General features: G+C 34.1%; 1 long non-coding RNA gene across 2 annotated transcripts; it reads right to left on the reverse strand.

Annotated features, from left to right (window-relative positions):
- Positions 1-45,866: 45,866 nt before the first annotated feature.
- On the reverse strand, positions 45,867-54,826 carry LOC109501630. Of its 2 annotated transcripts, none has more exons than XR_006600817.1 (4): positions 54,781-54,826; positions 50,629-50,765; positions 48,852-48,915; positions 45,867-46,464 (listed from the first exon to the last, which is right to left on the reverse strand). It is a non-coding gene; the product is annotated as an uncharacterized LOC109501630 (long non-coding RNA). The 2 variants fall into 2 exon arrangements; XR_002159837.3 differs by lacking the exon at positions 54,781-54,826 and adding an exon at positions 51,990-52,117.
- Positions 54,827-72,089: the final 17,263 nt, after the last annotated feature.

Genomic DNA, 72,089 nt, shown 5'->3' on the forward strand with positions numbered 1-72,089 from the left:
TCTTGGGTAGAACTGTGTTATAAACTTGCATTATTTGAAAACAAAATGTTCTTATGTATAAAATGTGGGGAAAACAGTGGGAAAAGTAGATGTGGTTTCTATTGAGCAATGTTTCTTCACATCATTATAGTTGTAGTTAAAGTGAAAACAGTCACAATTCCAAATCGTAGCCTAGGAGATCTCTTTTGCTTTTTTAAAATTTTATTTTATATTCTTATTTTTTTAATTCGAGTATAGTTAACATATAATGTTATATCAGTTTCAGGTGTACAATATAGCATTTCAATTCTATACATTACCCTGTACTCATCTTGATAACTGTACTCTTAATCCCCTTATCTATTTCACCTAAGACCTCACCCACCTCACCTCTTGTAACCATCAGTTTGTTCTTTATAGTTTTTTGGCTTGTCTCTTTTTTCCTTGTTTATTTATTCTGTTTTTTAAATTCCACATATGAGTGAAATCATGGTAGTATTTGTCTTTCTCTGACTTATTTCACTTAACATTATACCCTCCAGATCCATTCATGTTGTTGCAAATTTCAAGATTTACATTTTTATGGCTAATATTCCATTGATGTGTATATATTCATTTATATAATTTATATATATATTCATTTCTTTATCAATTCATTTACCAACAGACACTTGGACTGCTTCCATAATTTGGCTATTATTAATAATGTTGCACTAAACCTATGGATGTATATATCTTTTCAAAATAATGTTTTTGTATTTGGGGGGTAAATACCCAGTAATGGAATTACTGAATCATATGGTAATTCTATTTTTAACTTTTGAAGAACCTCCATACTGGTTTTCAGAGCGGCTGCACCAGTTTGCATCCCCACCAACAGTGTAACAGGGTTCCCCTTTCTCCACATCCTCGCCAACATCTGTTGTTTCTTGTGTTTTTGATTTGAGCCTTTCTGACAGGTGTGAGATATCTCATTGTGTTTTTTATTTATATTTCCCTGATGATGAGTGATGTTGAGTATCTTTTAATGTGTCTCTTGGCTATCTGAATGTCTTCTCTGGAGACATGTCTGTTTATGTCTTCTGCCCATTTTTTAATTGGATTATTTGCTTTTTGGATGTTGAGTTGTATAAACATCCTTATCTTGTTGCTGGTCTCAGGGGGAAAAGCTCTCAGTTTTTCCCCATTGAATATGATGTTAGCTGTGAGTTTTTCAGATCTGTCCTTTATTATCTTGAGATATGTTCCCTCTAAACCTACTTTGTTGAGAGTTTTTATCATGAATGGATATTGTACTTCATCAAATGCTTTTTCTGCATCTACTGAAATGCTTATAAGGTTTTTATCCTTTCTGTTGTTGATGTGATGTATCACGTTGATTGATTTGCAAATATTGAACCACTCTTGCATTTTAGGAATAGATACCACTTGATTATGGTGAGTGATTTTTTAAAGGTATTGTTGGATTCAGTTTGCTAATATTTTGTTGAGGATTTTTGCATCTATATACTTCAGAGAAAATGGCCTGTAGTTACCTTTTTTGCTGTGTCTTTATCTGGTTTTGGTGTCATGGTAATGCTGGCCTCATAGAATGTAACTGAATATTTTTCTTTCTCTTCTGTTTTTTGGAATAGTTTGAGAAGCATAGGTATTAACTCTTCATTAAATGTTTGGTAAAATGCACTTGTGAAGACATCTGGTCCTAGACTTTTGTTTCTTCGGAGTTTTTGATTACTGATTCAATTTCATTGCTGGTATTTAGTCTGTTCAAATTTTCTTCTTCTTCTGATTCAGTTTTGGGAAGTTATATGTTTCTAGTTATTCATCCATTTCTTTTAGATTGTCCATTTTTTAGCATAAAATTTTTCATTATATTCTCTTAGAGTTCTTTGTGTTTATGTGGTATCTGTTGTTATATCTCCTCTTTCATTTCTGATTCTGTTCATTTGACCCTTCAATTTTTGATGAGTCTGGCTAAAGGTTTATTAATATTATTGATCTTTTCAAAGAATCAACTGCTGGTTTCATTGATCTGTTCAAGTGTGTGTGTGTGTGTGTGTGTGTGTGTGTGTGTGTGTGTGTGTGTGTTTAGTTTCTGTTTCATTTATTTCGGTTCTAATCTTTATTATTCCCTTCTTTCTACGGATTTTGTGTTTATTCTTTTTCTAGCTCTTTTAGGTGTTTTGGTTGTTTATTTGATATTTTTCTTGCTACTTGAGGTAGGCCTGTAGTGCTATAATATTGCCTCTTAGAACAGCTTTTGCTGCTGTTCTAATCATCCCAAAGATTTTGGACCATTGTGTTTTTATTTTCATTTGTCTCTGTTTATTTTTAATTTTCTCCTTAATGTTTCAGTTGACCAATTTATTGTTTAATAGCATGTCATTTAATACCTCCATGTATTTGTGTCCTTTCCAGATTTTTTCTTGTGGTTGATTTCTAATTTCATAGCATTGTGGTGGGAAAAGAGGCATGGTATGTATCAGTCTTTTTGAATTTATTGATACTTGTTTTGTGGTCTAACGTGATTTTCTACAGAATGTTCCATGTACACTGGACAAGAATGTGTATTCCACTCTTTGGGGATAGAATGTCTTGAATATATCTGTTAGATCCACCTGATGTATCATTCAAAGCTGTGGTTTCCTTGTTGATTTTCTGTTTGGATGACCTGTTCATTGACTTAAGGATTTAAGTGTGGCATAACATCCAGTACTATTATTGTATTACTATTGATAAATTCCTTTTCTGTTTGTCATTAACTGCTTTATGTATTTGAGTGCTCCATGTTGGGTGCATAAATATTTACCATGTTATATCTTTTTGTTGAGATATTTTATAATGATTATGTAGTGTCCTTCTTTGTTTCTTATTACATTCTTTGTATTAAAATCTATTTTGTCCATTATATGTATTGCTACCTTGGCTTTCTGTTCATTTCCATTTGCATGATAAATGTTTAGAAAGCAAGGTATGGTTTCAATGAGTATTTATTGCTTTTGGAGTCACTGTGCATCTAGACTCTGTCAGTGGACAGAACTTGGAAATGTACCTATATTAATCCAGCCATATATACACATCAATATCTAGTTCTATATTTATGTATTTAAAAACATGAATTTGTATTGATATCTTTGTTTCCAATCCAATCATGTAAGTTTATTCTAGCGTTCTCCCTTTCCTTTGTAACTTCTTTCTCTAAACATGAAAAATTAAGTTCATTATGTATAATATATATCCTTATATTGTCAGTTCCATTATACACATAAAGGCCTTTCAGAATTGCTAAACCATACCCATATTTAAAAAAAAAAAACAATTTACTAACTAGAGTTCAGTATTTCTGGACATTTCCTTTTGTCTTTAGCCTTACAATGTCTAGTCAAGATGCAATTATCCAAAGTAAAATATTAGTTCCTTTCTTTCTCAGTATAGTTACATTATTCATTTGCAGTATAGTTCATTTGTTACTGCTTTTATTCCACTTGCCCCTTCTATTATTATTTGTTCTGTTTAATTTGTTGAGGGTTTGTGAAATAGTACTATAAATATGAGCAGTCATGGCTACACAAAAATGTATACTAAGAGAAGTATCACTTTTTCTCAGTCCCTGCCATGCCATCCCATTTCACTCTTCTTTCCAGTCCTTTCCCCTAAAACTCTCTCAGTAACCAATTTTTTTTCTGGCTTCTTTTTCCTGTACTCCTCTTGCAAGGATAAGAAGATAAATGTGCACTTTCTTATGTCCTCTTCTCCTTACATGAAGGATGGCACGTTCTTTTCCATTTAACAGTTATATTAATTTGTGGGGCTGCCATAACAAAGTACATACTCTGGGTGGCTTAAATAACAGAAATTTATTTTCTCACAATTCTGGAAGTGAGAAGTCCGAGATCAAGGTGTGGAGAGCATTGTTTTCTTCTGAGGCCTCTCTCCTTGATTTATAGATAACTATCTTTTCTCTGTGACTTCCCATGATCTGCCTTGTGTGTATTTGTGTCCTAATCTCCTCTTAGGAAGACTAATCACAATGGATTAGAGACCACCTCATGACCTTATTTTAACTTAACTCTTTAAAGACACTATCCCAAATACAGTCACATTATAAAATAGTAGGGATTGAAACTTTAACATATGTGTTTTGCAGAACACAATTCAGCCCGTAAAAATAATATATCATGGAAAACACTTCATATTTAAGTTAATAGAAATATCCCTCTTTAAAAGAAATAACAGCTTCCTCATATTCCATTTTGTTGATGTGACAATATTGATTCACCATTTTCTTTTACATGATCACACAGGATATTTCTAATATTTTGCAGTTACAAACAATGCTGCTATCAATAACTTCATACACATCTATTTTCATAAAGATAGAGATGTGCCTTCAGGGTAGGTTTCTAAAAGTGAAAATTTGGGTGAAACAATAAGTGCATATATAGTTTTGTTAGGCTTGAAGATTTTCTATATAGAAGAATTTTATCAGTTTATGTTTCAAACATCAGTGTATTAGAGGACCTATTTCACCAGTGTCACAGACCTTTTTTGACCTTTGACAATTTGATAAGTGGGAAATTATATTATTAGTGTTACTTTAATTTGCATTTCTCTAATTCTGAGTGAATGTATTTACTTAGTCTGAAGGCCATTTTTGTATCTTGTTTGAATTGTCTGTTTATGTTTTTCCTACTTTTAAATGCAGTTTTGTTCTTTTTCACCCAATTTTTAAGTGTCTTTACATATAAAGGATATTATCCTTTATATATATGTAATACATAATCGTATGTTTTTATATATAATATACATTATATTCATATAAAATATATAGTAAGTTTTTTCCCAAATTACTGTCCATTGTTGTCTTTTTAATTTATTTATGATTTTTTAGACCATGTAGAATACCACACACACACACACACACACACACACACACACACGTCAAATTTGTCAATTTATATTTGTTATAGGTAGAAAATTTCCCTAACCCCAAGGTTAAAGAGGAATTAACCCATTTTTTCCCTAGTGTTTGTATGTTGTTACTGTTTTTTATTGCAGTATAGTTGATACACAACATGACATTAGTTTCGGGTATACAGCATAGTAATCAATAAGTCTATATGTTATGCTAAGTATATGTAGGCTTTTAACCTTTAGATCTCCAATCCATTTTGAACTTATTCTTGTGTATAGTGTGATATATAGATCTAATTTGATTTGTTTCCAAGTCGTTACCCAGTTGTCCCTTATCACCTAGGAAAACATTTACCTTTGACTCAGTGACTTAATAAACCATCCTTATCCTATACTGAATTTCCACATATATTTTGGTCTGTTACTGGGCTACTTAATCAATGTTTCTGGTCTTTTCTTAATTGGTGACTTTATCGTACATTTTAATATCAGGATGAAACCGTTCTACTGATAGTTTGGGGGTTTTTTTCGGTGTTTTTCTGGTTATGCATCTATGCTTAGTTTTCTATCCAGACTTTGGTATCAACATATCTAATTCCTTAAAAAACTTGTTGATGTTTTTATTAGGACTGCATTGTATTTGCGAATTAGGGAGAATTGAAATTATACAGTACTGAGTCATCCTGTGCCAAAGCAGGGAAATTCCTTTCAATTTGTTGAGTCTAATTTTGTGCTTTCTAGTAGTGTTGTAAAATTTTCTTCATACTGGTTTGTGCATTTTTGTTTGTTTTTTCCTAAGTATTTAATCTTTCTTTTTTGCCACTATAAATACCATTGTCCTTTTAACTGCTTACTCTTTGTGTGTGTGAAGGCTATACATTTTTGTTTGAATGCTACTATGTTTCTTGCTTATTGAATTCACTCATTTATCTTATCATTGATTCACTAGGGTTTTTAAGACGTGCTATGTGAATATACAGGTAGTTTTAATTCCTTTTTACACTTTTTTTATGTAGAAATAGTTTATTTTTTCTCATTTTAATGGCAAATATGGGCTCAGTCAGTTAAGCATCCGACTTCGGCTCAGGTCATGATCTCATGGTTCGTGGGTGTGAGCCCCACATCAGGCTCTGTGCTGACAGCTTGGAGCCTGGAGCCTGCTTCAGATTCTGTGTCTCCCTCTCTCTCTGCCCCTCCCAGCTCATGCTCTGTCTCTCTCTGTCTCTCAAAAGTAAACAAACATTAAAAAATTTTTAAAAATGGCAAATATCTCTAGTGCAATGTTGAGTAGTAGCTGAGAGTGGCTATCCTTTCCTTATTCCTAATCTCAGTCATAATGCAAATAGTTGTAATGCAAATAAGAACCTAACTTGAAATTTATAGAAAATTAGAAAGTACAGAGCTCTCCTGTTCTCCATACACAGTTTCTGCTATTAATATCTGACCTTAGCATGGTTGAAATTAATTACCCAATATTGATATATTGTTAGTAACTAAAGTCCATACGTTATTCACATCTCTTTAGTTTTTATCTAATGTCCTTTAGTGTTCAGGATGATGCTCAAGATAACACATTACATTTAGTAGTTCTATTACTAAGGCTTTTCTTGGCTGTGACAGTTTCTCAGACTTTCTGTGTTTTCAATGATTTAACAACCCTCTGTTGGATTTTTTGGATGTGTCTCCCATGCTTAGGGGGAGGAAGACCATAGAGGTAAACTACTTATTTCAGCCTATCATATCATGGTTACTTACTGTCAACATGATGATGATGTATCCCTGTTGATATAAAACTTGAGATGGTATTTATCAAGTTTCTCCACCATAAAGTAACTGCTATTATTTTTTACCCCTCCATACTGTACACTTTGAAGAATTCACTGTGTGCAGTCCACACTTAAGAAATGGGGAGTTAAGCTCCATTTCGTGGGGAGACTATCTATATAAATTATTGGTAATCATTCTGCATAGATTTATATATTTTTTTTCTATTTATGTATCAATCTTTTACATATATTTGTATAAACTCATGGAAGTGGATTATATACTTTGGAGTATATTCCAATACTATTTTATTTATTTTGTTGTTTGAATTATTCTATCTTTGTTCTTTGTTAGCTCTTTTTGGCTCCTTTTTGACATACCACCATCATTATAAGATTTGTTTGTTTGTTTGCTGTAAGCATAAGATTCTTCAGGCTTATCCTGTATAATTCCTGCCCAGTCCTAAAATCAGTCATTTTTTCCAAAAAGCTTGTATCCTTTAATTGGAGAACAGTAATAGAAACCAAGATCTGGCTGCTAGATATATTCATTCATTCCCCAATGTTGTTATGGCTTTTAGGCTTTCTCAACTGATAGAGAAAGGAAATATGTGTGTGTGCATACTAACCCATATGCATACACATATGTATAAATATTTCTATGTGTAACCAACTGTGTCTATATTTAGCTAAACATCAGTTCATAGCATAGATTCCAATTATAATTCATTAGCATGTGAGTAACTCTAGCATCTTCCCTTTGCTTATATGTAAATTCCCATTCTAACAGTAAGAAACTTGGCTATCAACCTAAACCATTGTTCATATACACTTAATTGTGAATATTGTTAACAAAATTGTTAACCTGTATCCATGTGGAAAACAATTTTATTAAGCAGAGTACATTGCTTATGTAGTTTATTTTGCCTTTAGTCTTAAAGACCTGACTCCTTTACAAAGTTATTTAGGTTAGTGACTTCCCACCTCATCTCTCAGTGAAGTTATTTCACATATTTGTAATACAGTTACGTTGTTAGCCATAGTTTGCATTCCTAGGATCTTCTAATCTCCTAAATTGTATAAAGTAAGGTTCATTCTTGGTGATGTAACAGTCTATGTTTCTTGACAATGTATAGTGTCATGTATCCACCACTTCAGTATCAGAATAAATAGTTTCATCACACTAAAACAAAAACAAAAACAAAAACAAAAACAAAAACACCCTGAACCATACCTGTTCAGTTTTCTTCCTCTCCTGTCAAACTGCTGGCAACAACTGATTTGTTTACCATCTCTACCTTTTGCTTTTTATTGAAGATCATGTAACTGGAATCAAACAGTATATAACATTTTCAGATTAGTTTCTCATTTAGCAATATGAATTCAATGTTTAGCCATTTTTTATGGTTTGCCCATTCATTCTTTTTTATCCCTATAAGTAGGGATAGTGTGTCTAGTAGTTTTTATCTCTCTGCTTAAGTTACCCATTAGTTTTTCAAGTCGTCTAGCTTTTCCAATAGACTCCTTAACATATTAATCATGGTGATATGAAATTGTCTCCTGATAAATTCAGTATCTGTACCACATCTGAATCTGATACTGATGCTTTCTTTGTCTCTTCAGACTCTCTTTATGCCTTTTAGCATGCCTTGTGATTTTTTTGTTGAAAACCAAATATTATATTGGGTAATAGGAACTTTGTTTATCTGGATAGTGTTTGAGCTGTGTTTAATGCATGCTGTAGCTGGGGATTCCATAGCATGTGTTCATAGTCCAAAAGTATGTTTGTGTTTGCGTTCATGGGCAACTTTGGGTTTCACAAAGTATTCTTCCTCAGAAAGTCAGTATCTTGAAACTCTTCCAGCTGTTGATAAACTGAATTTCTGTTGGTGTAGAGATCAGAATCAGGAGAAGATCTTTATCAGATCTTTGCCATGACAATCTGGTCGGATTTCTTAACAAACACTCACAAAACTATGGAGGTTCCCATATGTGGCTCATTGAAGTCTCTCCTTGTTACACTAATCCACTCTCAGACACCAGTGATTTACTGAAATTACCATTTAAGTGTCCCAACCAATTTATGACTCTATCACCTTCTGTTCCTGTTTTTAAAATGTTATTTGAGAGAGAGAGAGAGAGAGAGAGAGAGAGAGAGAGAGAGAGAGAGTAGGGGAGGGGCAGAGGGTAGAGAGAAAGGGAAACAGAGAATCTGAAGCAGGTTCTAGGCTCTGAGCTGTCCGCACAGAGCCTGATGTGGGGCTTGAACCCACGAACTGTGAGATCATGACCTGAGCTGATGTCAGGAGCTTAACCAACTGAGCCACCTTCTGTTCCAAATAACTAGGTTTTTTTCAGTTTCTTTCTGGATTTGCCTTTCTCTCCATATGTAGGCATGACATTTTTCTCTGACACTTCATTTCTCTGTTGGGTTTTAAAACCACCATTAATTTTAACTTTATTAAGATTTTTTTTTCTTGTAAGTATTTGAAAGATGACTTCAAGCTCTTTATCTGTTGGTACTGAAGCAAGAAGTCCTATAAGTTCAGTTGGAAAGTCTACAAAATGTTTTGCTTTGTTTGTTATTTGAGCTCTTTTCCTGCAGGTTTAGAAGAGTTCTTTACCTTTGAAATCTAAGTTTTACTCTGGTAAGTCTCAGAGCTGATCATTTTGGGTTAATGTTTGGGGTACCCAGGGAACTGTTAGTAGTAAATTCACCTCTTTTCTTTTACTAGTTTTCTTTTTTTACTAGTTTTATTACTAGTTTTCTTAGTTTTAAATAACAACAATATTCCTTCATTTTATTTTACTTCTTCAAGGGACTCTAATACTATAAATATAATAATTCTGCTGTGCATTTTCACTGCTTCCAATACCACTTCCATTTCTAGTCCTTTCTTTATGATCATTTTTACTTGTTTATGTTACTTTCTTTCCTTGGTTTCTGCCTTTTTTGATGCCCTTATTAATTATCACATGAGTCTTTTTTACTTTGGGTATCTTCTATTTTATTATTTCTAAGCCAATTTTGTCATTTTTATATTTCTTTGCTGAGTTCATTCAAACCATTTCCTTTGTTCCAGATTTTTATTCATTTCCCCTTGTAACTTGTAAATTTCTGATTCAGGTTGATCTCATACCATTAAGTGCTTGCTCAAGTACATTTAATTCTTTTCAGACTGTTGACTTACAATTTTCCTGTTTCATGGATTTTTATCTATCTATTGTTTTTTGGTAAGGGTGTGGATTTCCCTCTGTTGAAACGGTGAAATTCCTCAATTGTATGAGATACTGTTTCCTGAATTTTTTAAAAAAATTTTATGTTTATTTATTTCTGAGACAGAAACAGAGCATGAGAGGGGGAGGGGCAGAGAGAGAGGGAGACCCAGAATCAGAAGCAGGCTCCAGGCTCTGAGCTGTCAGCACAGAGCCTGACGCGGGGCTCAAACTCACAAACTGTGAGATCATGACCTGAGCCTAAGTCGGTCACTCAACCGACTAAGCCACCCAGGTGCCCCACTGTTTCCTGAATTTATGCAACTATTTTGTATGAATTTATTTTCCTCTGTTCATTATTCCCAAGCATTTCACAGAATTTCTAGCTTAGAGGTAGGTACCCTTTCTGTCTGAGTAGCAAGCCTACCTTGGTGGTTGTCCTTATTTGTTTTGATGGTGGTATGACTGTGGTTGCAAATCTTATTTTATGGATTTATGTTGTCTTTCAGGATTTTAAAATTTGTCCTTATTTCTTTTTGTTCCTTTCCTCCTGCAATTCTTTTATTTTTTAATTTTTTTAAATTTACTTATTTTTTGAGACAGAGAGGAAGAGTGAGATTAGGGGAGGAGCAGAGACAGTGGAAGAGAGGGAATCCCAAGCAGCCTCTTCATGGTCAGTGCAGAGCCCAACACGGGGCTCAAACTCAGGAACTGTGAGATCATGATCTGAGCCAAACCAAGAATTGGACACTTAACCGACTGAGCCCCTCTTTTTTTAATGTTTGTTTATTTTTAGAGACAGAAAGAGTACACACAGGAGGGGCAGAGAAAGAGGGTGAGGGAGACAGAATCCCAAGCAGGCTCCACACTGTCAGCGCAGAGACCGACGCTGGGCTCAAACCCATGAACTATGAGATCATGACCCCAGCCAAAATCAAGAGTCAGACGCTTAACCGACTGAGTCACTCAGCCGCTCCTTGTACTCCAATTCTAAAGGGTGCTTCTCCCTTTATTTTTGTCTCTTTCTTCCTAGAATCTGTGTGTTTCAAAGACTAACCTATAAATTGCATCTGGCTCTTTAAATTATGTCCTTCCTTTTAAATCATTATAACTGCTCCTTTGAATCAACCATAGTTTGAGGTTTATTCCTTATAACCTGTATTCTAATGTGCATGGATACATTGTTAGTATTTTCAGATTTTGAATGGACTTAATCTTTCTCATGGCCGTGTCTGATCAAACTGGGCCCTTTTCATACTTTTCCTCTTCTACCTTGCTCCCCTACTTTTTTTTTTTTTCTGTAGCATTCTCTAGCCGTGTCTGATCAAATTGGGCCCTTTTCATACTTTTCCTCTTCTACCTTGCTCCCCTACTTTTTTTTTTTCTCTAGCATTCATGGATAAAAGCTTGTGGCAGCATGAGGCTATGTTGGAAGAGGTCATGGGGAGGACATGACCATTGTTGACTTGTGAGCAGGATGGAGCCTTGAGACAACAAAATGTTATTGAGACCATCTGGGTATTATAGTGATTGAATCCCATTCCATGTAAACTTTTAAGGCCTCCATAATAACTTTTTTTGTTCCAACTTTTTTTTTTTTTTTTTTTTTTTTAATTTTTGGGACAGAGAGAGACAGAGCATGAACGGGCGAGGGGCAGAGAGCGAGGGAGACACAGAATCGGAAACAGGCTCCAGGCTCCGAGCCATCAGCCCAGAGCCTGACGCGGGGCTTGAACTCACGGACCGCGAGATCGTGACCTGGCTGAAGTCGGACGCTTAACTGACTGCGCCACCCAGGTGCCCCCATAATAACTTTTAAGATTCAGGTGGGTGGGTGCAGAGATCTTGCTGCTGCCCAAGACAACCCTCGTAAGTTTCTTTTTTTACTCAAACTGCCACCAACCAATCTGGGGTGTCCTGCCTCTTTAGTCTCTCCCTGCCCTCCTTTTTCAGGAACCAGTTTTGAATCCCTCTTGAGGAAAATCCCAAGGTTGTGAACCAAAGCGTTGAGCCCGGGATTTGGTATTCTTTTCTCTATTTACTCAGCATTAATTTGAAATGTTTTATTCTCTTTCTTCAGCTTATGCTGAGAACATATTTTTCACGTAGAATTACTTCTCTACTGTATTGTTTTATATTGTCCTGAGAAATATTAGGAGGTAGGTAGTAAGGCTAGCCATAATTGTCTATCACCATTATTTTTTTTCCACTTTTTAAATAATCTGCATGAAAAGTTAGTTCTAGCCTCTCCAAGAGCAATTAAAATATTAGTTATTCTAAATGCACATACTTCTATGAGATTCTAAAAGATACAAATGAGGGGCACCTGGGTGGCTCAGTTGGTTGAGCGTCTGACTTCAGCTCATCTCATGAGCTTGTGGTTCATGAGTTCAAGCCCCATGTGGGGCTCTGTGCTGTCAGCCCAGAGCCTGGAGCCTGCTTCAGATTCTGTGTCTCCCTTTCTTTCTGCCCCTCCCCTACCCATGCTCTGTCTTTCTCTCTCTCTCTCTCTCAAAAATAAACAAACACTAAAAAATTATAAAAAATAAAAATAAAAATAAATAAATGATACAGTGATTCTCACTTTTTAAAATGTGATGTCCAGAACATTTATATTCCCATTAGTGATATCGACTAAGGAAGGGATTTGGGAAGCAATTTAATATTCCTGTAGTGCTTCCTCTGATGAAAGTTTCCTAACATTGCTTGGAAGTACTTTCAGAACTAGTTTCTACTCCACATTTAAAAATTCCCTCAGCCTTTCAGTTGCCCCTTATCTTTGGCCCTCAATGATAATGCTGTGCTCGAGCTTAGCATTATCTTCATTATATTCAACTATTATCATAAAATTGAGTTCAGTCTCAAAGGAAAGTTTTTCTGTCCTTCAGTCTATTCATAGAATTGTTTTTATGGCACAGAAGACAATTTTAATGGAATAATTAAAATATTTTGGAAAAGCAAGATGACTGTTTTGAAAGAGGAAACACTAATTTAGATGCATAATGCTAGTGCTGTAGCTTGAAAATTATTCTCCTTACTTTATAGTTTCAATTCTCCTGTGGGTAGCAAGCATTAGTTGAATATCCATGAACACAAGAATATATCCAGTTCATCCTTTCTCTTTCATTTTATATATCAAATAATAAGTGGAAATCAGATAGTTACTGGTTTTAAACTCCACAATACTTTTACAAATGCTTTGCTATTATAATTGGAACTTATTTTAATTAGTAATTTGTATTAGTTCAAAGATACAGTCCATTAAAAAGATCTTATTGAAGTTGTTATCAAAAACAACTACATTAGGTTTTTGTTGTGGTGGTTGTGTGTGTGTGTGTGTGTGTGTGTGTGTGCGTGTGTGTGTGTGTATGTTTAAATAAGACACTTCTCAATTTTTGTTTATGGCTTCTTACCATTGGTATATGAGAAGCTTTATAAAGCCAAGTAAATATCTTCTCTTGTTCATAGTTACTTAGAAATATATTTATATCTATGCTTTTGAATTGTTACTGTATGCAACAGTTTTCTTTGTCATAAAATAATGAAAAATAAAGAATATCAAAAAAGTGCAATGATAATTAAAATACAAAAGTCTTTTTTTATGCTTATGATTTTCTTTTATATCATATTATTTCCATTCGATTTTTTGTGGTGAAAGATTTTGATTTTGAATTCCCTTCAAATATTAAATGCTTTAAACAAAGCTATCTCATTGCTTATATTTTTCTGTTTAGAATGCAATTATCTGCTGTTCTTAGATGTGAAACCCATGATATTTATTTAAAATGAAGTTTCATACTAAAGGAAGTATATCTCTAATCATTTGCCTTGCGTTTAGTCTTTCAAGCGCCCATGAACTACACATCAGTATGCATCTCACACTAAAAGAGTGCAGAACAGAACCAGCATTGTGCCATTGAGGAGAAACCAAACAAAACAAAACCAAAAAAACAAAAAAAGCCTTGCTCATTTTTAAGAAGATAAGAAACTTGCAGGGGTCAGAGAAATTTATTTTTTAAAATAAGGGTCATGCCCTCAAATATTAAGATAGGCCAAAGTAATCGTTATCATGATATATTTATTACTTTTTGATTGGTGACTATTATTACCAGGTTATATATCCTAACTGTTGGCACTGTAGGGAAGCCTAAGACCCAAAGCCTGGAATTTTATATTTCAGTCAAGCAGCATATACCACATTATAAAAATTTTGCAGAGTTTAAAAATGTGAATAACTGTCCTTGTTCTTTGTCTTTCTTTTGAAACGCCCAATATAGCAAATACATTTATAATTTATTTTTTCAAGTAAACTAGAACATATTTAACATTATCTTAGGGAATCAATTTCTTTAGGATTTATTGGTACAGATAATATTGGTTTGTGTGAAATCTCACAGTATTTTTTGCTTGGAAAATAAACCTGTTAATCTAATAAAAAGTTCCTAGTTTCACACTGATGGATGATCATTACTCTAATTAGATCCAACTAAATGTAGTTGGAGCATAATCTCAAATGTAATACCCTTTTTATTTATTAAAAAATACAAAATCTAATTATTGCTATAGAATTCATGTGTTATATAAACGACTTGGCATATAGACTGAGTCTTTTTCCTTTTTGGACTTTAATTTATAATCACATGTTTTCATGAGACCATTGGAACACGTTTACTGTTACTAGTTTCCTCACTGGAAATACTTTGTAATTAGCTAGAGGGTCATCCATAATATATTTGATACAATTTTCTTTCCACAGGGGATTTTAGTCATTTCCAAATATCCATCTGTCAAAATGTTGAAGTGTTATTTAGGAAAGATTCAGTTAAAGTGAACAGGAACTTTGACCAGGAAGCTAAGCTATGTATGTTCAAAGCATGCGTGGGGTTTGTGTGTGTGTGTGTGTGTTTGTACATGCGTTGTGTATAGAGGAGGAGGAGGAGGAGGGAAGGGGGAAGAAAGGGAGGTGAAACACCTGGAAGGGTTAGATGCACTAAAATAGTACTGGATTTGGGAAAATAGATACAGTTTTAGAGAGATACTGGTTTATATCCATGGAAAAATGGTGTCCAGTGTTTCCACTTTCTTATCCGGAAAAGCAGTGAAGATTCATCTTTTGTACTTGACTTATTTATATAGATATGGTCTGAACTTTTTTCAGTGCACTATAAATGCATGTAAAATATTGACATAAACCCTTTGACTTCAGTTAGCAAATTTATGGGTAATTATAGCATAGAAAATATTCTAATTATAAGGGTAAAGGAGGGAAAGTGAATGTAGGCTGTTTCCTACTTTTTAAAAAGCCATGGCAGGCAGAAAAAGACCCATTTCAGACAGGGAAAGACAAATACTCTAAGATCTCACCTAAAAATCTAAACACATTGGTAGTTGCCTGGTGTGTGGGGTGAGCGTTGAGTGAAATGGGTGAAGGTAGTCAAAAGGTATAAACTTTATTTATAAAATAAGTAAGCCAGGGCACCTGGGTGGCCCAGTCGATTGAGCGTCTGACTCTTGATTTCAGCTCAGGTCATGATCTCATGGTTTGTGGGTTTGAGCCCTGTGTCAAGCATGGAGCCTTCTTGGGAATCTCTGTCTTCCTCTCTCTCTACCCTCCCCCCCCCCCGCTTACACACTCTCTCTCAAAAGAAATAAATAAACATTTTTTCAAAAGTAAAATAAATACAATGCGTAAGTCCTGGGGCCCTAATGTACAGCATGATGACTATGGTTTAACAATACTGTACCGTATATTTGAAAGTTGCTTGTTGAGAGTAAATCATAAAAGCTCTCATCACAAGAAAAATTATCTTTTTGCTGATGAATGTTAGGTAGACATTGTGGTGATGATTTCACAATATGTACATCTATAAAATCACTGTGCTGTACACCTAAAACTCTTATAATGTTACATGTCAATTAAAACTCAATATAAAAGAAAAAGAGAAACTCATAGGGGTCAGTTGTTCCTGTTTTGCCACTTCTTTCAGGTATCATTTATACGTTTGTTCTTTAAAATAGAAGAGCCATACACACTTTACAAAAAATAGGAGTGCCACAAGCTCTCGATATGTATAGGTAGCTCGAGAGAGTGTTAAGAAAAGACAAGCTGGAATATTTGTATTTTTTTGACAGTAAGAATGATTTGTCTTTGACTTGTGACCTTATGTCAGCATCCTGGTAACTTCTTACTCAAGGAAGTCCTGTTTCTGAAAATGCCATCAATAAGCAGCACAGGGAGCACTTGGGAGCTTCGAGAAATATAGAATCTCAAGACTCAGCCTAAAAGTGCTGAATTAGAAGACGACTTTAAGATCCTCAGGTGATTTACAGATAATTAGAGTTTATACAAACTCTTGCCTTAGAACACAGTGATTTCTAGAAAAGATTGAGATAAACATTGTTTGGTACAAATGATAATCTTGGTTTTAATAAATGTGTTTCTCTTGCCTATTGTGCAAAATTATCTCAAATCATAATCATTTTTAATGCAATGACACATAAAATTTGAATGTTTTTGTCCCAGACCATAATATCTAATGAAAAGATCATTTCTGGTTTAAAACCAGAGAGTTGGCAGTTCTTTACTCAGTTAAATGAAAATCATAGTCATGGACTTAAGCCGTGGGGATTGTTAGACATAATATGTTTAATAATGTTCCAGATAATTCTGGAAAGCTATAAAGGTTAAAGGTTTGGTGGAATTACACGACTTTCAATAACAAGTATTTTGATATATTGTAGTATATATATTTCAGTTTAGCAAGTTGACAAATTTACGCCCTGAGCTTTATAACATCCAGGATTCAAGTATTTAAGTAGAGCAAGAAAGAATAGAAAAAGAGAAAAAAAGTCCACAAGGAATGAGCACATTTAAACTATTTTTTGCTCTTGGAAGCTGTGAAAACCTCTCCTGAGAATGCCATAGTTTCTTGCAGATTGTCATTTTCTTTGGTTCTTATTACTTGCAGTAAGTTAACAGGAACAAATGTACTTCCAGGAGATGCAAAGAAGACTGAGAAGTATAAAGCCCTTTATCAAGGTGATGCACCTACAGTGTAAAGTGTAGGGAACAGCCTGATTAGTAGAAGCTGGTTATCTCTGAAGCTGCTCTATGTTCAGTCTTGCCAACACAGAGCCTAATAGGAAGGGCTGCTAGTGGAAATCAGCCAAAGAACTGTCATCACGTTCAGTCCATTGTTTCCTACTGGAAATGTCTCCTTACTCATTGCATGAACATCCAGTACACATGATGACAAGTAGCCTACCCTGCAGAAAAACTGAAAAAGCAACAAAAGGTGCCATGCCATGCAGGCACATGATATATATATGTGGGCCTGTGCGTAAAGCTGCCTCTTATTAACCAGATGTATGTTCTTCACGTTATACTTCTTTGGACTTAAATTGCCTTATGAAGAGCTTGGAGTCATCAGTGGTTCTCAACTGTGGATGTGCATTAGATTTATCTGAATAACTTAAAAAAATGCCCATGTTTTACTCCAAATAAATCAGAGACTCTGGCAGTATAACCCAGCCATAGATTTTTATTTATTAAGCTCCCTGGGCACTTCTATGTATAGCAAAGCAGTAGAAACCCTGAACTATGTAATCACTTAAGTCTCTTACATAGGTAATTTTCCATGCTCTCTAGGGAAGCTCCATGTCTTCCAGTTTTCCCCATCCACTTTGCTTTCCTGTGTAAGTAGTCTTTACAGATTGAAGAATAAAAAAAAATGTAAGGGAGGTACTATTTTAGCCACACATTTTATAAATAAATATCTTCATATGCATAGGACTCCATTGCTACAAACTCAGGTGAACTATGTCAGGAAAAGCTTTTCAATAAGGGAAATGAAATAACTGGGGAGTTAAGGTACAACTAAGATATTCTGGGCAATACTTCATCTATGCTGGAATCACAGTCTTTTTAACCCAGGGTGTTCGAACAAGAAGAGTTTTAGTAAAATCCCCAGTGAAAGCATTCTGCTTGACAAGATCCAGGCTCTGATTCAACTATTAAGATTTACTAGAATTTATCATAAGCACTCTTAGGCATACCACGGGGAATTTTCCAACTATTCCCTAAGAAGAAATGAGCACATGAGATTTTGTGGCATTTCTTACAGTACATGCAGTGATAGGAAGAATTTAGTTTCACTACAGATTCCAGTTCTGAGTTCTATAATGAAGGCAGAATACTGAGTAAGTAAACACTGGGCAGTTTACAAAATAGTCAAAGAGATGTTTAAATGGTTGAAAACTATTATATCAAATATATATATCTCCATTAAGTAAAAATCCTGAAGTCTTGTTTTAAAATTGGAATGATTGTTAACTCAAACTGTATTTTAACGAAAGCACGTATTTCTTTGCTTTTGTTATTAAAAACCCTGGAGACAATGACCAACTCAGTAGCAATGAGCACGTTATGGCAAATAAATTGTAGTCTTTAAATACAATTTTTCACTGAAAGGGGATGGGTCTTTAAACCTCCATGCAGAAGGCACTGGGTACCTAGAGAGGGAAAACTGATGAATTGACAGAAGAAATAAGGCATTCACCTGTCTTTTTTTACATAAAGTTTACACTGGGAGAATAGAATAGTTGACAAAATAAAGCTTAAGAATGCATTCTAAGCAGTAAATGAAGAAATAATGATCCATTTAGATTCTCAATATTTTCCAACATAATTCATGTATTTAAGTATTGCTAAGCTATGGGCACTAATGTGGGGTACATACAAGAAGAAAGGCAGACAGACATCAGACATAGTCTCAGTAAAATGATTAAACCTGAATCTTACCAAGCCTTTTGTTTTAACTAACAAGAGAGAAATACAGGACAGAAATGCTGAAGGATACCATGAGGCTTAAATAAGTGAAATTCAGCAATGGCAGAAACAAGCTTATTCCTTCAACAGAATCTTGAAGGAAAGTAAAAAAAGAATTGATAGTAACAAAAAATTACAGTCTATAGACCTATAGAGAGAAGCAACATATCAAAAAATTGCAATGTATGTACCTTATATATAATCCATAGAGATAATAACATACACAATGTGTGTGTTTTACATAATGTGTTTTTTATAATGCAATCAGAAAAAAATGAATACTTATTTAACATTTGATGGTATGCCTGTGATATGCTTCAATATAATCTGGAGGGTGTAGAAAATAATATGAAAAAGTTTGGTCATAATTTAATGATTGTTGAATTAAAGTGACGGGTACATGGAGATTTCTTATACTCTACTTTTGTATAAGTGTGAAATTTTCTATAATATTTGAATTAACCACTTTGTCAAGTATCAATATGTTCATCAATTAATGTTAATAATATATAATAATTACTTTAATATAATCAAATATTTTGCATAATTTCCACATGTTATACATTTATAGAAAAATACATTTTTTGAAAGCCAAATCGCTATATAATCTCTACACAAGAGTTAACCATAAAAAACTGATAATGTTAAAAAGAGGACTCTTGGGGCACTTGGGTGGCTCAGTCAATTGAGTGTCCCACTCTTAATTTTGGCTGAGGTCATGATCCCAGGGCCTGCATCGAGCTCTCTGTGGAGCATGGAACATGAAACTGCTTAAGATTCTTTCTCTTGCCCTCTATCTCTCTCCCCTGCTCTAAGTTAATTAATTAATTAATAATAAAAAGAAGACTCCTGGTTTATAGTCAATCATTATTAATAAGGCAAATTTTAAAAAAATTGTATTAAAAAACATGAAATAATAGATATTTTTTCTATAATCTATTTTCTATGCTACTATTCTTAGTATATTCATGATGGATTAATAGGGACAGTCATCAATTTCATTTGATTGATTTGGAGATGGCAAATTGGGCTATGGATGTCCATCATTGTACTAGGCCTGTGACCTTGATCTGGTCATTGAATTCTTCTAATTTGTGAAATAAATGGGTTAATTTAGATTTTCTTGATCATGGTCAGTATTGAACATTTACAATAGAATCGAGTATAGATAGATGGTTAGAAAGATAGAAGTGGTAAAGGTTGAAATTGAATTTAGATTTGTTTGCCTAATCCATTGTGCTGAAACTAGTATAGTGCCTTTTAATGCTATTCATAAATTTAAGTTAGCTGTGATCAAAGACAGAGAAAACAATTTGTTATTTGCAGTCCATATTTTCAAACATTCCAGCTGTCATCACTATTCCCAAACTCTTTACCCCATGACATAGTGTTCAGTATAGATTTAAACATTTCTCTCAGGGATCTTTGAAAGACAACATTTGAGTATCTTGTTCATTGGTACAAATGTACAGTAGCTTCAAATCAGAGTTGAACGATGATGACCAATGTTTTATCACCACAAACTTAAGTCATTTCTTTCTACACTTTGGTGGTTACTCAGACCAAGGAAAGCAGAGGATCCCTGAAGTGGAATCAGGTGCTTTCTCTTTATTCATGTTATCCTCAGGTATACGCCGTTTAATGTGAAATTGTTGAGATGAAGTCTATTCTGATACTTCAGAGTAGTTGTGCACATTTTCCCAGAAAGAAAAGTAATTGTAGAGCAAAGAGAAAACTTAACTGAAAGGCAACAGTAACAGCAATACACTTTTTTTCAGGGACCTTTAGAAGTCTGAATGTAATCTGGAGAACAATAATTATTCTGATAGAGTCTGTAAACTTCTATATTTCTTTGCTCTTGTTAGAAGAAAATATATTTAGTATTATTAATAATATTTCATATTAATATAACCTTATGCTCTTTTCCAGAGTTGTGTTCTATCAAAGAATCTATTTTAATGTTAGTTTCCTCTTTTTAAAGTATAACTTTTCTCATGTTATATGTGATCTAACTTTTTAAATCTTTCCTTCTAAAATGTTGCATTTGCTATTCACTCTCTTGAAGCACTCTTCCTAGACTGTCCTGGAGCCAGTGACTTCTGATCATTCAGGCCTTTGTTGATTGCTAATAGTTAGCAGTTACTCTCATATTTCTCTAATTTATTACTGCACAGTATTAAAAATTACTCAAAAATTTTCGTGTTAATTTATTTCTTTCTTTAGAATCATTGTAAGCTTGAAAGCTTTTTTTTGGTTTGTTTTTGTTTTTTCGGTTTCGAGTTTTTATCTAAATTCCAGTTAGTTAACATATAGTGTAATAATGGTTTCAGCAGTAGAATTCAGTGATTTATCACTTATATATAACACCCACTGCTCATCATACCAAGTGCCATCCTTCATGCCCATCACCTACTTAACCCTTTCCTCCTGCCCACCTCCCCTCCAGTAACCTTCAGTTCGTTCTCTCTAGTTAAGACTCTGTTTAATAGTTTCCCTCTTTTTTTTTGCCTATGTTCATTTGCTTTCTTAAATTCCAGATATGTTAATTTATTTTGATGGTATATTGTCTGTATTACTCTACAAAGTCCCCTAAAAGCAGGGCCATTGTCATATCCCTTGTGTAACTCTAGTAGCTAGTAGTACATGATGATATTCATTGAGTATTTCTGAATAAATGTTGGATGAAACCCATCCCTTAATGCACATTCTACAGTTTGTTCATACATCCATGTTGTCATCAGTTGATTTACATTTTAAAATGGAAAAGTTAGTCATTATCTGGAAAATTCAATAAAAACACTTGATTGAATGTTTTTCAAAAACGTGTTTGAAAGCTCTGTAAGGGATGGGTTAGGTCAGATAAGTTGAGTCAGGTTTTAGGAAAATAGTGATGTTTCCTAAGGTAAGCGAGGTATGAAATCCACTTTAGCTGCTGATATCCAGGGAGATATGACAGGTGACTTGTTGATCCATACTAGCAGTCAGTGTGTTAGGGTTTAATAAGAAAGGACAGGTATATGTCTCAGAAAGCAAAAAAAGCACAAAGACTAAACAGCCTATGAGCAGGATATATACAGAGTGCCAGGAATATCTCATTCTAGGAAGAAATGGGGCAAGGAGTGGCCCCCAGGTGGGGTTTCAGGGCAGGACTTACATGAGGAGAACTGGTAAGGTGGAGACCTTGTGTCGCAGGCTTTCATTGTAAAATGTAGGGGCAAGGAAGAAGTCTGCTTCTTGGTATTAAGAGATGACTTATGTTGATACTTAATTTTTTTAAATTTTTTAATGTTTACTTTTGAGAAAGAGAGAGAGAGAGAGAGAGAGAGAGAGAGAGAGAGAGAGAGAGAGAGCGCAAGCAGAGGAGTGGCAGAGAGAGAGGGAGACACAGAATCCAAAGCAGGCTCCAGGTTCTGAGCTGTCAACACAGAGCCTGATGCAGGGCTCAAATCCACAAACTACGAGATCATGACCAGAGCCTAAGTTGGATGCTCATTTGACTGAGCCACCCAGGCACCATGATATTTACTTTATTTTTTAAGCCTGTTCTATATTGAAAAGATCTCCTTACATGTACTAAGAACACAGTTGATCCAAGGCCATGGTGAAATTCAACATGAAAGCAAAAGGAAAAGGAAATGGCTGAATAAGAGTAAAGGAAGCCAAGAGAGCCAGACCAGCCATGGCAATTTTTGTTTAAGAAAGATAGTAAATAATTTTGTATGGAGACCATTTTTGGAATCTGTGTTTAGATTATTCCTGTTGATGAACACACCTGAAGAACGATAACCAAGTTCAATGGCAGTCTGCTCAATGAGAAGATAATAATTCAATATAGGAAAAGTCCATCTTTTTAAAAAAAACTATATATTAATAAGGACAGGTGTAGAATTTTGAAAAAGAAGTCAGTTTGAAAAACAGGTCTTTCCCAAATAGATTGAAAGGGTTTGGAAAAATCTGTCATCTTTTCAGGGCACATGAATTAGATTAGAATATTATTGCTAAAGATATCTGGTAGACATTCCTGCATGTTCACAAATCTTATTCGAATCCCAATTTGAGTTTATTAAATCATCAATGGCATACTTTCAAGTCAAACTCTGATTCCAGAAGAAAAGGAGATGGAATAATTCCATAAATAGAATTTTTATATTGGTAATAAAATCAGAGAACTTCACACAGTAGAAATATTTCAGAGTATTTTGATGCTATTCAGGATTTAGCAGGGACAGTTTATTCCACAAAATATTTTTATTTGGAAGGCAGATCTATTTAACTGCCTTAATCCAGTTCCACTGACAACCACTTTTTAAAAAGGAAGGAGGAGGGGTGCCTGGGTGGCTCAGTGGGTTAAACATCTCAGACTCTTGATTTTAGCTTAGGTCATGATCTCACTGGTTTGTGAGATCAACCCACGTGTTGGGCTCTGCCCTGACATTGCTTGAAGTGCTTGCTTGGGATTCTCTCTCTCTCTCCCTTTCTCTCTCTGCCCCTCCCCTGCTTGCACTCTCTCTCTTTCTCTCAAAATAAATAAATAACCTTAAAAAAAAAAGGAGGTACTAAAGCCACATACTCCTTCAATCATCATAGTTGAATCATTCTGATTTAATTACATCACTGAAAAAGAAAATTATAGTTCAATTAAGGGTGTATAACATGAATCAGATTACAGAATAGACTTCAAACAATCTGTGAATTTAAGGATGAAATTTTTTTTAAGAATTAACAAATGAACTTTAGTGGTTTCCCTAACAACTCTGAGTGAATTTGTGCTAGAGTATTTAATCAGAAAGATTTGAGAAAGCAGTTTTAATTGCTGACATTTCTGCTAGGTTACCTTCACCATCTGACTGAAATCCACCCAGATGGTATCCTCTCTTGAGTGTTAAGGTGCTACAATAAAAGACGATCTTGACAATAGTAATTAGATCTTTTTTATTGATAAAAAGCTTTCCATCTGTATCTTTCTTTGGAGCCAGCTTTTTTTTTTTGGTGTTTTTTTTTTTTTTTCTTTTAGCGTAAAGAGCATTTTCTTTCTAGGTTTCTCACTGGGATAAATAGTTCTAAACTTGATTTTTAAAATGCTCTGTGGTTGTTTCAAAGTCAATTGAAGGATGCAGGTCAATTTTCTTTAGGTTCATTTTTCTTTTCCTCACTTGAAATGTATGCTGAGTTCACTCACAAGGATTTACTGTAGGGTAAACTCAATAAAATTTGCCAGAGTGAACTGGACTGTAGGATCCAATCCAAAAGAGGAAATTAGGATCGAGAGAAGTATTGATAATTTAATGAAAAATGCTTTAATTGAAAATATTTAAATGAATAGAATTAACATTTCTTTGACACTATTTGCTTTTATCCAATTTCCTCCTGCTTTTATATCAGAGGATCTTATTCTCATTACATTTAAATAACTAATAGGTTAACTTATGTATCCAGAAGGTGATATAGTGATTATTTTTACATAATAAATGGACATTCTCCTCTACCATTTTATAATTATTTTAATTACAGTACTTGAATTTTTAGAAAATTTTACTAATTAAAAATTTTCTTATATAGCACTTGGTAAACATAGAAGGATAGATAGGTGTTGATAGTCTATTTGTAAGTTTAGAAATATCATAATAAAACCATAAATTAACACTTTGTGAGTTCACCCCCTGACTTAAGAATTAGAATATTTTCAGTAACAGTGTCTCTATGCTTTTCTGTGAATCTGTCTCCTGTGCAATTTATGTATGTGTTCTATATTTTTTTAATTTAATGTTAAGTTTTAAGATTCATCCATGTTATTAAATTGAAATAGTTTCATCACTGTGTTGAGCTTTATATACATTATTTCACTCAATTCTTACAACAGCTCCATGCAGTATATGCTATTATTCCTATATGTGAGCATAAGGAATCAAAGCTAAGAAAATCAAAGGAAATATCTCAAGGTCACATCCCAAAGGTGACAGACCTACCCGTGGTTGGTAACTTCACCTCTCTGTCTCCTAACCCTATACTAGTTGATATAGCATAATTCATAACTACAGATTGCAGAAAGAGCTCAAGACTGAATTGTTTTGAGGTTGTGGTATCTCCATTTTGCGCATGAGCAAAGTAGAGATATTTCCTAAAAGTTGTCTATTGTGGGAGGCAGAATAATGGCCTCACCAAAATGTCTGCGTCTTAATTCGTAGAACCTGTGAAAATGTTATGTTACATGGCAAGGGAGAATTAACATTGCAAATGGAATTAAGAGTACTAATCACCTAACATAAAATCAGGAGATTATCCTGGATCATGTGGGCGAGTTTGAAATAATCAGAAGGGTCCTTTAAATGTGAAGGAGGAAGTCAAAAAAGCAAATGAATATACCAGCTTGAATAAATACACCTCCAAAGTGATAAAAACATTTATGTATACTGCATTTTCCAAATATCAAACTTGAAACTTTTATAATTTGTAATTTTTGTTGCTTTAATACATTGGCATGTTGCAAATTCTAAATATATAAAATAATAAACAGTGAAAAAATCCATTTGACATAACTGATCTCCAATTATGTACTTTCTTTACTTGAATGGCAACCTGTATCACCCTTTTTGATGGTTACCTTCCATAGATATTTTATGTTTATATAGCCAAATGTGCATATACATACATGTACACCTCCTTTTCTTTCATATAACATATATGCTATTGTACACTTGACTATTTTACTTAACAATATGTCTTGGAAAATATTTCATTTCATTGTGTGAAAAGGTTCCTTACATATTTTTAAACAACTATGTAAAATGTTGTTGCATTGACACACTACAATTTATTTAACCATTCTGCTATCAATAGACATTTAGGTTATTTGTTGTTTTGTTTTTTGTGTTTTGTTTTTTGCTATTTCTCATTTGCCATTAACATAAAAGAAACTCGGTTTTACCTAAACTTTGTCAATCCAATGTGTTCTCAAGCTTTTTAATGTTTACCAATATTGAGGGAGAAAAAATGGCAGTAACATTTTAATTTATATTTACCTTATTATGATTGAGAATAAGCACTTTTCATCCTTTAAGTTTCCTTTGCATTTCCTTCCCTGAGAAATCTCATTATAGCATGTGCTCATTCTTCTATTATTATTGATTTTTCTCTTATTGATATATAGGCACTCTTTATATGTTAGAAAAATGGCTCTTTCCCTGTGAAATGAGTGACATGTTTGTTTGGTCTTTGTATAACTTTTTGTTATGTATCTGAATTTATAAATATTTTATTGTAATGCTAAAACATCATTCCATTCTTATATCCAAATTTTTGTTGTACCTGAAATTAATTCTAATGTAAAGATTAAAGTTTGTTCCAAGCATTATTTTTTTAAACAAGTGACTACAAAGTTTTTCCCACACATATTTTTCCATTGATTTGAAATGTCATTTTTAGCCAATCCAAGTTATGAATGTATTTTGTTACATTGTCCATTTTATTATATGTGTCTTTTCTTGTTCACCCAATACCACCTAGTGCTCATTACTAGGATATTCCAACAGAGCCCAAACAAAATCTGATTACTAAAGTGAGTGGCCAGTGATCCCTAAGGATGTTGTATATATAGGGTCTTTTTATGATGAGGGAAGATCTTTGTTCTTCCTTTTTTTTTTTTTTTTTTTTGGAGAGTGGGCTAATGCAATACAAGGGCATATGGGATAAGGAAATAGAATAGGTTGGAGAAGATGTTAACTGTAGGCTTTTTGTAGGTATTATCAAGTTGAGGAAGTTCCCCTTTATTACTAATTTGCTGAGAGTTTTTACCATGGATAGTTTTTGAATTTTGTGAAATGCTTTTTCTGCATCTTGATATGATAGTGTGACTTTCTTTTGCCTGTTGGTGTGGTGGGTTACATTTATTATTATTTATTATTATTTATTATTATAAATATATTATTTAATAAAAATATATATTTATATAAAATACATATATTTATATAAAATATATATATAAATATATTATTTATATAAAAATATATATTTATAATTTATATAAAAATATATATTATTATTATTTATTATTATTACATTAATTTATTTTTTTTACATTAATTGATTTTTAAATGTTGAACCAATTTCACATGCGTGGGATAAATTCCATTTGTTCGTGGTGTATAATTCTTTTTATACATTGTTGGATTTGATTTGCTTGTATTTTTTGAAGATTTTCACATCTACATTCATGAGATATAGTGGTCTCAAGTTTTTTTTTTTTTTTTATGTGTTTTTATCGTTTTTATACTAGGATAATACTGGCTTTATAAAATGAGTTAGGAAGGATTTCCTCTGTCTCTGTCCTCTGAAAGAGATTGTGAGAAATGGCATAATGTCTTCATTAAGTATATGGGAAAATGGGGCTCCTGAGTGGTTCAGGTGGTTGAGTGTCCGACTTCGGCTCAGGTCATGATCTCACAGTTCATGAATTTGAGCCCGGTGTTGGGCTCTGGGCTGATGGCTCGGAGCCTGGAGTGCTTCAGATTCTGTGTCTGCCTCTGTCTGCCCCACTGCTGCTTGCACTCTGTCTCTTGCATTGTCTCAAAAATAAATAAAAATTAAAAAAAATATATTTATATGGTAAATTTACCATTGGGCCCATCTGGACATATTACTTTCTGTTATGGAAGGTTATTAATTGTTGACTTGATTTCTCTGATAGATATAGACTTATTCAGATTGCCTATTGATTCTTGTGTGAATTTAGGCTGATTGTGTCCTTCAAGGAATTGGTCTATTTAATTTAGGTTATCAAATTTGTGATGATAGAGTCATAATATTTCTCTATTATCCTTTTGATGTCCATAGGATCTATAGTTATGTTGTCTTTATTTCAGATATTAATAATTTGTGTCCTCTTTTTTTTTTTTCTTTAGGTAGCCTAGAGACAGAGGCTTATTGATTTTATTGTTCTTTTCAAAGATTACCTTTTGGCTTTGTTGATTTTCCTTGTTAGCTTCTTGTTTTCAACTCCATTGATTTCTACTCTAATTTTTGTTTATTTTCCTCTGCTTACTTTGGATTTAATTTGCTCTTCATTTAATAGTTTCTTAAGATAGAAACATAGATTATCGATTTTAGGTTTTTTTTCTCCCTTATAGGTGTATTCAGTGCTATAATCTTCCTTCTAAGCACTGTTTCCATTGCATCCCACAAATTTTGGTAATGTGTGTTGTCACTTCTATTTAGTTGAAAATATTTAAAAATTTCTATTGAAATTTCTTCTTTGAATCATGTGTTACTTAGAAGTGTGTTGTTTAACCTCCATGTATTTTGGGATTTCCCAGTTATCTTTCTGTTATTGATTTCTAGTTTAATTCCATGGTGGTCTGAGAGCACACATTGTATGATTTCTATTCTTTTAGATTTGTCAAGATGTGTTTTATGGCCCAGAATGTAGTCTGTTTTGGTGAATATTCCATGTGAGCTTGAGAAGAATGTGAACTCTGCTATTGTTGGATAAAGTAATCTTTAGATGTTAATTATATCCAGTTGATCAATGGTGTTGATTCCTATGTCCTTACTGATTTTCTGTCTGCTGGATTTGTTCATTTCTGAGAGAGGGGTGTTGAAGTCCTGAGTGTGTTAGTGGATTCATCTATTTCTCCTTGAAATTCTATCAGTTTTTGCCTCACATATTTTGATGCTCTGTCGTTAGGCTCATATATGTTAAGAATTGTGTGTCTTAGGGAATTGACTCTTTTATTATCATCGTGTAATGCTTTTCATTTTCCCTGATGACTTCCTATGGTTTGAAGTTTGTTTTGTCTGAAATTAATGTAGCTATTCCTATTTTCTTTTGGTTAGTGACAGTGTAGTATATTTTTTCTCCATTTATTTAACTTTTAATCTATATGTGTTTTTTAAAGTGAGATTCTTATAGACAACATATAGTTGTGTCTTATTTTTATGGTCCGTTCACAAATTCCCCTTTAATTGGTGCACTTAGATTTTCATATTCTAAGTTAATATCTAATTTATTATATCTAAATTAATATCTAAATTAATATCTAAAATATGCATCACTTTTTTCTATTTGTTATCCTTTTTCTTGTTCTTATTTTGTCTTCCACTTTTCTGACTTCTTCATTTTAATTTAGCATTTTTTATTATTTCATTTATGCCCCCTTCTAAACACATCAGTTATACTTTTTTTTTTTACTTTTTTTAGTGATTGTCTTAGAATTAACTGGATATTTAATAATTGCAAAGATTTGTTGTTGTGTGCATGTTATATGAGCAGACTGGTTTTGTAACAGATTGCCTATTTAAAAAAAATGCTTACAGGCAATAAACAAAAGAAAGAAAGAAAATGCAAAATGAAGCATGTAGGAGTGAAGGTATTTTAGTTTTGAGATTTCCCTTAAAATTTTAGTAAATAAATTTTAATAACAATGGAGGAAGAGAAATCTTAATTTTTGAACATTTGATATGTGTTGGAGATTTAATTATACTCCTCCATGCACTTTGGTGTGTTTGAAATATATTCCATAAATAAAATATTCCATAAATTGTAATTTTAAAAATCTTTCAGATTCAAGAGTACTCTACAAAGTAAGTCACAAATCTACAGATTATCTCCCCATCATATATATTATGCATAATTTGACTTTTATGACTAAGAAAAACTTTAGGTATAGATTGGTCTAGAAATGCACTCAATGCAATAGAATGAGTCAGTCTTGGGAGAGTTGCCAGTCTGGATTCATTTTCTTTGTCTGCCCAGGACATACATTAGGCTGTTATGTTCTCTGATATTGCCTGAGGTTTGAGCTAGAAAACACAGGACTATGACTGATGCTTTTCAAATTGATCTGAAATAATAAAAAGTTTAAGTTTTAAACTGTCATCTTTAGTTCAAGAATGAAGCAAGTTTTCTTTTATTGCTACAGATGAATGGCAGGGAAGGTTTAAATTTAAATCAAAACTTGTAAGAACTTAGCAAAAAAGTTAGAATCTCCTGTGCTTGCTATAATCACCATTTTTAGATGTACTTTATTTTCATTTCTTTGAAGAAGCAGGAAATGAATTGAACAAAGATTTATGCCATTTAATGTCACAGTTGATTACCAATAGAAATTGGAAGAATACAATTTTTATGACTTTATGTAAAAGTAAGCTATAATTCAGGATGAAATGGAGATTGGCTAGACAGACAGAGTTAATTTTTAAGAATATATGTTATCTTGTGAGAAATATTGAAATGAATTAAGAAAGTCAAATCTCTAAATTGTTTGGTTTAAATAATTGATCAGACTGATACTAGTCACATATATTTCTTAGACATAACTTCATTAAGCAAACTTTTCTTGAAATATTTCAAATTCATATCTCTTATTTCAGGTTCCCTCAAATTATTAAAAAAATTCATAAAATACTAAAATCTTAATGACATAATTTAGTGAATTAAGCAGTTATTATCTGCTTTTTTTATTATTTTATTATTTGTGTTTTGAACTATCTAACATGGCCAATATTAAATGTTTAGTAAACCCCTACAAATTATACTCATTCATTAATGTTGGATGTATGTAGGCATATTACTTTATCTTTCACAAAAAGATAGCCTTCCTAAGTTGATCATTCTCATCATGTTAAACAGTAAGAACCTGGTTGTGAGAGACAATCAGGAAAAAAACGTAACCACTCGAGCCTCGCATTGGGTTCTGTGCTGACAACTCAGAGCCTGGATGGAGCCTCAGATCTGTGTCTCCCTCTCTGTCTCTCCCCTGCTCATGCTCTCTCTGTCTCTCTGTCTCAAAAAATAAGAAAACATTAAAAAAAATTAAAAAGAATATATTCCCTGCCTTTTTCTCCCCTACCACCTCTGAACGATTTGGATTTTTTTGTAAATGCATTTATCCACTCACTTATTTCATAAATAGATTTGGGTGCTTACTATGTACCAGGAACAGTACTAAGATGAATTCAATTTATAAGATCTCCACTGTGCTCAGAGTTTATAGATTACTAGGAAAGATAATTGTTGAATGATTTGACATTCTTTATAATATTGTACAATTCTGTATCTATGTATTTGAACACGTTCCTTCTGCTTTAAATGCCCTTCCATATTTAGGCCACCTAACGAACTGTTCTTTATCCTTCAGGTCAAGTTGTATACTGATTACATGTCTTGTTTTATTTTTTCTAAAGCTGTCTGTGAATTTCATTCACTTGGTAATATTGTTACCTATATTTAGAAATGACACCTCCTAGCAAGCATATGCCACTTCTCTGAGAAGGTTGAAAACATGGTGTTATTTGAATTTGTGTAGCATATGTATCATCTGACTATTCTTATTCACAATAAAAGCAGATCATTTTAATATTATACTACTCATATGTCATTAAATCAGCATGTATTTAATTGAAAAATGAAGAAACTGCATAATTGAAACGCTCAGCTTCACATGATAGAGGTACAGCTATAGAAATTTATCTAAATGGAGATCTATTTTTCTCATATATCAGGAAGCCTCAGACATAAAGGAGAACAGAGCTGTTATGGCACAGTTTCTAAGGGTAGCTTTATCTTTGTTTTCCAGTGTCCTTACTCTGTTGCTTGTTGCCTTATGCTTGGAAGATAGTTGCTAAATTTATTTTTAGGAAGGAATGAAGGAAGGAAAGGAAGAAGGAAAGAGTGAAGGAAGGAAAGGAGGGAAGGAGGGATGGAGGAAGTTAAAGACAAAAAATAAAGTACCGAGTTTGATACTTTTTGTAGATATCAACAGCTTTTTGGAAGTGTTACCCAGTAAACTGAAACTTATATCTAATTGGTTAGTTATGGGTCATTTATATGAATTTAACAGCATGGGAGTCTAGAAGGCTGATTAATTTTTGCTTGGTATAGTATCATCTTGAAAAATATCAGAGTTCAATTGGGAAAAAAATGATGATATGTAGCAGGTACCTTGCTTGAAGTATCTATCATGCATAGTCTTGCAAAATAAATACACTAATTTTAATTACTTTGTGTACAAAGTTCAGATGATTTCAGCACACTCATGTACTTTCTTAATGTATGTATTTTCCAATTATATTTGATCTATATATTGTGTGGGACACTAATCTGCCTTTACCATTGTTGGTAAAATAAGTTTAGTGGCTTGTCAGAAATAAAGACTCAAAAACATTTATTGAAGTTAATTAATTAATAGATATAAATAGAAATGGGTGTAAAGAGAATAGAATAGATATAAATTTGAAATATTTCAAAAAAAGGTTATTTAATATAGTTAATTAATTAATTTGAGTAACATTTTTACAAAATTCCAGAAAGGCCAAATTGATGTTTAAATATTAGCAAATAAGTCAGAACACTGAAACTTGAACTTCCTCAGTTTAACTGTTGATGTTCCAAACATAGATTGCATATACAGTCCAAAGCATAAACTCTATGAAATGTAAAATCCTAGGAAAATACATACATACCTAGAACAGTCCATTCTTTGCTCGGGTAGAAAATTGAACCCAGGAAGATAAAATGACTTTTCTGAGTCACATTTCTAGTCAATGACAAATCTAATAGTAGAAGCATTCTGACTCTAGTTTAAAAATAAATAAATAAATAAATAAATAAATAAATAAATAAATCTTTCTATCTATAAAAGAGGGTATCATTTTCTTTTGTATAGTGCTTCACATATAAATAGACATAGTATTCAAAACAAATATTATTTAACGTGGCACTCTTTTACATGTTTTAGTTTTTTAAATAACGAATATGTAGGTAACCTAATGAAATAAGGAAATAAAAAGCATTATTTATAAATTACAAAACATTTTTTGCTGTATGGATGCAAGGTAGATAAAAAGAGATTTCTAAGGCTATAATATCGGCAGGACCTTCAGAGAATCCAGTGTGTACTTTCCTTTTTAACCCTTTGGGAAAATTGTTGCTGTAATTCAGCTGTCATGGAAAGAATAACATAACAGACAGCATTTTGGTTCCCTTTTCGAGAAATTATTGGTAAATATCATGCTCAAGAAATTTTCTCTGCTGGCAAATGTATCTTTTTTTTTTTAATTTTTTTCAACGTTTTTTATTTATTTTTGGGACAGAGAGAGAGACAGAGCATGAACGAGGGAGGGGCAGAGAGAGAGGGAGACACAGAATCGGAAACAGGCTCCAGGCTCTGAGCCATCAGCCCAGAGCCCGACGCGGGGCTCGAACTCACGGACCGCGAGATTGTGACCTGGCTGAAGTTGGACGCTTAACCGACTGCGCCACCCAGGCGCCCCTGGCAAATGTATCTTTATACCAAATGTAATTTAGCACTTAAATGTTATATATAGGCTTGCAATTTAAGAAGGAAGACGTCGCACAGCCATCTATACCCCATTATCCCTCAGCTGCACACCTGTGCTCTGTAGGAATAATGGAAAGAGAAAAAGAACAGAACAACAACAGCAAAGAGAAACAAAAGGGTCTTCGTAAGCAGGTGAGAGTTTTTAAATTTTTCTGTAGCTGGACCCTGGAGAATGTTAATGGAAGAAGCAGAGAGGAAGATGTCAGTGTGTCATGAATGCAGATTGCCTGGCCAAACCCAGAAAAGGCTCCGGGCCTCTCTTGGGCAGTTTGTTGTAGGGCCAAGGTGAGAAGGAGTGCTGAAAACAGGGGAATTGACTGAAGTTTAATAAAGAAAACAGCTGTTGTCTTTTCGGACACTGTGTAAGTGAAAAATACCATTCAGCCTAGCATTCAGCCCCAGGATAAAAAATGGTTGAGGTAGTCTCTGAAGAATCAAGCAGACCTGTGGGGACTTGCTGCTGTTCTCATCATTATAGCATTTGAGAAACTATAGTAATGGACAGCAAACCTAACTCCCTGTAAATGGAAGAAAATGCTCCTCTCATATATCAAGTTAACAATCAGCAAACTTTATGGTAGTAGCCACGTATTACACATTTAGAAGAGACTCAAAAATAGCAACAGAATAAAAATAAAATACAAAAGAAAATGAACAAAAAATTAAATCACAGAGAAATGAGAGCTAATTCTGGGAACAGACAAGAACTTAAAAACAAAACCTATCATTGGTTTTCAGAGCTTTTCAAAGCTATTGATTTCTAGAAATGATATAATCATGTTATAAAATAGGGGAGGGCATTCTTAGAATATTCTTAGAGATTAAAAATGTGGTTGCAGAATTGAAAAAAATATATATATAAGGGTCTGAATAGAATGGTAACTTTCCAAATGATAAAGATATAGTAACTCTCACTGGAAAAAAAATTCAAAAACTATAAATAATACAGGTGGGCCAGTATTCAAGTAATAAGAATTCTAGGCTGAGAGAATAGGTAAAATATATGGGATGAAGTTAACAAGGAAACGATGGAAGGAAAAATTGCACTGTTGAGAAAAAAGCCTTAAAATTGAGTGTTTACCCAGTATCAATGAAGATAAATTTTAAAATTAACACCCATACGTGCACCAGTAAAATTTCAAAGTCACAAGGGAAGGCAAAAGTAGAAGAAACATGAAGAATTTAATCCTGGACAACATGGTATAGACCTATTTTTCCCTAAACTTCCTCGCTAAGACGACTATGCAATCCCTAGAAAAGGAGTAAGAGACAATCAAAGGAGAACTCTGAGGTGGTAAGAAGGTGAGCTGGTTCAAGACCTTGGAGCAGGAAGGACAGCATAGCAGCAGGGAATCTAGGACACTGCCACTCAATAGAAGACCACCCAGACCTGATGTTTCCCTCCCCTCTATCTAGCAACAGAAAACTTCTTAGGTAGACTCCTTCTTCCCCTTGATGGAATGAGTGTTCACATGATACCAACTTTAAGGGGGATAGGTTGGGAGCTCCACCAGAAATAATCAGCCAAGGGAGGTACTCTCCTCTACCAGGCTTGAGATTTCCCTTTTCCACCAAGAGATATCAAGGAAGGTAGGCAGAGCCAATAGGAGAGAAACACTATAGCAGTAGATCTACCACTCACTGTGAAATGTCTTTGTCCCCTTGGGCCAGAAATTCTCTTCTCCTGCCCAGAGACAATAGGACAGATATGGAATAGTGGCAGGGGGTGTGGAGGGGAATGGAAGAAGGATCCCACGTTCTAACCTACTGAGAGAGATCTGGTGGCTTAGCCTGGGATAAACCCTTCTGTCCTTTCAGGCATCACCAATAAGGACCAGTGGATGCCCCAGTGGCACCAGATAAATGAAGCAGTCCAAAACAATACTACAAAAAACAGAAAACCAAATTGTCATTGGAACCACAAACCACAGAAGGGAGGCTAAGGCCTCAAGAGAGACCATGTAACTTCCTTTCCAATTTGGATGATTTTGAATTCTGCTTTCTTACCTGATTTGTCTGGCTAAGACTTTTAGTATTATGTTGAATAGAAGTTTTAAGAGTTGACATCTTTGTCTTGTTCCTCGTTTTAGAGGAAAACCCTGTTAGCTTTCCATCACTGAGTATGATGTTAGCTGTGCACTTGTCATATAAGACCTTTATTATATTGAGATACATTCCTCCAGTTTGTTGGACTTTTTATCATGAAACGATGTTGAATTTTGTCAAATGCTTTTTCTGCATCTGTCGAGATGATGATATAACTTTTTCCTTCATTCTGTTAATATGGTATATCATGTATTGATTTGTGTATGTTGAGCCATATTTTCATCTCAGGGATAAATCCCACTTGATCATGATTTGTGATCCTTTTTATGTGCTGATGAATTAAGTTTGCTAGTATTTTGTTGAGGATTTTTGCATTTATGTTTATCTGGGTTATTAGCCCTTAATATTTTTCTTGTAGTGTCCTTTTTGGTATCAGAGTAATGTTGACCTTATAAAATGAATTTGGAAATACCCCTCCTCTTCAGTTTTTAGAAGAGTTGAGAGGGATTGGAAGCAGAAGGAAGGAAATAATGAGGAACAAAAATCAATGACATGAAAATAATAAAGGAACAAAAGCAGATTCTTTTTAAAGATCAGAGAATTTGAAAAACCTCTTGCAAAACAAAAAAAAAAAGGGGAAGACACAAATTACCAATATTAGGAATGAAATGAGGGATATCTCTAGAAAACCTGCAGTCGTACAAAGCATGAGAAGGAAACAATGAAAACAGCTTTAGATACATATATTTGAAAACATAGATGAAATTGACCAATTTCTAAAATACCACAAACTACCGCAACTCACCTAATACTAATAGATAATATGGATTACCCTAAAAATATTAACTAAATTGAATTCATAATTTAAAAACTCCTCTCCTAAAATGGCAGACAACTTCCTCAAAAACCACCAACTACCAAGCTTCAAGTGAGGTACCTTAGATATCTGAGCACCCTGTACTCATTAAAAAAAGTTGAATTTCTAATGTGAGTTTGGTATCACAGGAGAATTCTACCAAACTTTAAAGGAATTAATACCAATTTTATACAATATCTTTAAAAAATAGATAAGGAGGGAATACTTCCTGATACATTTTATGAGGCATTATTACCCTTATATCAAAACCAGACCAAGTTAAAACACGCACATATGCACTCCCCCCCACACAACTGCAGTCCAATATGACTTATGAACTTAGACTTAAAACCCTCACTAAAATATTAACCGATAGAATCCAATCATATAAATAATTATACAAAGTGACTAAGTGATACTTATTCCAGGTATGCAAGGCTGGTTCAACATTTGTTTTTTCTGTGTTTTGTTTTGTTTTTATTTTTTTAATTTAAATTTTAGTTAGCATATAGTGCAATATTTGTTTCAGGTGTAGAATTCAGTAATTCATCACTTATATACAACACCCAGTGCTCATTACAAGTGTCCTCCTTAATACCCATTACCCATCTAGACCACCCCCCGCCCACCTCCTTCTATCAACCCTTAGTTTGTTCTCTATCTTTAAGAGTCTCTTGTGGTTTGTTTCCCTTTCTTCTCTCCCCCCCTTTCCCATATGTTCATTTGCTTTGTTTTTTAAATTCCATATATGAGTGAAATCATAGGGTATTGGTCTTTTCTCTGATTGACTTATTTCACTTAGCATAATACATTCTACCTCCCTCCATGTCATTGCAAATGGTACGATTTCATTCTTTTTGATGGCTGAGTAATATCCCATTTTTACATATATATATATATACACACCACATGTTCTTTATTTATTCATCAGTCAATGGACATTTGGGCTCTCTCCATAGTGTGGCTATTGTTGATAATGCTGCTATAAACATTGAGATGCATGTACCCCTTAAAATCTATATTTTTGTATCTTTTGGGTAAATATCTAATAATGCCATTGCTGGGTCATAGGGGAGTTCTTTTTTTAGTTTCCTGAGGCACCTCCATAATATTCTTGAGTGGCTACACCAGTTTACACACCCACCAACAGTTCAGTGCAAGAGGGTTCCCCTTTCTCTGTATCCTCACCAACACCTATTGTTTCTCGTGTTGTTAATTTTACTCATTCTGATATGTGTTAGGTGGTATATAATTATGATTTTTATTTGTATTTCCCTGATGATGAGTGATGTTGAGCATCTTTTCATGTGTCTGTTAGCCATCTGAATGTCTTTGGAAAAGTATCTATTCATGTCTTCTGCCCATTTCTTAACTGGGTTGTTTGTTTTTGGGGGGTTGAGTTTGGTAAATTCTTTATAGATTTTGGATACTAACCCTTTTTCAAATTTGCCAGTTGCAAATATTTTCTCCCATTCCATAGGCTACCTTTTATTTTTGTTGATTGTTTCCTTTGTTGTACAAAAGCTTTTTATCTTGATGAAGTCCCAATAGTTCATGTTTGCTTTTATATTCCTTACCTCTGGAGATGTTGTCTAGTAAGAAGTTGCTGTGGCTGAGGTAAAAGGGTTGCTGCCAAAATCTGGGATTTTGATGGTTTCCTATCTAAATTTAGGTCTTTCATCCATTCTGCTTTTATTTTGTGTATGGTATAAGAAAGTGGTCCAGTTTCTTTCTTCTGCATGTTGTAGTCCAGTTTTCCCAACACCAGTTTTTGAAGAGACTGTCTTTTTTCCATTGTATATTCTTTCCTTCTTTGTCGAAGATTAGTTGACCATATAGTTGTGGGTCCATTTCTGGGTTTTCTATTCTTTTTCATTGATCTGAGTGTCAGTTTTTATGCCAGTACCATACTTTCTTGATGATTAAACGTTGTAATACAGCTTGAAGTCTGGAATTGTGATGCCTCCAGGTGTGCTTTTCTTTTTCAGGATTGCTTTGAATAGTAAGAGTCTTTTGTGGTTCCATACAAATTTTAGGATTGTTTGTGCCAGCTCTGTGAAAAATGCTGGTGGTATTTGAATAGGGACTGAATTGAATGTCTGTATTGTTTTTGGCAGTATAGACATCTTCACAATGTTTGTTCTTCCAATCCATGAGTATGAAATGCTTTTCCATTTCTTTGTGTCATCTTCAACTTGTTTCATAAGTGTTGTGTAGTTTTCAGAGTATAGATCTTTTACCTCTTTTGCTAGGTTTATTCCTAGGTATCCAATTGTTTTTGGGGCAATTGCAAATGGGATCAATTCCTCGATTTCTTTTTATTCTGCCCAGTTATTGGGGGCACCCAAGTATATAAATCAATTAACAACAAATATAAATAAACTCATTGATAATAATACACTAATAGTAGGGGATTTTAACACCCCACTTACAATGATGGGCAGATCATCTAAGCAGAAAATTAACAAAGAAACAATGGCTTTGAATGACACACTAGACCAGATGGACTTAACAGATATATTCAGAACATTTCATCCTAAAACAGCAGAATACACATTCTTTTTGTGTACACATGGAACATTTTCCACAATAGATCACATAAAGGAACACAAATCAGCCCTCAACAAGTACAAAAAAGATCAAGATCATACCATGCATATTTTCAGAATACAAGGTTATGAATATTGAAGTCTACCACAAGAAAAAAAAATTGGTTCAACATTTGAAAATTAGTGTGTAATCCATTAACAAGCATTAATAAGAGTAACAAGGGGGAGAAATCATATGATCTACAGTAGACAAAGTAATGCCTCCTCCCCAAAGATCTCTATGTTCTAATTCCCAAATTTATGAATAAATTAACTTATATGGAAAAGGGAGCTTTGAAGGTGTGATTACATTAATGATTTTGATGCGGAGATCATCCTGGACTATTGAGTAGGACCAATAGAATCTCATGAATCTTTATGAAGTTGAGGTAGGAAGATCAAAGTTGGAGAATAAAGTGTGATCATGGAAGCAAAGGTAGGACAAGCAGAGAGACAGAGACAGAGAGACTGAGAGAGAGATAAGAGAGAAGTTGAAAGAGAGATTTGATTATGCTGTTCTGCTGATATTGAAGATAGTGGAAGAGGCCATGAGCTAAGAAATACAAGAGACCTCTAGAAGCTGGAACTGCAAGACAACATCTTTTTTCTTTGTGTTTCCAGAATGAAAACTCTCTGCTGACAAATTGTTTTAAGACCCCTGAATTTTAGAACTCTGAGGTAATAAATGCATACTGTTTTCAGCAAACAAGTTTATGGATATGTTATAGCAGCAATTTGACAAAATTCCATATTCATCTGTGATTAAACTTCTAGCCATTTAGGAATACAGGGGAATTAACTTGAAAGAAAAAGAAAGAAAGAAAGAAAGAAAGAAAGAAAGAAAGAAAGAAAGAAAGAAAGAAAGAAAGAAAGAAAGAAAGAAAGAAAGATTTAAATTAAAAAATAAATGTATCTCTACTTGTGGATAACATAATTGTCTACATAGAAAATCCTAAGCATTCTACAAATAACTCGTAGCACCAAGAAATCAGGTTAATAAGGCTGCGGGAGGCAAGATAAACACACAAATATCAATGGCATTTCTGTTTACTCACAATGAATATGTGGAAACAGAAATTAAAACACTATGCAGGGGCATCTGGGTGGCTCAGTTGATTAACCATCCAACTTTGGCTCAGGTCATGATCTTACATTTCATGGGTTTGAGCCCCATATTGAGCTATCTGCTGTCAGTACAGAGCCTGCTTCAAATCCTCTGTTTCCCTTACTATCTGCCCCTAGCCCCTCTCTCTCACTCAACAAAACAAAACAAAACAACACAGAACAAAACAAAACAAAGCAAAACAAACCACTGTGCCATTTATAACCACTCCAAAGAAAATGGCTTAGATATACACTTAATATAACAAAACATTACAAGATACACGTTCAGAAAATTAAAAAATGCCAATGAAAGAAATCAAAGAAGACTCAGTAAATGTAGAGATAAGTGGTGTTCATGAATTGGACACGTTAAATATGTCAGTTCTTCCCTAATGGGACCATAGGTTTAACGCAAATCCTATCAAAATCCCTGCAAGGTTTTTGTAGATATAGACAATTTTGTTCTTAATTCAGATGAATTCCTAGGCCCCAGATTAGCTAAAATATCTTGTGATGAAGAAGAAACTTGGAAGGAATTACTCTAGATAATATTAAAGTTTAATATATAGCTATAATAATTAAGACAGTATATTACTGATGGAGGGATGGTCACATAAATCAGTAGAGCAGAAATGTATCCACATAAGACACTCAATTGATTTTTAACACAAGTGGAAAACAATTTAATTGAGGAAAGAAAGCCTCAACAAATGTTCCTGAAGCAATTTGACATCCATAGGCAAAAGAAGAAACCGCAAGTTAAATCCCATACCTTAAACAAAAAACATCTCAACTTGGAATGCAGATTTAAATGTAAAACATAAAAATAGAGACTTAAAAAGTAATAGAATATTTTTGTGATCTCGGGCTTTGCAAAGAGTTTTTACATTTTATAATAGGATAATCCATAAAAGGAAAAATTGAATAAAAAAATTGGACCTCATCAAAATTAAAAAAAAAAAATTGGCTCTGTGAATGCCCATGTGAAGAAAATGAAAAGAAAAGCTACAGACTGGGAAAACATATCTGCAAATCATGTATCCAACAGAGCACGAATATCTAGAATATATAGAAATCCAAAAACTTACCATAAAAAAATCCAGTATGAAAATGGACAAAAGTGGGGCCCCTGAGTGGTTCAGTTGGTTGAATGTCCAACTCTTGATTTTGGGTCAGGCCATGATCCCATGGTCAGTTGTGAGATCAAGTCCTGCATTGGGCATGGAGCCTACTTCAGATTCTCTGTCTCCCGCTCACTCTGCCCTCCCCTGCTCTCTCCCTCTCTCTCTCTTCCATAAATAAATAAATAAATTAATTAATTAATTAATTAAAATGGACAAAAGAAATGAACATGCTTACCATTGAAAACAATATACAGATGATAAATAGCATGTGAAAACATGTTCTGCATCATTAGTTCATTATAGAAATGCAAATTAAAGCCATGATGAGCCCTCACCTAGGCATATTGAGATGCCTAAAGTAAGAAATAAAGACACCGCCAAATAATGATATGGATATTGGATTGCTCATACTTTGCTCGTGGCCACGTAAAATGGTACAACCAATCTAGAACACAGTTAATAGAGTCTAAAAAAAGTAAACATGCTGGTACCATTTGACCCAGGACTTGTATCCAGGGACATTTTTCCCACAGAAAGGAAAATTTATGCTTACACAAAATACCTTGATTCAAATGTTAATAGCAGCTTTATTTGCAATAGCAAAGAAGGAGTCCAGATATCCTTCAGCAGATGAATGGTTAATCACAACTAGATAAAGGAACAACCTACTGACACACAAGGAACTTGGATGAATCTTCAGGGAATTATGGTTAATGAAGAAGTCAATCCTAAAAGAGTACATACTGTATGATTCTATTTATATAACATTTTAAAAATGGTAAAGTTTTAGAGGACAGATTAGTAGTGTCCAGAAACTTGGGACAGGAGCACTAGAGGTAGAAGGAAGTTGTGTTTATAAAATCACAGTAGGAAAGGTACTTGTAGCATTGGAACTATTCAGTATCTTGACTATGGAGGTGGAAGCAGGAATCTACACAGGTGATATAATGGTATAGAATTTAATGCAAACATATACACACACAGAAGTATGAGTAAAACAGGAGAAATCTGAATATGATTGGTGGATTATATCAATGCCCATATTCTGGTTGTGATATTATAGCATAGTTTTGCAAAATGTTACTATTGTGGAAATAGGTAAAGTGTGCAAAACTTTTCTGCGTTATTTTTACAATTTCATGTGAGTCTATAATTATCTCAATAAAATAGTAACAGAAAATTCAGAAACCCTTATAAAAAAAAACAATGGAATGAGTACCACTCAAATCTCACAGATTAAATGACTTTTTAATAATGTTATTGATTTATTTCCAGCCAAAGAATAATCAAGCCTGAAGTCAAAATAAATATATTTTCAGACATGCAAGACCATACAGATCTTTCTTGTGTCCCTTTCAGAAGGTAGCTGACAATAAACGATAAGAAAACAATGCCCCCCAAAAAGGAAGATTGAGATTCCAGTAAATCTAAAAGACGCTCATGTGAAGAATTTTGGAACATGTCAAGAAAGTAATTAGTTCAGTTCAAAACTTCAGGTCTCTAGAAGAGATGTTTCTGAGACAGAAAATGGACCTCATTCAATAAGAAACATTATTTTAAGGCTAGATAAATGTGAATTGGATAAGAAGTTACATTACTTGTATTTTGGGGGTCATTAAGAAATGAAAGCTTTTCAGTAATTTCAGTAAAACAAAACTCTTGATTTACATTTCAAGCAAACTAGCATGTGGCATTGTTTTATAGAACTGAAGGGTATGGTAAGCAAATGCATTTGACCTTGATGCTAGGGACCTTTTGTATTTATTATATGGAGTATTCATTCCTAATCAGGTTCTCATTATATAACTACTAAACTTTCTGAAGTTTATTAGTCTTTGACAGTATTAAAGACATCTTTAAGTTGAATTTTTAATCATGTCCCCTGTAAACTGTATAATTTTAGTACATGTGAGAACAAAGATAATAAAAGTGTTTATTTCTTTCAAAGTTCTAATTAAGATAACCTTTGATTGCAGCTGAACTGAATTACTAAGAATTTGTCATATTAAATGTATTTTTTATTCACTATAATCACTAACATTTTATAATAAAATGTAATATTTCAAACCCAGTAATAACCAGTGGGTCAAAATGGTTATCTATTATTTCTACAAAATGTATTTCCTTCTTAGAAATGAATGGGAGTTTGCAAGTCACATTAATTAGGTGTGATTGTTTATCTGGATGACAATATGCTGGACATTTTAATAGGTTCAGAGAAATCTGTGAGCATCATGTAATAGTCATATAATGAAAAAGCCAAGCTGATATGAGGAAGGGAATTGTGGATGGTAGAAAATGAGCTATTAAAATAGAAAAACGCAGCTGGCAAAGAAGCAAATAGAAAACATTAAACTGACGAGCAATTTCTCAACCTTGGGAATAGGGTCAGGATGAAAAATGTTACTACAATGGAATCGTCCCTTAACTATTACATTTGCAGTTTTCCTGTAATGAGTGAGAAATCCTTATCAAGGAAAAGCAATTACTGAAGAATGTACCTTCTGGGAAGCAAATTTATAAGGTGAACACACTTAACCTAGAGATTAAATCTTAAAAAAAAAAAAAAAGATCACTAAGGTTCTCACAAAACACTGACATTTTATTGGTTGCCAGAAGTTGCTGACAGGTCGTTAATAACAATAGCAAGTGTTGAAAAGAGTGTCAAGCTTCCTGTTAACCAGTCCATGTGGTTGTCAATTTTAAAGATTCATTTTATTGTGTGTACACATTACTAGATAAAACCAGCAAGTGAGTCGGTTTTGTCTAACTCCTGCCCCACTTTGGCTTCAGAAAATGCACTGATATTTCTATTCAGCTCTGTACTAATGCACCAGACTCTTTCCTGAAACATTAATCAGCCACAGCCAGAACGAAAATCAATATAACCCTGAAACATAGCTCCGGATACCAAAAATAAGTGTGAAAAAAAGACAGAGCACGCAGCATCTTTCTCAATGTTTTGGAGAATTGTGCTAGCATTGCAAAGTGCAACTGTTCTTTTTTCCCTCTGTAAACAGCTACGGATATGAATTTTATATGACATTTTCAATGCTAGGTGATGTATTCCCCAAACAATATTATTAAAGGCTGAGTCTCTGTCGTCTACTGGCTGTTATTTATGATTGTTGCTTTGTGGCAAACAAAACACCAAACACAAATAAATAATGCTGTGCTCTGTATGCGCTTTCCCCTTCAGTGTAAAAAGCAAAAATATACATTTTGGGTTTTGCTCAGGAAAGGGGTTTATTCATGTAAAACAATATTCCTTTCAAGAGGGTGTGTAAGGAAATAAAACTAAGCTAGGCAATAACTTCTGTTGTATGAACTAATTGATTCAGCTGATAAAAAATAATGTGGGGCTTGACAGATGGAAAGGGATTCATTGCAACTGAATAAAGAAGCCAAACCTTTTTCCTTCTCTCTCTGTCTCTCCCTCTGTCACACACACAAGCCTTTTAAATACAAAAGAGAATGTGTGAAACCCCAATTATGTGATGATTTTAAATTATTTTAATTGGCAGTTAATTTCAAAGTTGTTTATTCATCTGTACTAGGTTCCTTTTTAAATAAATATGTGATGTCCTTAAATAATGGTAGATCTAACTTTATCACTTAGTGTTTTTTTTTAAAAAAGCAAAAATAGTGGTAGTTCCATATTTTAGTAAAAATTTGAGATATGAAGACATATTTGCTTTCACACCAATAAAATTAGGGATGGTTTTTAAAATTTTTTTTAACATTCATTCATTTTTGAGAAACAGCATGAGAAATATTCATTCATTTGAGAAACATTCATTCATTGTTGAGAGCATGAGTGGGGGAGGGGCAGAGAGAGAGGGAGACACAGAATCTGAAGCAGGGTCCAGGCTCTGAGCTGTCAGCACAGAGCCCCAAGCGGGGCTCAAATTCACTGACCATGAGATCGCGACCTGAGCCGAAGTCGGACGCTTAACGGACTGAGCCACCCAGGTGCCCCAGTAGGGATTTAAGAATCAGATTTTGTTCATAATTCTAGTAAATTAAAAAACAAAATTTCGGGAATAATATTTGATTACAGATTACATCTGTAAATACTCCTTTCGCCTCACACAAAAATATTAAGAGAATATATGTTGTTATCTACACTATTTTACAAATGAGGAAATTGGGGTTCAAAAAACTAGTATGTATATACTAGACAGATAATTTCTACCCAAATCATCTAGAATTTATTCAGGTGTGGCTCTCTCTATATTCTTTAAGCCTACATCAGTATTTTAGAGAGGTCCTACCTCCTTGGAATTGTCGCAGATTTTCTCTTACTTTCTGTTGTCTGCACACATTATGCTTCATTCTTATTTACCAATGGTCAGTCATGGGGTTGACATGTTCCCATCAAAAGGCAGAACCTTACTGCCTTCGATCACCAATAGCTGTAGTTGGTTTTTCTCTGTATCACATTTCTCTAGTTAAAGTTCTTAACAACAATTTGATTTTGATTTAAGCCAGCATAATTTCAGTTTTTTCTCCTTGCTTTCTAGGATTATTGCTTTTATCCTGTCAACTCAGTCTCTTCTATATTGGATGTAATAAGACTTTGTGCAAAGAGATTACTCTGTATGTGAAGTGTGCACAAATGGGAGGAGGGGATCACTTTCCCTTCAGGTTCTACAACACCGGCACGTCAAATTGACCTTGGATCCAAATTGACCTTGGATCGTTGTTCTCAATGCTCGAGATTTTATGCTTCTATTCTGTTTGGAAATACACTGAGAAAACTGACCCTCAATTTCTATGTTTTTAAAAACTTATTCAGGAATAAGATTGTGGGCACATGGGAACACTGTTATTTGCCTCAGTCTAACTATTACCATCTCTGTTAACATCTGCTAGAGAGTGCTGATTTGCAGCATTAAGTGGAAGCTCAGACCATTTAGCAACAGAAATTGCTGAAAGTGTTAAAAATTAGTGAAAAGAAAAATAGTTAATTTGAGTTACATCTCTCATCCTTATCATTTTTTCTTTATTGCTAAAGAAGATAATTGCTCAGCAATTAATCAAAAATTCTCAGACAGGAGTCAAAGGCAGATATAAATCCCTAATAATGAATAATAAGGAACAGGCTGTATAAAAATGATATTACAACAATTTTTATTGCTTTAGATGGATCTTGAAATTCCTCAGGAAAAAAAAAGAGAAAGGGGATTTCTAATTCTTGTAATTATGACATTTTGATAACCAGATCCCGTCTTTAAAACAATTGGGTGTGATATTTTACAAGTTTTCACATATATTCTTTGGATCCATCTCAAAAAAAAATTAAATCTTTGGAAATTTTCATAATTGAATCATGATCTTCACCAGCCCCTCCTTGGAAGGCTGGAAGGAGCGTTTCTTTTTCTGGGTGTTATTCACAAACCTGCTAACCAGGAAGAGGCCTTTTGTTTGTTTTCTTGTTTTCAGCCACACTCTGGCCATAAGTTAATATCATTAACTTCCTTAAGTTAATATCATTAATTACCTATTCTGTGCTTTAAATTCATACTTCTGATTACAGAGTAGGTACCAATTTCACTAGATTATTTTACCTCCTATTTAAGAAAAACATAATAATTTCAGCCAAGAAACAATTTGGAAATAATTATTCCCATGTAAGTCTTTTTTTGATAGAGAAATACCACACGGAGAGTTGATTGCTGCAAATTCAGTCCCATAGAACAAATTATATGACTCTGAAAATATATGAAGAGAAAAAAAAGTTTAGGAGCAAAAATCTTTATTTCAAAGCTTCTCAACTAAAGCCTTGAATTCTACTCATATGGCTTCATTTTGAGCTATATTGATTCTTATATAAAATATAACTCAAAAGAAGCTTTGATATATATTTTACTAGCCACCAAGAGATTAAAAGCTACAGAAAAGATATAAAGGCTATTTGAAATAAGCATCATTACTGTTGAATTTTCAATGATTGACACAAAGAACATAAGAGGAATTAAATAAAATTTCATAAAGATGTGATACCTAACATGATGTTCAAAATTAGAACTTGAGGCATGATAACAAAATAATGTGAAAGCAGTATCCTTTGCTTTTAAAGACCATTATATTTATAATGGTCTTGATGAATATCACTATGAATTCCCGTTTTAAAATTCTAATAGAACTAAGCCTCATTTTACTTAGAAAGTTAATTATACTCAGTATATTTTTCCCCAGCACTGTTTTATCTGCAAACACACGCATTGTCTCATATAATACCATATATGAACAGTCTTCCACCACAACAAGAATGTAGAAAGATAAAATCAGGATTGTGCATGTAAATGTAGCAAGATTAAATGACTAGCCAATGCCAACGTCTAGGAAATACAACACCTGCGGTACATTTCCCCTTATGGTGCATTAGCCATAGGATGAGTGTTTAAAGAGCCGCTTCCAGAGTGAATTCGAATGCCATTTAACGTTTTACTTGTCATTATTTCTCAATATTATTGATAGCTAAAGTGTAAAATAATGAAGAAAAGAGTAGAGCATCTATTAGTGGCCAGTGTTGCAATGGAGTGCAAAAGAATGTTACAAAATTCTAGTGCCCTGAAATGATGAGCAAATTACGCATAAGGACATGAAGACTATAACACACATTCCCGATATGATGTATATTATTAAAATATGATGCACAAAGTTCAGTGCATTCCTCCAGCTAAAATGTGTGTGTGTGTATCGTGTTTCTAGCAAAAGGGAGACAGTGTTGGAAATTATAATAAAAGAATATGCATGCATATTTATGAATTTATTATGGAACATAAGGAATTTTGTAGTTATTGGTCTTTCATCATTAAAATTATTTATTGTTTACCTATTATGTGCCATGCATTAGAAGTACTGAGGGTAACGGGCTGCTATAGAATCTCTGTTTTTGTTCGTAAATTCATTCACTTATTATTTCATTATTTGTTTCACCAAATATTTATCATTTCCCACTATCTAGGAAGACAAGTGCTAGGCCTTAAAAATTCAGTTTGGAGAAGATATACCAAATCCTTGCCCTTATAGAGTTTGAACTTTGGATGAGTATAAATCAATCATTATGCTAATTTCCTTGTTAGAGTCAAATGTAGACCGCTCTGGATGTACTAAGGAAAACACAGTAGAGAAGAGTAGAAAGTGCCCCTATTGTCTCTTTTGGCTGGGGAGTCATGACAGGTAAAGCTCCTCAGAAGTGATGCTTGAACATATTCTTTAAGAAAAAAATAGATGTTTTCAAGGAGCAAAGGATTAGGGAAAGGAGTTCCAAACTAAAGTAACAGTTTAAATAGTTGTTTACCACTTTCTGATAGTTTATACTTAAATTCAAAACAGACCCGTATATCCAGATTCCTACTGAACATGTTCAGCGCAATGCTCAACAGAAAACTTAAAGTGGATCAAATGGATTCATTATCTTTACCATTTCCCATTTACCCATCCTTCTTCTATATCCCCTCTGTTGGTAACTAGACTCACCCTCCAGTCTGCCACCCTTCAGTCTTGAGGCTTCATCCTCCCTTACTTCTGTGTAATCAGGTAGATACTAAGATTTATGAAAGGTACCTTCAAAATTGCAATTAAATCTATCCTTGTCTTTTCATTCCATACCAGTTAATTCAGGTCCTCTTCATTTCTCACCTGGATTATTACAACTAATCTCTGTGCCTCAGGTTCTTTCTTGTATTCATTCTTGTCACAGATACCAGCATGATCCTTTCTTAACTAAAACACACATTAGTTCCTGTCCCTTCTGCTTCAAATGCTTCAGTGATTTCCTAGTGCTTTAGAATTAAATCTATATTACCAGCGTGGGCTAACAAGTCATTGAGATCTGGTTCTTGTCTACCTCTGCTTTTTTATATCCAGTAATTTGATCACTTATATCCTTCTTTCCAATAACAGTTGAACCATTTATAACTCAGAATATATGAAATTTAGTTTTAGGAATCTGTGCCTTTGAACCTGGTAGTCCATTGATTTATTCAAATGAATATTTAAGGAAATAAACGTTGAAGTGATCATCGTTTGTTTTTGCTTAGTTTTTAACATTTAGTCCACTTTTTGTGCAGCAGGGACCAGGGTAACTTACCTCATTAGGGGAGTGTGAACATAACCAAAAGAATGCCAATCAGATTTTCTGTCAGGATTTGAATCTTGAATGAAGAGAAACAAGAGGAAAATGCAATTAGAGAAAAATATTTCTAAGAGATGGTCCAAAAGTTCTTGTGAGAAGATAAAGCTTATCAAATGCCTTGTTTAAAACAATTATATTTATCAAATGTTTTTTCCTGCATCTATTGAAATGATCACCTGGGGTTTGTCTCCTTCATTCTGCTAGTCTGGTGAATGGTAGTAATACATTTAAAAATTTTAAACCAACCTTGCATGCTTGGAATAAACTCAACTTTGTAATGATAGGTAATCACAATTTGCGCAGATTTGGGAAAAAAAATGAAGCCCGACATACATACAAAAGAGTTTACAAGTTACTAGTGTGTAGCTCAGTGAATATTCAAAAGCCAAATGCATTCCTGTAACCAAAACACAGGTCAATAAACCGACCAGCATAGATTTCCCCAGAAGCATACTGTCTCCCCTTCTGGTCAGTATTTCTACCAGCTGGAAAACTTCTCCTGATTTCTATCACCATATCACAGTGTACCCTGTTGTTGACCTTTATGTGAATTAAGGGGATTCTTTGGAGAAACCCACACCCAATCATTGGTTGACACAGGATGTAAAGGTCTGAACTTGGGACAATTCAGAAGGGCCTTAGAACTTCAGGGCTTTTCATTGGTGCCTGTGAGGTCTTGCTGTATCAGTGACACTCAAGTTACTTTACCTCTCTGAGCTTCTGTTTATTTATTTATTTTTGAATAGAGATAATTATAGTACATAAATGTAGAGTTTTGAGAATGGTATGAGATTATGTATATAAATTCATTAGCATAATGCTTAAGATATATGAAACATTATATGGATCCTATTGTATGTAATTAGACTCTGATTCAGAGACCATCATGTGAATCCTAAATTCCTATTGAGTTAGTTTTTTGTCCAAATTGAAGTGTTCTTGGATCTCTCCATTATCCTCTGTGTTACTATTGCTGTATAACAAATTGTGTCCAAACATAATGACTTAAAACAACAACCATATTATGTTCAAGAATTGTGAGGCTCATGGATTTAGGAAGGATATATAGCAGGGACAGCTTGACACTGTTACAAATTATTTGGGCCCTCAGCTGCAAAGGCTGCAAGGCTGGAGGTTGAAAGTATCTGAAGGTTCATCCATTTACACGTCTGACATCTAGGCTTGGAGGCTGAAAAGGAAGTATACTGGCTGAAGCACCAACATGTGGCTTTTCTGTGAGGCATGGCCTTAGGGTAGTTAGAACTTCAACTGTGGGAGCTTGAGTAAACTAAGTGGGAGACTGCATCACTTTTCCTGTGTATGTGCTGCCGAAGCGGGCACTGCATCACCTTTTCTGAAGTAGCCTTGGAAGTCAATGCAGCATAATTTCTGCCACTCCTATTACTTACAGGAAAGTCATAAACTCACTAAACCCTTACCAAAATAGCTAATATTTTGATATCTCCATGCTAACCATTTTTTCTGTTTTTTTTTTTAAGGCTTTAAAGTGGTAGGAGTGTGCTGTATAGCTAGTCTATGAGAGAATTAGAAACCTAATCTTGTGACATAATTGCCAACAGTAAGTGGTAGAGAGGAAAATAAAATGAAAGGAGCTGTGGAGATATAGCTCAGGGACCTTGTTTAGTTTGGGGTTTCATGAGGGCTTGTCAAAGAAGTGACATTGAGGCTTAGATACCAGTGCTTCCAGAAATTATCTCCTTATCTCACCTACCTTTCGTCCCCAAGAGTGCACATTTGTCTCTCAATAAATATCTCTTGCATAGATGAGCCATGCTTTGGAAAGTTCCTTCTCAAATGAGACCAGTAATTCAATGGTCATTGTTCATTAGAAGATGATTTAACAAACACCTGTATTATAATAAAATATAATCAAATGCTCTCTAAAAGCCTTCAAGAGAACCTCTGTCAACAAACTTAATTAGTTGAAAATTTTTGTGCTCATTTGCTGCATTAACAATTAGATGTATACTAGCTCACTATTCCCAAAGGACAACAATGAGAATTGTCCCTATCCTCTAAAGAGTACTTCTTGTAGAACTCTTAGTAATGGACTATAGAGGTTTATAAGAGACACAGTGACATCTAACGATTTCTGTGACATGAGCCTGATATTATAGAAACACCAAGGAGACTGCATCACCACCATTAGAATCATCATCATTGCTTATATTGAACGATTTCCATGTGCCACGTATATTTTCTTGATTTTATTATTAAAAAAAAATTCCACAAAAAAGAGGATGCTCAATTTTTGCAGAGCAACTCATCTTTGAAGTGGCTCATTGAATATTCCAACCAGTTTGTGTTTTGTTAGGCTTTGTTTTTTACATCAAACCCTGTGTCCTGGATCTTGACTGTTTTGTTTCTTGAAAACATAAGTAACTTTTAAGGCTGACCCGAATCCAATATTCATAAATAGTATTCTTCATGACAATAAATTTAGGTTTAAGTCACAGGACATCATCCCTCATGATTGCACATCTCCTTGAGCTAAAATACCTCCTATTACTGGACCGAACTGAAAGATTTTCAAATGATAGAATGACATGCCTTCTCCCTACATATTTGTGCAATAAAAGGAAATACAAGGCATGGTGTAGCTTCCTATATAATTGATTCCTAAAACATTCAAAAGACTTCCTATTTCAACTCCAACATGCAAACATTGTGAGAGTCATCACTCCTATATTTGCCACAAGAAAAAGAAACCGTAATATTCCTTAGACCCATCAAATATTTCAAGTTGGCAGGCAAACTACCAATGTAACATGCATAATTGGAATACCAGCAGAAGGAAAGAGAATAGAGAAGAAAAATATTTCAAAAAGTAATGATAAGATTTGGTGTAGAAAGGCAAATATTAACAAACTTAAAGGAATAGAAAATATGCAAAATATGTTCTCAGACAACAATGGAATTGAAGTAGTAATTAATTGTGTAAAAATAAGTTAAAAATCCCCAAATATTTAGAGATTAAACAATATGATTCTAAAGAATACATAGGTCCGGGAAGAAGTATTAGGAGAAATTTTAAAATATTTTTAGCTCTTTTAAAATGAAAATGCAACTTACCAAAATTTGTGGTATGTTTAGAGGAAAATTTATAATGTTGAATGCATATTTTACAATAGAAGATCTAAATCATTAATCTTCTAACTTAGGAAACTAGAGAAAGACGTGCAATTAACATCTAAATCAAGAGAAAAAATAAAATTTAGCTTAGAAAATAATTTGAAAATAGGAAAACAATAGAGAAAATCAATAAAATGAGAAACTGGTTATTTGTAAAGCTCAGTAAGATTGATAAACCTCTAACCACACTAACTAGAAAAAAAAAGAAGCAGAAACTACCAATATCTACATAAATCAAGGTCCTTCACTACTAACCCAGTAGACATTTATTTAATGGATAATGAAGGAATGCTGTAAAACTGTATTCGATACAGTTTTTTTATATAGCCCTAAAATCTGAAATATTACATAAAGTGGGCCATTTCTTTGAAAGACAAAATTACCATAACTCACACAGTAGAAATAGATAACAAAATACTATTTATCTGTTTAACAAATAGAATAAAAAATTCATATATTCCAAAAAAGAAAGCATCTGTCCCAGTTTGTCTCACTGGTGAATTGTATTTTATTTTATTTTAAAGTTTATTTTATTTGTTTTGAGAAAGAGAGAGAGAGAGAGAGGGATTGATCAGGGGAGTGGCAGAGAGAGAATCCCAAGCAGACTCCACACCATCAGCACAGAGCCTGACACAGGGCTTGATCCCACAAACCCTGAGATTGTGACCTGAGCCGAAATCCAGAGTTGGACACTCAACCAACTGAGCCACCTGGGCATACCTCACTGGTGAAGTTTATATTTAAGCCATAAATGATGCTGATTCTTCATGATCTCTTCCAGAAAGTAGAAAAAGAGGGAACAGTTACAATTTCATTCTTTGAGGCAAGCATTTCTCTACTAACAAAAACAGATGGAGACCATCAGAAGGAAGGAGAGACAAATAGCATCCATGAACACAGATGGAAAAATTCTGAAATATTATCAAATGAATTCTAAAGTGTATAACATTTAAAAAAAAACCATCATGATAATACCCTAAGATTCACTGTAAAGCTATAGTTATACTGACAGTGTGTTATTGATTAAAAGAATAGACACATGTGCAATGGACTGTGGTAGAGAGCCTAGAAATAGGCCAACACAGATATATTAAAACAATCTTTGATAAAGGAGCAAAGACAAATCAATGGAGAAAGAATAGTCTTTCCTATAAAGGGTGATGGAGTAATTGGGCATTCCTAATAAAATAATAATAATAAATATATTGAGATACAGACCTTTCTAGATACAAAAAATTAACTCATGTGGATTACGGATTTAAATGATAAATGCAAAACTCTAAAGTTCTAGAAGAAGAATGTATTTGATTTCTAGGAGAATATATACTTGATTTGGAGGGTGGTGATGAATTTTCAGATGCAAAGTCAAAGACACAATTGATAAAATATTGACAAACAGAATTAATCAAATTTGCTCTGGGAAAGAAAATGTTAATAGAGTGAAAGAAGTAGCACAGACTGGGAGAAAATATTTGCAAAACGTGTATCTACTAATGGACCTAATGTTCAAAATATTTAATTCTTAAATCTCAATAAGAAATAAATAGTCTAATTTAAATATGAGAAAAATACCTAAATAGACACCTCACCAAAGATGTTACATTACAGGTGGAAAATAAATGTTGAGTCCTAACATTACTTTTCAATAGTGAATTATAAATTAAAATAATTAAATACCAGTACACACCTATTAGAATGTCTAAAATTTGAAAATAATAAAATGATAGTTCATACCAGCTGTTAGTGAGGGTGAAGAGCAATTTGAACTCTTATTCACTGCTGGTGGGAATGCAAAATAGCGTAGCCATTCCAGACCACACGGTGAGAGTTTCTTAGCAAGCTGAAAGCAATATTACCATGAGATCCAGCAATTACAATCCTAGGCATTTACCCAACTGATCTGAAAATTGTGTGCACATAAAAATTGGCACTCAGATGTTTTAAAGCAGCTTTATTCATAATCTCTAAAAACTAGAGGAAACAAGTAGTCCTTCAATGGGTGAACAAATAAACAGAATACTATTCAATACTGAGGAGCCACCTGGGTGCCTCAGTCGGTTAAGCATCTGAATCTTGATTTTGGCTCAGGTCATGATCTCACTCTCGTGAGATCTCTCTCTCTCTCTGTCTCTCTCTGTCTCTCTAAAAGAAGAAGAAGAAGAAGAAGAAGAAGAAGAAGAAGAAGAAGAAGAAGAAAGAAAGAAAGAGAAAGAAAGAGAGAGAGAGAGAGAGAGAGAGAGAGAGAGAAAGAAAGAAAGAAAGAAAGAAAGAAAGAAAGAAAGAAAGAAAGAAAGAAAGAAAGAAAGAAAGAAAGAAAGAAAATGAGCGCTGAGTTCTCAAGCCGGGCAAAGATATGGATGAATACTAAATGCATATTGCTAAGTGAAAAAAAATGTGTATGAAAAGACCGCATATTGTAGAGTTCCAATTATTGGACATTTGGAAAAGACATTAACACAGTAAATTGATTAGTGGCTACCAGGGATTCAGCGGAAGGGTTGAGGGTTGAATACATTGGAGCACAGGGGAATTTTTTGGACAGTGAAACTATTCTATTTGATAGTATAATCGTATATACATGATACTATGTATTATCAAAACCCATAGAATTTTACAACACAATGAGTGAAGCTTAATAAATGCAAATTAAAAAAGTATTTAGGAGATTGGAGGGTCCCAGGATGGAATGAAGAATATGAAAAAGGGTATTGCAAATTTATGAGAGGAGGACCTGGGTAGCTGTGTCGGTTAAGAATCCATCTTGGGCTCAGGTCATGATCTCACAGTTGGTGGGTTCGAGCCCTGCGTCAGGCTCTGTGTTGACAGCTTAGAGCCTAGAACCCGCTTTGGATTCTGTATCTCCCTCCGTTTCTGTCCCTCCCCCACTCACGCTCTGTCTCTCTCTGAAAAATAAATAAACATTAAAAAATTAAAAAAATATATATAACATATCCTCACTGATGTGGTATGGGGGAAAAAGCTGGTGACCAAAGTAGTGTTGGAAATGAGTGAAGTCTGGAAGACTAAAGGCAAAAATAACTGTGCGTAAGCACTGTACTCTAGTTGACAAAATTGTTTCTCAATGTAGAACGGATGAACAGTTTTGATACTGCTGTATATGCATATACGGGAGGAATTAAAGAGTTAAAGAAATGGACGACCGGTAGTGGGAACCAGGTTTTCACTATATTAGAAGGGGGAGGACAGAGATAAGCAATGGGAGGAGGGTATGATAATCCATGTGGTAACGGATTCAAGATGAAGACATAAGTCTCAACCCACGTTTAATTTTGACATAAATAGAAAGCCTTACCGACAGAAATACTCATAGTTATGTATAGATATACAGGTTAGTATATGTACATATATTGCTTCCTCTGTCAGCAGAGAGGGCCTAGAAGCAAGTTTACCACAGTAGCAGTGATTACACTTAGCGCTTATACCTTGGTTTCTACTAAAAACAAGCAAAAAGACAAATAAACAAACAAAACATTACAACATGGCTATTTCTAGGACTGAGACAGAAAATATACAGCAAATATACAAGATGAGCCCCTTTTCATGCCAGAAAGTGAAGGAGTTCTCAAAAAAAAAAAAAAAAAACACAATGATGGTGATATGTTGAAAGGCCGCAGGAGCCAACTAAAAGAGCTTGCCATGTCCAAGCCTGGAAAAATATGAACAAAATAATATGTAAACTAGTAATAGATTAGACTCCAAAATATTAAATAAATATCCATGAATCCATGAATAATTTTAAATGTCTACAAATCCCCCATACATAATATACATATATATTTAAATTACGTCATTATTCTTGTACCTATTCCAAGTTCTCATAACAGCTCTCTGATTTTCCAATTACATAACTTGTGCTTCCTTTGAACTCATGTAAAGAGGTATACGTATGAACTGTAAAGGACAGAGCATTCTGATTGTTATTTAAAAACCTCATCTCTAAGACTGTGTTCTTATTAGGAGCTGTGTGAATAAGCCATAGGAAAATTCTCATATGTGATTTCATCCAACTGTGATACTGAAAGACAGGCTATTTTTAGGATTACCCATGTGGTTTCTATCTAAGAAACGATCTAAGTGTCTGAGTTCTAGTTCACTTAAGACATCACAATCCCCCTATTCATTCATCACCATATTACCTTGTGGCAGATCATGACCCACTCTTACCCAGCTAGTCATTCCTTCCTCCTTTGATTCCTCCTGATTGCACACATCAAGTGGCCACCGTATGATAGAGGATAAGACAAATAAATATTAGACCCATCCTTTAGGTACTTAAAACTGCTAAGAGGAGACAGACATTAAAATCAAAAAGCATAGTGATAAAAAAAGGTACAACATATCGAAAGACAGCACAAAGGAATTTGCTGTAATTCCTCTGGTATTAAAAAAAAAAAAAAGAGGGAAATGTGAGATAGAAATCCAGTGGGTTTTGCAATAAAACCATTTCAAAATATATTTCCCATCTTGCCAAAAATATGAGAACAAACAAAAAGGTCCAGAAACAAAAATGGTCGGTCATAGGCAATGTAATCAGAGTTATTTTTTGGTTTATATTTTACTGCTAGAGACTTAACACGTACAGAGGCTTAAATCAAATGAAATGTATTTATTTTTTATATAAAAGTCGGGATATGGGCAGTTCCAGGCTGGTATTGATGGCTTTGCTCCATGAGGTCCCCAGAAATACAGGCTTTTCTCCACTTACTGCTTCAGCAACCCTATTGGGTATTATTGTTCTAATAGTTGAATATGGCATGTAGGTTTTGGAACACATTATTCACATTCAGGTAGCATATTAGAAGAAAGGGCCCAGGAAAATGGACCAAAAATTAGAGTCTGCTGTCTTTAATGGACAACTCCAGGAATTTGACCTATAACACTTCTATTTATATCTATGTTTGACCTAGCTGTAAATGAGGTTGGAGGACATGGCCTTTATTCTGGACAATTATATGCCCAGCTAAACATCGGGGGGGAAAGAGAGATATAAGGAACAGCTAGCAGTTTCTACTGTACTGCCCACAATCCATAAGGAGATAGCTTGGTTTCTCTGCATGTGTTTATAAATCATCACTGCTTGCCTCCTGTTACACACAGGTTGTATCTATAAAGTAATACTGATAAATAGAACATCATGCAATGATGAAAATTTTCTGTATCTGCAGCCTCCAATAAAACAGCCAGTAGCCTCATGGACTCTTATGAAGCACTTGAAATTTGGCTTGTGTGATTGAAGAACTGAATTTTTTTATTTGATCTGATTTGATTAAATTTGGATTTAAATAGCTACATGTGGCCAGTGGTACCATATGGATAACAAAGCTATAAAAGCTTTAGAATGCTCCCATAGCTATAAGCTTAAACTTGCCTCCCAGATTCTAATGGACCATTTATAAATTTGTTTGTTTAATTACCTGATAAGAGCAAGCTTTCCAACTTAGAGAAAACTTATGTAATAATATGATAAATAATATGCAAAACCTTCAAAATGCATGTTCTGTTCCTATTTCCTGTTTTTCTTATTATGATTTTAGTCTAGGCTTCCTTTCCAGCATCTTGTGGTCTTTTATGTTTTTCAACTTTAAGTAATAAAATCGAAAAATCATCTATATTATAGATAATACTTTGTAGCATCGTTCAGGGAGGTCCTATCATAAGGGTATACGGGGCAAGGCTAGAAACTATCTGAAAATTCTGGGAAGTACAATACTATTCTTATTCCAACAACTCTGAAGAATCATAGATCTTTGAAGAATTCAAAGATTTTTATCCTCCCTCATGACCATTTAACACATTCAACAGAAGTTATATTGGTTGGTAATACTTTTCTTTTAACTAATGGATATATATGCATGTATTTTTATGTGTGTACATTTGTACGTATGCATGTGTCTGTAGAAGAAGAGTAGAATGACCAAAGAAAGAAGCATGAAGTGTAACATGTATAAAGAGGAGACATAGAAGGTATCCCTGCTGATAAATGTATACAAAACATGAAGCTATTCAAAAAAGATTAAGAGGGGAAAAAAAGATGTAAAGAAAATTTCATTTCTCAGTAAACAAAGAAGTTTTTAAAAATATTTATTTATTTACATTTTTTTAAATGTTTATTTAATTTTGAGAGAAAGAGAGGCACATGGCCTGGAGCAAGTCGGGGAGGGGCAGAGAGAAAGAGGGAAACGCAGAATCTGAAGCAGGCTCCAGGCTCAGAGCTGTTGGCACAGAGCCCGACGCGGGGCTCGAACAAACTGTGAGATCATGACTGAGCCGAAGTTGGATGCTTAACCGACTGAGCCCCCCAGGAGCACCTAGGAAATTAAAAAATTTAAAACTACTGCCTGGTTTGGTGAGGGGGGGGAGGGGGAAGGATAAAAACCCTACAGAGAAAAAGCAGTTCATCAAAATGTAGCCAGTATATGTATTTTCTGCAAGGTACCTGCTCGGTTTTCATTTCTCCTTACTGTATTTTCTTCCAAAACAATCTTCCTGTTCACTACAGTTAGACGTTTGAGGTTTGCTCATCTTGTTCTTATAGTTCCAAAATTTAGCTCCTGCTAGGAGTGAATTATGTATACCTACATGTTGAGCTTCTGGCAGAACTCAAGAAAAAGCAATTGCTATTTCAATTTATTAAATGTATTGCAAGCAAATTTCTGACTATAGGACATCTCTGTCAAGAAAATTAGAGTTTTATAAGTGGAAGCTTCCAACTATCACACATTTGCACTTGATTTGTTCTTCACATGGAAAAAGGAACATGCTGGGGAAAACAGAATATGGTATTTAGTTTTAGGAGGTAAAAGAAACCAAAAAAAAAAAAAAGACTTTTCTTTAAATTTGATTTTTCAGAGATTATATTAAGAGTATAATTTTCATTTCTGAGAGGAAAATCCTTTTACATTTTTACATTTTTATTACAAGTCTGATATGGATAGCTAACATATTTTTTATCTAGAAATACAGTCTATAAGACTACTTCTCCATGTGTGTGGGGAAAGAGTGGGTTAGGGAAGAAATATGTACATAAATTATCATACATTCAAAGGTGTGAACTAATAAAGAGACAAAAGATTTGCAGAGAAATTTACTAAAAATAAAGACAATCAGTTATCTTTCTCACCAAAAATATGTATGTATATATCCATCTATACATAGGTAGATAGATACATAGATGTATATATATGTATCATTACATATATATGTATATGTATCATACATATGTATATATGTATCATCTACTAAAATGAGTATTACTCAAACAAAAATTTCAAGTGAGGAGAAAGACCCTTAAGCTTCTCAGATGTTATAGTTTGCTTTGAGGAGTTGTTATTTGCTCTTAAATGGGGTGAGATAAATTTGTGTTTCAATGCCTCAGGACCACGTTTGCCCTAGAGAGTAATTACCACAGCTAGAAAAGAGAGTAGTTTGGAGAAGGCAGGATAGGACTTACAGGTTTTCTCTAAAAAATTGGATATTTTCCTAGGAGCAGAGTTTTTGAAGGAATGGAATGTGAAGGGGGTGCAGTTTGAAGGCACTGGGTAACTGAGGGAAGGAAAAACCACAGTCAGCTAACAGCACACCTCAGCTGTGGTCCATGAAATAAGTTTTCACAAGACCACTCATTTTACAAGAAGAGAGTTTATAAACTGTCCAACTTTTCTAATAATGCATGACCTAAGGGGTGCCTGGGTGTCTCAGTCGGTTAAGCGTCTGACTTCAGCTCAGGTCATGATCTCAAGGTCTGTGAGTTCCAGCCCCTCGTCAGGCTCTGTGCTGACAGGTCAGAGGATGGAGCCTGCTTCAGATTCTGTGTCTCCCTCTCTCTCTGCCCCTACCCTACTTGTGCTCTGTCTCTCCCTCTCCCTCTGAAAAATAAATAAAAATGTAAAAAAAAAATTGTTTTTAATGCATGACCTAAGATCATTAAAATGCTTTCATTAAGATAACATATGCAAAACCATAACTTAGTATTTAATTTTGAGGATTAATTATCTGAAATCATATCATTAAAGATGCATAACATGTTTATTCAGCATTAAACATTATTTCAGTAAGGGACATCTTTGTGTCTCTAAGGGTTTGTACACAGAACTCTTTTAAAGAGAAGGATGGATTAGAGCACTGCAGGCCTCTTTGGAATTAAGCCTACAAAGTGGAAGGTGGAAGAAGTGCTTTCTATAACAATTATGGAGACAATTAAAGTTGGCTTAATATGGCCACGTGGGTGGCTCAGTCAGTTTAGCATCCGACTTAGGCTCAGGTCATGATGTCACTGTCTGTGAGTTCGAGCCCCATGTCGGGCTCTGTGTTGACAGCTCAGAGCCTGGAGCCTGCTTCAGATTCTGTGTCTCCCTTTCTCACTGACCCTCCCCCATTAATGCTCTGTCTCTCTCTGTCTCAAAAATAAATAAACATTAAAAAAATAATAAAGTTGGCTTCATAGAAAACATATGTGTGATTCTGGAAAATGTCCCTGTTTCCTTTGCTGTATATTTATTTATTTATTAAAAAAATTTTTAACATTTATTCATTCTTGAGAGAGCATGTGCGGGGGAGGGGCAGAGAGAGAGAGAGAATATGAAACAGGCTCCAGGCTCCGAGCCCGACACGGGAATTGAACTCATGGACCACAAGATCATGACCTGAGCCAAAGTCAGATGCTTAACCCACTGAGCCACCCAGGTTCCCCCCTTTGCTGTGTTTTTTAAATAACATTTTCCTAGGGTGGAAAAAAAATATAGCACTATAATTTCAAGAGGAAAGTGTTCATCAGCTTGGACCATAAAGTGTCTAAATTTCAGGTTTTAATAGTGGTATCATTATGTAGACTGCATTTCTAAATAGTGAATTTATTTCTTTGATATATATGTTTATTTCTAAACAATTTTTATTATTACTGGAAGTTTTTCCTATGGAAAATGCAATTGAACTTTGATTACTGACTTCAAGAATCAAATAACTTTCCTTTCAGATAAAGCATGATGCCCGCTGTCAAACACATATTGTTCACAATACACTGTCACAAAATTCTTGCTTTTCTTGCCAGTATCTCAGAACAGCTTTAAACATAAATCAAACATTTCCTGAGAAAGAAAGGCTAATTTAATAAATGCTTAGGTGAAAACAAAAACCATTTTGCTTTGAATATTATACAAAAATTCCCCCAAAATAGAGAACAATAACAAGAACAATGGTACATGAAATATTGTGTATTATTACTAAAGGGCAATATGGTTAACTAATATTTTTCAGAAGTCAATGACATTTAATAGAAATATTGTCTCATAGATAATTATTTCCCATTAAATTACTTAGTGATATTTCTCAGTTGTGTGGCTAACAGTTGAAATGTTATTTGCCTCTATTTAATCTAAATTATGTATAATTTATTGGAGGCTATTTCAGTCTGAGCTAAAGAACGGACACTAGCTATGAAAGGTGAAGTAATGAGTTCAAATTTGAGAACATCAAATTTGAGGGCATCTTCTTTACTGCTACCGTGTATGTTTATAATAAATCTAAATAGGCCAACAACCTTGTACAGTTATCTATTACTGTGTAACAAACTACCACAAATCTAAAGGCTTCAACAAACATACTTGAGTTTCTCACAATTACTGTGGGTGATGAATCACAGCTCAGTTTTGCTCCCTGCAAGGCATCAATCAAGGTGTTGGCAGAGCTGACTTATCTAAGGGCTCAACTGGAGAGGGATTTGCTTCCAAGTTCACACGGTTGTTGGCTGCATTCAGTTCCTTGTGGATTGTATACTGAAAACTGAATACTTCAGTTTCTTGTTGGCTGGAAGCTACAGGCTGCCCTCAGATCTTTGCCTGGTGGTCATGTTCTTTGGGCAGCTAGCTACATGGCAGCCTGCTTCTTCAAACCTGTAAGGGAGACTCTCCCGGCAAGACAGACATTGTAATCGTATGTAACCTAATTAACATCCTTTTACCTTCTCCATATTCTGTTTAGAAGCAACTCACTAGTTCCTCCCACACTCAAAAAGGGGATCATACAAAGGTGCGGATATCACCAGGTAGGGATTCTGGGAGCCACCTTTGAGAGTGTCATGGCAGCATTTGAAAATACTGACAGTGTTTACTCAGGGCCTACTTGTAAAATTCATTATCTGGTATCACGTAAGTTTTGTAGCCTCATCCCCTGCTGTTCAGACCTCTTACCTAAGTTCCAGACACACAAATAATCCTAATAGTCTTAAAATACCCTTAATCACATTCAAATATGCACAATGTGTGAACACTTCTTTGTGAACATTCAGGTGTTCATTGTGTGAACTTCCCTTCTCCATGTTCTCAGAAGATTTTCTATACAACGCTATTTTGTTGTTTTGTTTACAGCTAATCTCTGCAGCTATACTGCAACTCCTTATTAAGAGAAGCGGTCTGATTTCTTGAATTTATGCACCACAAAACAAAGTTTATTGGATGTGTCAATTAATGCATGAATAGGTCATTTCATAAGAAAAGGGGTCTTTAGCTATATTTTAGTTTTAATATTCTTTAATATTCTTTGTCTGATTCTTTTTTATTGAAGTATTAGTTGACACACATTGTTACATTAGTTTCAGGTATAAAACACAGTGATTCGGCAAGTGTATACATTATGCTACACTCGCCACAAGTGTAGCTATCATCTCTTAATCTCTTACAATATCATTTACTATACTTCCTATGTTGTACCTTTCACCCCCCCATGAATTACTCTGTAATTGGAAAACTTTATCTCCCTTACCCTTTCACCCATTTTGCCCATCTCCCACCTACCTTCTCTCTGGCACACATCATTTTGTTCTCCGTATTTATGGGTCTTTTTTTTTATCCTTCCCTTTTCTTTCTTTCTTTCTTTCTTTCTTTCTTTCTTTCTTTCTTTCTCTTTGAATTTTTCTAGGTTTTAATATTCTAAATGTATAAATGTTAATCATTGTTTCAAGGGATTTATCTATGAGTCCCTTTAGCAATAATTGCATTATTATTTGCTTATTGTCAGTATTTTGTGTTTTGAAGTGCTTAAATTCTCCTTCCCCTATAATGCCTCCTCTCTTTTTGAAAAGGTGTCTGGAAGTTCTATATAATGCATTCTTTTCAGTTAACATATAAAAGTCCTTTTATCAGGTGAATATAGCTTGTCAATGGGCTGTAAGTAGTAGAGAAATTTATTTTTTTTCTTTTGCCTTTGTTTCCCACATCATGTCATACTTCTAGGTTTTGTGGCTTAAACAAAGATTTCTGTGTTCAGTATCCAAAGATGGGTGAACTGAAGCAACAAACCAGGAGCCCTGGGCAAGGTAATTAATAAATGAGCTGAGCATGAAAATCAAGGAGGTAGAAGAAGATCAATTACTTACAGGAAAACGAAGCGCACTTCCTTCCTATTTTGGCCTTGACCTAGGTTTGGTCAGAAATACAAACTTTTAAAAAGACTGAGCAGATACTTCTCTTTTTTTCCCCTGAGACCCTGTCCAAAACTAACATTGATGGGCTCAGGAATAGAGACATGTAGGGTACCAGATCAGGGAATAAAAAAAAAAGAAATGCCCTAAAATAGCAATAATATTAATTGAATACATCTGATTCATTTATGGTATAATCCTTAATTTATATATATATTTCTTAGATAGATACTGTTTTCTCCCTTTTACAATAGAGGAAACAGCTTCAGAGCTGAGTGATTTCAGGAGGGTCACAACTAGGAAATGGCTAATACAGGATTTGGCCCAACATCTATCTTATACCAGAGACTAAGGTCTTAGATTAACTTGTGTTATTCAAAAATAAGCACACATCCTATTAAGTGACAGTCTAGTGACTATGAACGTAGACTTGTACAATCCAACAAGGAGTCCTGAATAATCCAAAAAAGATCTCTACAGTGTCACAGGATTTTGTAGAAAGTTCTGTGTAGCTAAAGGAAATTGTATTTGCAAGAGAAAGCTCTCACATTTACACGTTCTTACAACTTCTTTAGAAAGACCACAAAATACTCTTGAATTTAAGAAGAAATTTCAAGGATATCATTGGTAGCCTGAGGAAGGTATTGTTTTCTCCCTTGGCAGGTGATTAAAGATGTTGTGATTTAAAAGGCAAGCAGCAATTAAGAAGCATGTTATTAGACAACTCTGAGATTGATAATAATCTGGGAGGCTTTCAACTGAAGAAATTCCATGATATCTTTGGAGAGACTGTAAAAGCTACTCAAGGAACTTGGGTTTAAGAATATATAGTATCTTGACTTAGTGTTCCTGTTTATAACATTGTATATAAAATTAAATCACACAGTGAAAGATATGGTTTAACATTTTGAACTTCATATGTTATACAAGGCACATATTAAACAGCAATAAAACACATACCACTGGCCTCCTAGGAACTCACTTTTTCTTTGTTTACTCTTACTTAAGTACTGGTAATGTAAATATTCCCATTTTTTTGGAGTTTACACTTTGCAAATTATTGCAAATTATTTATATTCAAATAAATTGAAAATTTGTTCAGGTTCTGTCTATTGATACTAAGTCATTTAAATATTTATTGATTCACTTAAAATAACAATGTAATAATAACAATAATAAACCCAGTACACGTTAATTTCAACAGTATACTTTGATTTAAAAGGTAGTATTTTCTAAATAAAAAAATGTTAAAAACAGTGGTTCAGTTTTACACTTTTTTCAAATCTCTTTAATTTGTGGTTTAACAAGAGACAATTTCCTCCTCATGTATGCCTTTGCATTCGTTCTGGGAAAATATTTGCAATAGGCTGCATAATGGTCTGCATTATGCCTGCAATTTTATCAGGTCCTAACGTCTGGGACCTGTAAATGTTTATACAGGGAGATATAGATAGATATAGATATAGATATAGATATAGATATAGATATAGATATAGATATAGATATAAGCAGATATATGGAAAAATATATGGTAAATGTTTTCACATGTATATATGGAAAAAAGGGACATTGTAAATGTGATTAAGGATCTTGAGAATAGAAGCTTATTTTGAATTATCTAAGTGAGCCCTAAAAGCCATCAAAAGTGTCCTTATAAGAAAGGGGCCTAGGGGGATTTGACTGTCTTTGCCATAGGAATGTAATATGAAATGAAAAATTATTCTTGCTGATTAGCAAGGCTTATTCCCTGGCCTCCCGGAGAATCTTTTACTTATTCAGTATTATTTTAATACATGGCAATTATTTTTATATCTGCCAGGATTGCTTGCTGTTGCTTGCATTTAAGAACTTCAACACACATAATTGTTGAACTTCTTTGTATACAAATCAAACTTTTTATTCCCCACATTGTCTTATAAACTTTACGACTCTTGAACATAGAACTAATATCCTACTTATGATCCTGCCTTCTACTTTGACATAATGCATGGTGCATCATGGAGTCAAATTCAGTTCTTGTTGACCAAGGGTCTATAACTGATGATTCCACTACAATGTATAGAAGAAAGAAAATCAATGTTTTCCATTACTTTCACAATAATGTCTCAACACATGGAAAGCCCTTGAAAATCTAGCCTCTGATTATTGTGCCAGCCTTATAGCTTGTTGCTATATCCTTAACAACTTAAGCAACAATAAAACTGAATTACTATCCTTTCCCTTGAAACAAAATGTTATTTTTTTGCCTTAAATCATTTAACAAATATTGATTGCATTACTACTGAGACCAGCATTTTACTAGGTGCTGGAGAAACAAAAATGAGTTAAGTCTGAAACTCCTGTCTATGGTAGATCAGCTTATATATCCCCTCCTGCTAAGAACACCTAAAAAACTTTAGTAAAATATAAAAACAAAACAAGACAAAATCTCTTTGACGACACTGGAAAACTACTAAGACAATCAAGGGGAATGAGTAAACACCGAGGCTTTCAGTTTTGACTCTTAAAAGCTATACTTTAGGAAAAGGATGGACTATATAGAGAACAACATTAAGACTGAGTTTTAAATTAGCCAAATCTGAAATGGATTAAGGTGATCTTCCTCTACTCTAGATGCCTATTAAGGCAAAAATCTATGAAGAAAGATAATACAAAGTTTTAAATTATCTTATAGCTTATCATATTTAACCCTCTATAAAAAATAATCAGACATACAGAAAATAAATAAAGCACTTAAATAAGCAGAAAAATACCCACATAATTTAAACAGACTCATGAGACGTGAGTCTAAATACTGGAGTTAACATAAAATAATTTTTATAAAAAAGCCATTCATTATTTAGAGATTACAATATTGGGGGTTAGCAGAGAGGAAAAAAGAATTACTGAAAGTACAGAAAAGATGGGTAAGATACATATGGGACCTAAATAGAACAAACAACATGTGACTGGATATCAAGGTGAAGAAAAAAAGGAGATGGGGAGGAAGCAATACTTGAAGAGATAAGTGTGAGAAATTTCCAAAACCTATATAATGCAAATGTTTAAGAATGAGTAAAGGAGTATGAACTCTAATCAAGACATTAATATGAAGAAGACTACATTGAGGAAACTGATAGTAAAATTGCTGAAAATCATAATGAAGATAAATCTTACATATACAGGCAGAAGGGGAAAAAAGACTATTTTTAAAGGAATGGAATAAAAGTGGTAACTGGCTTTTAAACAGAAATGGACAAACCCAAAATGTAACAAAACAGCCTTTTAAAGAACAAAAAGGAAGCAACTGTCAGTCTTTTATATCCAACAAAAAGGACATTTTAAAATGAAGCTGAAAAAAATAGTTTGAAGAAAAAACAAAAGATAAATTTATAGAAGACCTAGTGAGTTCTTCAGGCAGATAAAAATTGATTCCACACATAAGCATGTATATGCAGGAAGAGATGAAGAGCAAAGGGAATAATACAGATGTGGATAAATACAAATGAATATTTACTGTATAAAACAAAAATAATAGTTTTTTTATTTAAAACTATTTGGAACTAAAATATATAAGAATAAGATCACAAAGGCAAGAGACAGAGGACTGGATTTAAAGTATTTTAATATCGAATGGGAAGAGAAATAGTCTCTTAGCAAATAGTGTTGGGAAAACTGGATAGTTACATGCAGAAGAATGGACCTGGACCTACTTTCATACATCACACACAAAATAAACAAAATAAAATGAAGGACCTAAGAGTAAGACAGGAAGCCATCAAAATCCTGGCGGAGAAAACAGGCAGCAATCTCTTTGAGCTTGATTGCAGCAACTTCTCACTAGACATGTCTCTGGAGACAAGGGAAACAAAGGCTAAAATGAACTATTGGGACCTCATGAAGATAAAAAGCTTCTGCACAATGAAGGAAACAATCAGCAAAACTAAAAGGCAACCAACAGAATGGGAGGAGATATTTGCAAAAACATATCAGATAAAGGGTTACTATCAAAAATCTATAAAGAACTTATCAGACTAAACACCCAAAACCCCAATAACCCAGGAAAGAAAAGGGCAAAAGACATGAACAGACACTTTTCCAAAGGAGACAGCCAGGTGGCTAATAGACACATGAAAAGATGCTCAACATTACTCATCATCAGGGAAATACAAATCAATCAAAACCATAATGAGATACCACCTCACACATGCCAGAATGGCTAAAATTAACAACTCAGGCAAAAACAGATGTTAGTGAGGATGTTGAGAAAGAGGATCTCTTTTGCACAGCTGGTGGGAATGCAAACTGGTGCAGCCACTCTAGAAAACAGTATGGAGGTTCCTCAAAAAGTTAAAAATAGAACTTTCCTAGGACCCAGCAGATGCACTGCTAGGTGTACATCCAAGGGATACAGGTGTGCCGTTTTGAAGGGGCATGTGCACCCCAATGTTTATAGCAGTGCTATCAACAATAGCCAGAGTATGGAAAGAGTACATATGTCCATCGACAAATGAATGGATGAAGAAGATGTAGTATGTACATACATACGTACGTACATACATACATACATACATACATAATGGAGTATTACTCGTTAATCAAAAAGAATGAAATCTTGCCAACTGCAACTGCGTGGATGAACTAGAGGGTATTATGCTAAGTGAAATAAGTCAGAGAAAGAAAAATATCATATGACTTCACTCACATGTGGAATTTAAAATACAAAACAGATGAACATAAGGGAAGGGATACAGAAATAGTATAAAAACAGTGAGGGAGATAAAACATAAGAGATTCTTAAATAACAGAGAACAAACTAAAGGTTGTTGGAAGAATTGTTGGTGGAGGAGGGATGGGCTAAATGGGTAAGTGCATTAAGGAAGACACTTGGGATGAGCACTGGGTGTTATACATAGGGGATGAATCACTGGAATCTACTCCTGAAATCATTATTGCAGTATGTCCTAACTAACTTAGATGCAAATTAAAAACAAATAAATTAATTAATTAGAAAAAAGATGTGTGTGTATGTATGTATATATACACACACACATACACAATGAAGTATTACTTGGCAATCAAAATGAATGAATCTTGCCATATGCAACAATGTGGATGGAACTAGAATGTACTATGCTAAGCAAAATAAGTCAGAGAAAGAGAAATATCATGATTTCACTCATGTGGAATTTAAGAAACAAAACACATGAGCGTAAGGGAAGGGAAGAAAAAAAAGGGAAGCAAACCATAAGAGAAAGACTCTTAAATACAGAGAACAAACTGAGGGTTGCCAGAGGGGTGTTGGGTGGGGGGGATGGGCTAAACGAGTGATGAGCATTAAGGAAGGCACTTGTTAGGATGAACACTGGGTATTATATATGAGTGATGAATCACTAATTTCTACTCCTGAAACCATTATTACACTATATGTTAACTAACTTGGATTTAAGTAAAATTAAAAATAAAAAGTATTTTAAGTGCTTTGTATTGTATAGCATGTGGCAAGACTAAATTTTATTGATTAAAATCAACAGTTAAAAATGTCAAAATAGGAAAGTAATATGTAAAAGGCAAGTTCTTGGCGGGGGGAATAGATAATAAATCATACTTCTCCCAAAAGAAAGAAAAAAAATAACAAAAAACTGATACAACCAAACGAAAAACAAATAGTACAGAGATAATTATCAAGCCAAATATATTGGCAATTACCGTAAATATAAATGGACTTAATACATTAGTAGATTAAAACAAAACTTAATTATATACTGTTTACAAGAGATACCTCTTAAATATGATGATATAGAAAGGTTAAAAGTAAAATGATAGAAAAAATACAATAAAACCTCTAATCAGAAAAAAATCTAATATAAAATATAAAAATTAAATGTGGCTACAAGGTGTAGGTTTCACATTCTCTAGACAGCAGACTCAGATGGAACTTAGCTGCCAAGTTTTTGGGGGGATGAGCAACTTTTGGGATGAGCAACTGTAGGGAGAAGGAAGGAAGCTGGTATGGAAAAGGGGCCAGGTGAGTTACTCCACAGTTGGAATGAGAGCTCAGGCCACTCCATACATGGAATGAGACTGAGAAAGCCCTTCAGAGTTTCTGGATCTGGAGTGAGGTGGCTAGGTCTTTCGGAACTTTTCATCAACCCTTTGCTTGAATGCAGGCTGTCATTGGGAAGGGAGCTTGACCTTGGGTTAGGTACCTTGCTGTAGTTGAAGGTTAAAAGTTGAGGATTGTCAGTCAGGAGCACTTCTAGTAGTTGGGGGAATAGTCCTTCAGTTCGGAAGGGAATCTGAGGAGCATGGCCTAGAGCCAGCTCTACATGCTTGTATTATTTAGGAATAGAATAATAGAAAATGGCACCATGCTAAGTGCTTATTTGTCCCAAACGATGCTAAATTGTTTGTGACTCTAATTCTCACCATAATCATCTAAGGTGAGTATTCTTATCATATTCATATAAATGAGAAAATTGAGAATCTGAAAGGTAAGCTAGCAAGAAAATATTAAAGCTGGAAATCAAACCTAAGTTCATGTGACTCCCAAGCTTTTCGTCTTTCTACTATATATGCTATTTCTAGAATAGTAAGGAATTAAACTAACTTTAAGAGAGATTTGATGATGAAAATTATATATTTAAATGTTAGGTAAAAGTCTTATTTTTTAGTTTATTTCACCTACTTCATCTTTCTGTGGCATTCATTTCTGAACATATGACACTCTAGTTCCATAAATAGTCTCATTTTAGTCCGAGGGAAAGTGATTCTGTAACTTAAAAGCACTCTAGAAGCTAGACTCAAAAACACTTTAGGATTGTTTAGTACAGGTAGTCCCAAAGGAAAGCCAGTATGAGATGTACTAATAAAATGATTTTCTCTATATAACACAGACTGTGAATTCAATTTTTTAATTCTCAAGAGATTTCAAATATGATCATTTCCAGTGGCCAGATATACCATTCCATAGCTATAATCTCAGAGTACATAAAATTGTTTAATTGTCAAGATATAAAATGAAGTCACTCTGTACTTTGGCTTAATTCAGGAAGATTCTACAACAGTCACATTAATCTTCTAATATTGTACTTATACTAAGAAGCTAGATCTTTTGGGAAGTTGGCAAAAATATAAAACCACCCAAATCTTTTCAACTAAAATATAAATTAATTTTCACTTTGACAATTCACAAAGTCAAGGTTGATTATAGCAGTTCTTTCTAATAGAATCTTATATGGTTATGTATTCCCTTATGCGTGTGTGTGTGTGTGTGTGTGTGTGTGTGTGTGTGTCTTCACATATATTTAAATGTCATGGCCAGGTGATGTCACTCTGTTGAGCAACTATATAAAGAGGGAGGAGTTTCATTTGGAGAATTGTGTGTTTCTCTTTTCCCTTGACATGCTTTCCCTGTTTTCTGGAAGCTGAAGCGCTTTGGCTTCCACTGCCTTCTTTTGACAGAGATGCCACCAGGTGTCTATACATCTTGAAGGCTAACACAAAATCAATTGGTGCGATTATGCAATTTAGCTGCATTTGTGGTGCTAATTTATCTACTGGCATCTGTAAATGACTTTATTATAAAAAATTCAAAGGCTCTGCTAAAAGCCAAATTAAGCTTGGTAGCAACACAAAAGCATTATCAACAAGGGAAATCTCTAAAAACACCAGCAAACAAAGAAACATCAAGTGATATCTGGAAAGGCATAAAAAGTGATATCAATTCATTAAGTGCTGAGTATTGTTGTTTGAGTTGAGATCTGAGTAAAAGTGTATTGCTGGTGAATTTGCCAAGTTTCTCTACTGGGAGCCAATTTACCTTTTCCCTCTTGGATACTTCACAGATAGGGTAACTGGGACCTGCAGGTAGTTACTAGCAAGTTACTGCCAAAGTTCAATGGCTGCTCAATGAGGGAGAGAGGAAAATTAAAGAAAAGATATGGCTATTAAGATTCCAAAATATATTTATGTATGTGTATATATGTATATATATAATTTGGTATACTGTGAACATCAACACAAAAATTATTTGATCAAAAACCAATGATCAGAAAAAAAAGGATCTTCAAAATTCATACAAAAAGCAGTTCACATATTAAAGTTGTTGATACTTGGAACACTGATGTCAATGATGGAAACACTCAATGAAGAAAAGGATACAATGTCCTTGGTATTAATAAAATTATTTCTTTTATTTGAATCCCATACATTTTGTCAGATATAGTCACAGATACAACTTCTGTCTCATGAAGGTCCTGGTAAAAGTTAAATCTGACAAGAAATGTAAAGGTTATTTGAGCAGACAGCCTCATTTTAGAGAGATCCAAACAGTTTAGGGGTTGCTCCGCTCGTGGTTGAGATTAAAATCAACCAATCAATTAGCTAATGTCCTTTCCTCAGCTGTCTTTCTTACAATCATATTTAGCAATAGAAAAAATTTCCCCCTTTTTGGGCAATATTTAGCTAATGGCACTGCTTCACTAAGCACTGATCTTTATTTAAAGGCCAGCAGAAGATTTAAAGACTATGAATAACACCTACCATAAAACTTAAGAAAGTTCACAAATGCAAGCCACTGAGCAAATAAAAAGAAAAGGCTTATGGGTGGGCTTTCAAATAGAACA

The sequence above is a fragment of the Felis catus genome, chromosome B4, assembly GCF_018350175.1.
Source record: "Felis catus isolate Fca126 chromosome B4, F.catus_Fca126_mat1.0, whole genome shotgun sequence".
Classification (NCBI taxonomy): domain Eukaryota; kingdom Metazoa; phylum Chordata; class Mammalia; order Carnivora; family Felidae; genus Felis; species Felis catus.